Below are 58,451 nucleotides of genomic sequence, written 5' to 3'. Positions count from 1 at the left end.
GCGCAGAGAGAGAGAAGAAAGCGGGTGCGGGCGCGAGGAAAGCGGGGCTGACGGGCCGGGCCCACGGGCAGAGAGAGCGAGGGAGATGGCGCACGCGCGGTGAAGCGGGAGCGCCGACAGGTGGGGCCCGCTGCGCAGAGAGAGGAGGGGCGGGAGGGCGCGCGCGCGAGTTGGGCCTGATGGGCCGAAAGGCCGAGCGGGCGGGGGTAGCGGGCTACTTTTCCTTTTCTTTTTACTTTGGAATTTCCTTCCTCTTTTCTTTTTATTTTCTCCATTTGATTCAAATTCAAATGTGCCACAAATTCAAATTAGACCTTTTGAGAATTATGCACCAAACAAAAGTGAAATCCAGGGTTCAACATGATGCAACAATTCATACTCCCTTAGGGTTTAACCTATCACACTATTATTACAAATAAAAATAAGCACTTTCTCCTATAGAAATGAGAAAGAAAAGATTGGGGAAGGATGAGGAAAGAAAAGTAACACCTGAATTTGTGAATATGAGCAAAGAAATTTTATACCCCCAAATTCAGGGTGTTACAAACCTATCCCCCTTAAAAGAATCTCGCCCCCGAGATTCAGGGTTGGTCAGCAAAGAGTTCGGGGTATTTGGCTTTCAGATCATCTTCTCGTTCCCAGGTTGCTTCTTCCTCCGAGTGGTGGCCCCATCTGACTTTGCACATTCTGATGGTATTCCTCCGGGTGACTCTGTCTGCAAACTCCAGAATCTGCGTTGGCTTCTCTATGTATGTCAGATCCTCCTGGACATCCAAACCCTCCACTGGCAACTGTTCTTCTGGTACTCGCAGACACTTCTTCAATTGCGACACATGGAACACATTGTGCACCGCCGACAAACTTTCTGGTAGGTTGAGTTGGTAGGCCACTTCTCCACGCTTTGCCTGAATCTGATATGGTCCAACGTACCGGGGTGCTAACTTGCCTTTAACTCCGAATCTTCTGACTCCCCTAATAGGTGACACCTTCAGATAGACGTAGTCTCCCACTTCAAAACTCAGTTCTCTTCTCCTTCGGTCCGCATAGCTTCGCTGTCTTGACTGTGCTATCTTCAGGTTCTCCCGAACCATTTTGATATTCTCTTCGGCTTCAAGCAAGATGTCGGGGCCAAACACCTGTCTCTCTCCAGGCTGGTCCCAATGCAGCGGAGTCCTACAACTCCGTCCATAGAGTGCCTGAAACGGTGACATCTTCAAGCTGGCCTGGTAACTATTGTTATAGGAGAATTCTGCATAAGGTAATCTTTTGTCCCATCCTGACTTGTCTTGCAACGCACAGGCTCTCAACATATCTTCTAGGATCTGATTAGTTCTTTTAGTCTGACCGTCTGTCTGCGGGTGATAAGCTGAGCTGAAGTTCAAATGGGTGCCCAAGGCTTCTTGTAGCTGCTGCCAAAAATGAGATGTGAACTGCGTTCCTCGATCTGACACTATCTTCTTCGGCACACCATGAAGGCAGACTATCCGTGACATGTATAACTCAGCTAACGTTGCTCCGGTGTATGTTGTCTTCACAGGTATGAAATGGGCCACCTTTGTTAGGCGGTCCACAACCACCCAGATGGAATCATAACCGGCCCGGGTGCGAGGTAGGCCAACTATAAAATCCATCCCGATCTCATCCCACTTCCACTGAGGAATCCGCAATGGCTGCAACAATCCGGCAGGCCTCTGATGCTCTGCTTTGGTTCTCTGACAACTATCACAGATGGCGACATATTCTGCGATCTCTCTTTTCATGCCATACCACCAAAACCTCCTTTTTAAATCCTGGTACATCTTTTCGCTTCCCGGGTGTATGGAGTAGGCTGTCTCATGAGCTTCCTTTAGGATCAGCTCCCGAATAGGTTTGAGGTCGGGAACACACAATCGGTCCTTGAACCATATTACTCCCTCTTCATCCTCTCGAAAGTCTTTGCCTCTTCCTTCTAAGATCAGCTGCCGAATCTTGTTGATGTTTTCATCATCCTTCTGCCCTTCTTTGATCTCCCGCTCTAGGGTGGGCTCTAACTCCACCGTTACTCCTTGCGTACTGTTCAGGAAACCAAGGCTCAGTCTGTCGAACTCTTTGGCTAACTCATACGGCATCGGGTACGATGCCAACATATTAACTTGACTCTTCCTGCTCAGAGCATCTGCAACAACATTGGCTTTGCCTGGATGGTAATGTATCTCCAACTCATAGTCTTTGATCAATTCCAACCATCTTCGCTGCCTCATGTTTAACTCTGACTGGGTGAATATGTACTTCAGACTTTTATGATCTGTGTAAATGTCGCACTTCTGCCCATACAAGTAATGTCTCCAGGTCTTTAAAGCATGAACTACTGCTGCCAACTCCAGGTCATGGGTGGGATAATTTTTCTCATGGATCTTCAACTGTCGAGATGAGTATGCTACAACTCTTCCTTCTTGCATTAGCACACATCCCAATCCGGTGTAAGAAGCGTCGCAGTACACCGAGAATGGCTTGTGAACATCAGGCAGAACTAGCACAGGAGCTGTAGTCAATCTATTCTTCAGTTCTTCAAATGCTTCTTGACACTTTTGGGTCCACTTAAACTCGACTTTCTTCGCTAATAATGCTGTCATTGGTCTTGCAATCTTTGAAAAGCCTTCAATGAAACGCCTGTAATATCCAGCCATTCCGATGAAGCTCTTGATCCCACGAACATCCTTTGGTGCTTTCCAGTTCAGGATATCTGCTACTTTCTTTGGATCCACTGCCAACCCATCTTGATTTATGATGTGACCCAGAAATAAGACTTCATGAATCCAGAACTCGCATTTGCCCAACTTGGCATACAACTGATGCTCTCGAAGCCTTTGCAGTACCATCTTCAAATGCTCTGCATGATCTTCCTCACTTTGAGAGTATATGAGAATGTCGTCGATGAACACTACCACAAACTTGTCTAGATAATCCATGAACACACTGTTCATCAGATACATAAAGAAGGCTGGTGCATTTGTCAAACCAAAGGACATAACTGTGAACTCATATAACCCGTACTTGGTGATGAATGTTGTCTTCGGTATGTCCGAGGGTCGGATTCTGAGTTGATGGTAACCTGATCTCAGATCTATCTTCGAGAATACACTGGCACCTCTGAGTTGGTCAAACAGATCTTCTATTCTTGGCAAAGGGTACTTGTTCTTAATAGTGACTTCATTCAGGGCTCTGTAATCTATGCACATCCTTTTGGTACCATCTTTCTTCTCTACAAACAACACTGGGGCGGCCCAAGGCGAGGTGCTTGGCCTGATGTAACCCTTCCCTAACATCTCATCTATCTGCTTCTTGAGTTCTACCAGTTCTGGTCCAGACACTCGATAGGCCCTTTTAGAAATGGGGGCGGTACCAGGGATAAGCTCTATGGCAAATTCAACCTTTCTCTCGGGTGGCATGCCCGTTAGCTCCTCGGGAAACACATCTAGAAAGTCTGACACGACCTTGATAGCCTCGAGCGGGTTGGGCTCCTTACTATCAACTGAAATCTGGTGACAGACTCCCTCTTCTGATTTAGGCATCCATAGCTCGGCCACTACCTCCTCTCCTGACGGGGACTTCAATGTTACAGTCCTCTTGTCACAACTAACATTTGCTTCATACTTCATTAACCAATTCATCCCTAAAATAATGTCTATCCCAGGGGTGTCTATTACTATTAAGTCACTGGGGAATCCTATCCCCCTTATTTCCACCATTATATTTGAGCATATTTTATCTGTTTGCACCTTGCCACCAACCGAATTAATCCTCATGGGCGGCATCATTGCCTCTACTGAGATGTTATGCAATTCTACCCATGTTGCAGTGACAAATGAATGAGTTGCACCAGTATCAAATAGCACTTTTGCGGGATGAGATTCGACGGAGAACATACCTACTGCCACATCTGGTGCACCCTGGATCGCTTCGGCCTCCAAGTGGTTCACCTTTCCACGGTTGTACGCTTGGTTACGATTGCCTGCTGCCGGCTGCAGTACACCTTGTCTTGTTGGAGCATTGGGGTTGGTCTGCTGCTGCGCCAACTTCTTTGGGCACTGCATCGCCCAGTGGCCTTGATCTCCACAGTGGAAACATCCTCTGCCTCCTCCTTGTGCTGGGGCTGCTTGGTTGCTCTGATTTGCTGCTGGGGCAGGAAGGCGAGGTGCCTGGTTGTTCTGCTTCTGATACTGATTACCTCCCTGCTGGCTGTGCTGACGATACTGCTGCTGCTGCTGATACTGCCTCTGAAACTGCTGCTGATGCGGACGCTGATTCTGATTCTGATATCCCTGTGGGTGACCAGGTCTGCCTTGCTGAGATGAACTGCCTGAGAAACGTGGACGGCTGATGCCTCCGGACTGGGGTCCACTCATCTTGCGCTTCCGATCTTCCATGTCCTTACGCTTCTTCTCAGTCATAACTGCCCTATCGATCAGGTGCTGGAAGGTGGGGAAGGTGTGATTCATCAGCTGGTAATGCAGGGGATCCACCAAACCTCTCATGAACCTGTACTGCCTTTTAGCATCAGTGTTGACGTCTTCAGGTGCATAACGAGACAGCTGCAGAAACTTGTCTCTGTACTCACTAACAGACAGGGGTCCCTGCTTCAGAGCCAGAAACTCCTCCTTCTTCACGATCATCAGTCCCTCCGGCACATGGTACCTGCGGAAGCTCTCGCTGAATTCTTCCCAGGTGATGGCTTCGGGGTTAGCATGGGTGGCGAGGTAGGACTCCCACCAGGACTGGGCTGCTCCCCTTAGCTGACGGGGACCATACAGAACCTTCTCCCTGTCGTCACATTGGGCGGTGCGCAGTTCCCTTTCCACTGCGCGCAGCCAGTCTTCTGCATCCATGGGGTCAGCAGAATGGGCGAAGGTAGGAGGGTGCCCTCTCATGAACTCACCACGCTTATCCCGTGGCATCTGGGGCATCTGCACTTGCAATTGGGGTTGGGGTTGCTGTTGAGCCTGCTGCATGGCTGCCAGAGTCTGCCCAATGGCCTGCACTGCTTGAGTCTGCATCAAAAACATCTGCTCCACCGACATCGGGGGTGGTGGGGGAGGTTGCCTCTGTTGTTCCTCCTGCTGGTCATGCTGCTCTTGCTGAGCACGCCTGTTGCATCGGCGCCTGTTGTCAGACATCTTTGGAAGACATTCATACATCAGCATTGATCCTACAACCCTTCAGCATAAGAAAAGAGAATACAGAATTCTTCATGACACTCAGTGAACAAAGGTCTTCACTGATCCTCATTATGATTCAACACCGCTTCTCAGATAAGAAGGAAAGTGGAGGCAAATGGTTTCCCAACTAAGCAACTGACTTCATTAACATTACTAGCTAGGCCAAACTGCAGGGGAAACCCACAGGTTGGCAACAGTCATTACAAAGATTCAAATCCAGCACAAGTTCACCATAACAAGAAATAAAGCAACTGATAAGCAAACTAAACTAAATGGAAGCAACTGATAAGCAAACTAAACTGACTACCTAAGACTGGGACATCTGACTTAAGAATTATTACAAACTCCGACGCTAACGATCTAAGGATCCAGATCTATCCTGGTCTTACAGATAGGGGAACCATAAGTGTGGTGACCACGTGGCGGCGAGCGGTATGGGTGCTGAGTCCCAACAGGAGCGGGAGAACCACCCTCCTGGTGATGGCGCTCTGCCAGCTCAGCACGCAACTCCGCAATCTCCGTTCGAGCCCTGCTTAGCTCGTCCAGAGAGTGGTCCAGCTCAGTGTTAAGCACTGCGACTAGGTTGACTGTGCTGCTCAACCTAGGGTTACCCTCACCCACAGGTGAGACAACCACACTCTCCGTGCTGCCAGTAGGGCGGCGGGGGTAGTACCGAAGGTTAAGACCGTCGGCCACGCCACCGAACAAAGAACAGTACTGGGAGAGTGCACGTCGTGCTGCATCCTGCATAGCCGCCTCTGCAGTGTCCCTCTCGGAGATGGAATAGTGCTCTGAAACGGCCTCCGCACCCCGGAGATCATCCTCCGGACGGCGAACTAGGCAGGTAGCCTCCCAGCGGTCCGGGTACCTCCCGCGACTGTGCTGGTAGACTACACAACGATACTCGATCGACCAGGTGTGCCGGTCGAAAGCCTGGCGCAGCAAGGTGTCGAGTGCGTCGTGGAAGTGACAACCGCGAGCGGCGTCACGGGTGATGGGTCGGGCGACCCATCCTTCCGCCTCCTGCGGCTCAGAAGACTCCGTGCTGTGGTCTGAGTCGTCGTCGTCGGGATCTCCTCCAGTAGCTCCTCCAACAGCCGGGGCGACCCGCGGTGGTGCAGGGGGCGCCTCCAGCTGGGCAACAGAGGAACGGGGCCTCACGGACTCCACCTCTCGCTGGGGTGGGGAGGAAGAGCCCTGCTGCTCTCCGTGCTGGCGCCGGTGTTCCTGCTCCTCACGCAGACGGTGGTGCAGCCTTTCCAGGTGACTCGACTGTCCGGACACGGTGCGGTGCAGAGGACGCTCCGCAAGTCGAGACGGCAGGAAAGGAATCACCGACTTACGTGCAGTGTGTCTAAGACGAGCCATCTACAAAAGACAGTGTAAGCACAAGAGTAAGAGCATAACTAATATGACAAGTGAATAAACCATAGACAGAATAAGATAAAAATTTTTGGACAAGGTATAATATAGTATATATATGTAGTAAAACATAGGGTTGGTCGAAGTGACCGACTTTTGAAGTAACAACAGAGGTCAAGGTGAGAGGGAAGGTCAATAGTCCTTAGAACGACCAGTGCTACTCTAGGTCAGCGGTCCTACAGTCAGCACGGCTTTGATACCACTTATGTCACACCCGGTTTTGGAAGGCAAACCGAATGCAAACTATGTACGTGCCAGGATCAGAACTCACGTACACAGCGATTACATAAATGAACATCGTCGCACAATGCTCGAATAATAACTTAAAAGAGTATTAACTTATTACATCACAGAGTCATAGACATCAACATAGTCATCGTCTTGACAGGTAAATCAAAGTACTAGCGAAACGCAGTAAAGAAAAGGCCCCCACAGGCAGCTGACTGGGGGTTGCCGCCAACCCACCCCTAGAATTCGTCGTAGTCTTGGAACTCCTGGAAGTCTCCTTCCACGACTTCGTCTCCTCCTGAGCAGTGGTTGCAATGTGGACAACCTGGTGTTTTGTGGTAAAGCAAGGATGAGTACACATCAACGTACTCAGCAAATGTCCCGTTTGGCTGAAGTGGACTAGCTTTATGTGGGGTTAGGCTCAAGCAGTTGCTTTTAGTTGGTCAAGTATTTATCATTAGTAGAAGCCAGATTTTAGCATTAACCAACCCGTAAACCATTTCCTCCTCGAGGAACAACATCATCATAGTCGAACCAAAACCATAACATAATCCTTGTATCTCGAACCATTTGTATCTCTAATCAAAGAGGATCCCAAGGCTGCTCTTAACCGTGAATTTATGGTGGGAATTGCTTAGTTGAGGGGGTTATTCTCTCGGAAGAGGATGACCAAATGATTTGGAACTTTAAGTCACAGGCAAATATGAGGTGTAGTCTTTATATGCAGTAGTAAATTTCAGGGGAGTTATCCCAGTTTTTGTTAGTTCCATTTGGAAGTTCACAATTCCACTACAGGAAAAGGATATACTCCTGTCGGCCACATGCCGACGAGAGTTAGGCCATTATCGATGGGAGTTAGTTACTCCCGTCGGTTTTAGCTAAGCCCCATGGGCATTTGGCCGACGGGAATTAAGCGACAGGAGTTAGGTAACTCCCATCGACCACCGACGGGGATTAGTTAAATCTTGCCGGCTAGGGTGCGCCGATGGGAGTTACTGTTGCCCTAGCAATAACTCCCGTCGGATGGCGTGGCCGACGGGAGTTATTCTGTTGCTAGTCATAGAATAACTCCCGTCGGCTAGGTCATGCCGACGGGAGTTATTCTGGTACTGCTGCAACAATAGCCCCCCTCCTCCTTGATTCATTCCATCTCAATTCATTCGACATTCATTCACGTTCATATATAATTTCAAACATATTCATATGCATATATAAAAACATTGATTGAGAAAGCAAAATTCGACTTGATGCCCATTAGACGGGTTACGAACTAGAGAACGGTAACCGTTGTGTGTCCGTGCAGAGGCTGTTCTAAAGCTTCAAGGAGGTTCAAGAATTCCTGAACCTCTAGGGTTGGCGGATTTTCGTGATCTTGGTTAAAATCTGGCCGCAGATCGTTAATCATCTGATCCATCCTGTCAATGTATTCACTGTCATCAACTTCTACTTGTGTTGATATTCCACGGCGTGACTCGCCGTGGAGATACCAAACCTCATAGCCTGACACGAAACCCTTCCTCACAGGTCTCGCGTGACCTGGCCCTTGTCATGGGACACCATGTTCTTGCATTTGCTACATGGGCACCTAATCTTATTTGTCGCTGACATTGCAGAAGCACGGTCAAGAAAATCCTGAGTCTTGTCAAATCATTCCTTTGGGTGAACCCCGCTCTTGTTCCAACCAGCATACATCCACCCACGGTCATCACCCATACTTGCGGCTATATATTCGAGGCAAAATGTTTCATGAGAATTGTCCGTTTCTACATATCACGGCCCTACATCTATAGGTAATGGATATGTCCTAAACCCACCCAAGGATGCCCAATAGAGTGCGTGTTTATGATGACCCTAAAGTGCTCAGACAAAATTTCGGTAGCATAACCCCGCTGCTCTCCATCTGCACGCCCGGGTTGGTGCAGTGGAGAACAGCAAGGTTATGCGGCCGAAATTTTGTCTAGGCACTTCAGCGCCATCATAAACACCACACTCTATCGGCCACCCCAAGGCTGTCCAAAAAAGGGACAATTCCGGACCGCCATATCTCACATGCGCATTGCATGTGAGTTGTGCCGGTCCAAAACGGGTGACGCATAGGTTTCGAAACCTTAAACGTGCAATACAACATTAAACAAGAACAATATCAAATAGTAATCGTGTTCCTTCGTACACCAATAATTGTATAAAACTAACTATAGTCAACATATATCAAGAAGCATTTATATTCATAATATAAAACCATACCTAATCATGCAGAGTTAAAAAAACACAAAACTAACTATAACCATCATATTAACTAATACTAATCTTCATAATATTAAACGACCTCGAATAATGCATGCTATTAATTTAATAATCATAAAAACTATAATTACGTCATTAGCCTTAACCTGCTAACTCCCGTCGGCAGGATACATACGCGGCTAACGAGAGTAAACTAAGTTCTATAAAATAACGATGAACGGCGAAATGCACACTCACTTCGTTTATTCGGGGCGGCCGATGGCGGCGGTGGTGGCCGGGTGCGGTGGCACGGGCCGGGGGCGCGGCGCGGCTCTGCTCGGCGTGGGGGCGCGTGCTTGCGCGGCTCTGCTCGGCTTAGTGCGAGGGCACGTGCTTGGCGTGGCTCGGCTCGGTTTGGTGCGGCAGCGGCGCGTCTCGGCTCGGCTCGGTGCGGCGGCGGCGCGGCTCGGTGTGGGGCACGGGCGGCGGCGCGGCGCGGCGCGGGGAGGCAGCGGTGGCGTGGGCGGAAAAGACAGAGACGACGACGGGGCGGGACGGTTTATTGGGCCACATTAAGGGGCTGTTTGGTAGCGCGCCTAAGCCGCCACGTCGCGCCACAGTTTTGCCGCCGCAGTTGTGGCAGCCGATTCGGCCGCCGCGGCTTAGGCGTGGCGTGGCGCCCGGCGCCACACACCAAGCATGCCTTAACTCCCGTCGGCCTGTGGACGCGGCCGACGGGAGTTAAATAACTCCCCGTGGGCAGACTTTTCAGACCAACGGGAGTTAAATAACTCTCGTCAGCCAGGGTTTTAGCGAACGGGATTAAATTAATCCCCATCGGGTTGGCCCAGGCTGACTGGAGTTATTTAACTCCCGTCGGTTGCCATTAAAACCGACGGTAATCATTCAGGCTGACAGAAGTGTTCCTGATTCCTGTTGTGAATTCCTCCTAGGGTTCAATTCTTTCTATGGCTTCTGTCCAATAACAGGCTTTTAACTAGAGATAACTTGGCTAAACACAGAGAGGTTAATGGTCCTACATGTTCACTGTGCTCAGAGAATGAACCTATTTGTCATCTATTCTTTGAGTGTTGTGTGTCTAAGTGCTTCTGAGGCACTATTTCAGAGTTGCTTGGTTTAAACCTGGGAGACAGTTCTGAGTCTATTGCCCGCTTTTGGGTGGCTGATAGAAGACACAAATTTACCAATATTGTTTCGTCAGCTGGTTTATGGTCTTTATGGAAATTACGAAATGAGATTTGTTTTGAGAGTGTCAAATAGATAGGATTGAAAGTGGTGCTGATGAGAACTGCCAGGATGCTAAGAAGATGGGTGGCAATGTTTCAACAAAAGTTGGGGGTACGAATAAAGAAGTTTGTTTCTCAACTGGTAAGCCGAGCGTCACCGCCGCCACGGATAGTGTGGCGCTGCCAGGGGAATGCTTCATCAGGATCGGCGCCATCGGATGTTCAGCATTTGGTCTCAACAGCTAGGGGTGTAAACGGTACGGATATTATCCGACCATCCGACCGTCCGAAGAGGCTAATTATTCGGTTGGATAGTTTTTTTCGGATATCCGCGGAATTTTCGGATTTCGGATTCGAATTCGGATATTACAGTTCGGATATCGGATACGGATATGATATGACTGATATCCGTCGGATTTCGGATATCCGGATATCTTCTCGGATAACTGTCCGGATTTCATATTTCGGATATCCGGACATCTACCCAGATATCTTACCAGATTTCAGATTTCAGATATTCGGATAGTTACATGTGGAATCGCCCTAAATATCCAAGTTTCAACATAATCAATACTTCACTTTATCATTTTCATATGGAGATTTGAGGTTATGTTCTTATATAATGTTTATTGTTCCTGGTAACATATTTGCAATTTTCGGTCAAAAGTGGAATATTTTATGAATTTAAATGCATTTTGATAACTTTCTATAGAAAAAATTATAATAATACACAAATAGTCTCAAAAAATCATGAAATTTGACGGAGGAGCAATATATGCCGATATAGCATCCTCAAAAATGTTTGGGCCATAAAATCTAAAGATTGCCAACATTTCTTTCAATTCATTTTCACTTGTTACGTGAGTTACATGTGATATCACCTTAACTATCCAAATTTTAACATAATCAATACTTCACTTTATCATTTTCACATAGGGACTTCATATTATCTTTAATAGAATGTTTATTGGTCCTGGTAACTTATTTGCAATTTTTGGTCGATACTATAATATTTTAAGGATTTAAATGCATTTTGATGTTTTTCTGCAAAAAGAAATTAATAATATACAAATAGTCTCAGAAATTCATGAAATTTGGCGTATGAGTAACATATGTCCATATAGCATCCTAAAAATGTTTGAACCATAAAAACCACAAGATGTCATCAATTATTTTATTTCATTTCCACTTATTTGTGAAACTCGTAATGATTACAACCACCATAATAATAAGTGAAACCAAATATCATAGTTCTCAATATTTTATGAATTTAATTGCATTTTAATGATTTTCTACATAAAGAAATTAATAATACTCAAAATAACCTTAGAAATTCATGGATTTTTATGGAGGTGTAGCATATATGCACATATAATCCTAAAAATGTTTGGACTAAAGGAGGGGCTAAATGATTACAACTATGATATGTGTGGAATGATGTCTTACACGATATCCGACAAAAATATTCGTTACCGACGCTATCCGTGTCCGATTAGCTCCGTATTCGATCCACGACTATCCGTATTTGTATTCGAGAACATCCGTATTTGTATTCGTATTCGAAGCTATCCGTATTCGAATTTGAATTCGACTAAAAATATGAAAACAAATATGATTTCATTGATATCCGTTCGTATTCGATCCGATTACACCCCTATCAACAGCTGTGAGTTTGACTCGGCATGATCAGACCAGGAGCCTAAGTTGTAAAAGCAACTCCAACAGTTCTCCGTATCTCTTCTCTATCCTATTTTTTTTAGAAAAAAAAAATCCATCTCCGACAATATCTCATATCTCTTCTCCAAATTTAGCAACTTGGAATATCCTCGGTCTGTGCGTAGAAATGCGCGCGGCCTAGCTCTCGCACATCCGTGGTTGCCCAGCGCCGCTCTTTGCACGCGCGACTTTTCTTCATCGCGCCTACGCCTAGCGTCTGCTGACCATCTGCTGCTGGCACCACCGCCGCCTAGCGCTTGCTTCTCTTCCTGCTGCTGCTGATGCAAAGCTACTGTAGCATGCTACTGTTTGTCTGCTGCTGCATACGTAACTGAATGCGAATACTAGTACCTGATCATTGCAATAAAAATTTATTGATTGCATTAAAATAGTAATGATTACACAATGTCACTGATAAAAAAATTTATTAGATATTTGAAAAGTCAAAAATATTTAGAAAAATAAGCGTGCAGCCACAATTTAGATATTTGAGAAATCAAATATAGAATACCCTTGAAGGTAGACTCTTTTTTTCTCCTATAATTATTTAGGAGTTGGCAAAACAATATATTTGAGTAACTAAATTTAGAAAACTATTGGAGTTGTGGAGTTGCCTTAAGGCCTTGTATGGCGGGCGCGCCAATACCCTGCATTTTAACTGGTTTTGCTTTTTGAAATATAAAAGCAGGGAAACCTCCGTTCTAAAAAAAAGTTGGCAGCGGGAGCTGTGCTCCTCGTCGGGCAGCACGCAGCAGTCGCGTGAGGGGCGCGCTCCCCGCAGCGGCCGTGCGGACGCGACGGCGGACGCGCCGCCCACCCCGCGACAACGTCGCCGTGCAACGCCGCGAATGCCGGGCGCGTTTTGAAATCGCGCGGGTACGCGCTGCCGTCAGCCGCAGGCAGGGAGAGGTCGCCCATGCGCCGCGCTGCTGCTGTGCCATACCTGTGCCCGTCCCAGTGCACTGCAGGGGCCGAATCACGCTTCGGACCACCGGTCGCTTGCCGTCGTCGCTGCTTCGTATTTAAGCCGCGACCGCCGGCCGTTTCTCTCTCTCCCTCTCAATTTTTCTCCCGCAAAAACTTCCTCTCTCGGTCGTGCGTCTCCTGCTCATGCCGTGGAGATTGGTAAGCTTCCGCGTGCCCTATTTCTTTTTTCTCGCGCCCTCGCCGGCGTGCTGGCTGCAGCCGCGACCATGGCCGCCGCTCATGCCGCCGCCGTCGTTCTACGCTCGCGTGGTTAGGCCGCCGCGCCACGTTTCTGTCGCGGGCGCGGCTCTTCCGTGGGTCGCGTGGCCGCGCGAGGCCGCCCGCCTCCCTGCGCGCCTGCGGCCGGTCGGGTTTGGCCACCGGCCGGCTACTCTGCGTTTTGGGCGAGCCGGGGACCGTGTTTTGAGAATTTGAAGAAGTACGGGGGCTCTTTTGAAAATTCTCTGACTCAAGTGAATAATGGCAAATAGTTGCTTGGGCCGATTTATAATTTTTCTAAACTTCGGGAGCTTTCCTGCTTTCGCGTGTGGGGAGATGGGCTCCCTTGACGCGTGGGCCTCGGCCTCGCTTAGGCCTCCACCTGGGCTAACCTTTGCGCCGGGACTCTTTTCAATTTTTATACTTATTTTTTTTTTGAATTTTCAAAAATATATGTCGATATGAAGAAATAACAGATATGGGGGTCTGTCGTCCCAGGGAGGGATGACAGGGGCTCGGTCACCCTACCCAGGGGCGACAGGGGCCCGGCGGGAGTAGGCCCACCAGCAGAGGGACTGGGCAGAGGGCATTTTGGGCATTCGCTCACCGGTCGCCCGACCCTGGGGCGATAAGGGGACCTGTCGTCCGACCCTGGAACGACAGGGCCCCTGTCCCCTGTATAACCTAAAATCAGCCCCTTCAGAGCTCATTTGCCACCAGAACTTCTAGAGAAAAGAGAAAGGGGGAGAGGAGAAAGAAAGCGGCGAAGCCCTGTCGGAGTATGATCTGAAGGAAGCAGGTAATATATTGCCAAGCATGTTTTGTTTTCGTAATGTTTTTTATGTAAGTAAATTATTAGATAGTATAAATAGTTTAATAGATTTAGGCCCTGTTCGGCTGGCTGCAAGCCGGCACTGTTGCAGCTGTTTGGACTGCTGCAGCTGCAATCCATAGAGAGAAAAATACTGTAGAAGCCGCAGCCGCAGCCGGATTGCAGCCGCAGCAAGCCGCAGCGAACAAGCTATTCGTAGATTTATTTAGGGTCATAGTAGATGTGGCGATATTAATTTAGTTTTAGCATATATTGCTTCGTATAAATAGTAGATTTGGTTTAGTTGTATAGTTGACCTTACGATGCACCGTAGCATGTAAACAGAAGATCTGTGTGCTACTTTTATGTTAAGGTTTTAAGTATAGGTTTATTTGATAGATAGTTGGTAGAAAAATATACAGATAGGCCAAAACAGTACCATAGCTTATATGTTGTGATGAAGGTGGATAAATGAATTGACTCACATGATTCATTTATAGATATGTCGAACAAATTAATGTTTCAAGTGTATTATGGTACCAGCCCTGCTACGTATGGTCCTCCGAGATTAGACATGTCACTGTTTAAGTGTAGGAATATTGGAATAAATAAACTCTTTGAGAGAAGTTTTGGTTCAATTCAGAAATCGCTCGAACGTGGCTTTGGTGTAAATCCAGAGACACATGTGCTGCTGAGTGTACAAGTTGTTGTCAACTGGGAGGGTGAAGATAACAAGTGGGACTTGATGGGCATCGAGACCACTAGTAATTGACAGCATTACATCAATGCAGCTACAGAATGTGGGTGGCCTCTTGATATGCGTGTACAGGTGCATGAAAAGCCACAACGCGCAATAGCACAAGATGAAGATGAAGGTATCCCATCTGCATACATGAAGGCAGAAAAACCTGGCAGAGCTGAGGGCCATGTTTCAGAGATAGAACTGCAAGGTGTAGCTGATGAAGGGGAGAGGATAACAAGGATTGTGGATGAAATGGAGGCTGAAGACCGTGAGGCACAGAAGATGGAAGAATGTGGGGACTCGTCAGACGACGAGGCATACCTAGTGCCAACTCAGTGGAGGGAACAAGGTTTCGCAACCCTGTTATACAAGATGGCAGATGCCAGGAGTGGGAGTGTCGAGAAAACGAGATAATGCAAGGAGCAAAACATCCAAACATTGAAGCCGTGAAGGATGCTGTAAAGAAATGGGCAATGTCATTAAGGAGGGAATCTAGGGTTGTTAATGTTATAAATAAATGCGACACAAATAGGATCAATCACAGAGTAGACACGGATTTAACGTGGAAAACCCCTCCAAAGTGAAGGGGAAAAAACCACGGGCGCCGGCCGGCAACTTCTCACTATTTTTTGGGTGGTTACAGATCGCAGGAGATTTACAATAGAGATAGATATCTCCTGCGGCTTACAAAGATATTTATAGAGGTGAAACCCTAAAACGATCCGTACCGCGGGGGGCTCCGCCCCCCCCACCCCCCAGGCGTCCCTGGGCCGTGGGAAGGCCAGTTGGCCTCGCTGCGCTCCGGCCCAAGCCTCCCGGCGACGGGCCTCCGCTTCGCTCGCCAACTTGGCCGCCTTCTTCAGAATTTGGATCACAAACTCAACAAACTCCACCTTGAGACAAATTCCTTGTAGCATCATAATAGCAACCTCCACCTTAAACAAATGCATCATCATCTTGCCGGCGCCAACAGCCACTAAGGGCTAATTTATAATACCAACTAAGTTTGAGCATAGCTCAAACTTAGCAACAGAAACATGCTTCGTCATCATATCAGCTGGATTATTATCAGTACTGATCTTGCATACCTTCACCAACCCTTTATCAATGATATCACGAATGAAGTGATAACGAATATCAATATGTTTGGATTTCTCAGTAATCATCTGATCTTTGGTGAGATGAATGGCACTCTGGCTATCACAATAGATGGTAATGCAAGACTTAATTCCACATAGCTCTGAATATATACCTTTCAACCATAAGGCTTCCTTAGTAACTTCTGCAATTGCCATATACTCAGCTTCTGTGGTAGACAAAGCAACAGTATCCTGTAAACGAGCTTTCCAACTCACAGCACAATCTCCAATAGTAAAGACATAACCTGAAAGAGATCTCCTCCTGTCTAAATCACCACCATAATCTGAATCAACATAGCCAATCAGACCATCTCCAGATTTACCAAAACATAAACAAGCACTAGAAGAACCACGTAGATATCTGAAAATCCACTGAACAGCTTTCCAATGCTCTTTACCAGGATTAGACATGTATCTAGCAACAACGCTCATAGCATGAGACAAATCAGGACGAGAACAAACCATAGCATACATGAGTGACCCAACAGCACTAGAGTATGGAACTTTTGACATATATTCAAGCTCAGCATCAGTTTCAGCACACTGTTTAGCAGACAGTTTAAAATGAGGAGCCAACGGAGTACTCACAGGTTTAGTATTTTGCATGTTGAAACGACGAAGGACCTTCTCAATATAATTCTTCTGGCTCAAGTACAGCAGTCCAGACTTCCTATCCCTGACTATCTCTATGCCAAGGATTTTCTTTGCAGCACCCAGATCCTTCATATCAAATTCGCTACTAAGCTGTGCCTTTAAAGCAGTGATTTCCTTCATGCTCTTGGCAGCAATCAACATATCATCAACATATAGCAGCAAATATGTAGGTGATCCATTAACAAATTTTAGATAAACACAACTATCATATTGAGACCTCTGAAAGCCCTTAGAAAGCATAAATGAATCAAACCTCTTATACCATTGTCTGGGAGATTGTTTCAGACCATATAAGGACTTCTTCAACCTGCACACATAATCTTCTTTTCCAGGAACAATGAACCCCTCTGGCTGGTCCATATAAATGTCCTCCTCCAAATCACCATGTAAGAAAGCAGTTTTCACATCTAACTGTTCAAGCTCATAGTCATGTACAGCAACAAGACTAAGAAAGGTACGAATTGAACTATGCTTGACAACAGGAGAATAGACATCAGAGTAATCAATTCCTGGAATCTGACTAAAACCTTTTGCAACTAGCCTTGCTTTAAAGCGCGGAGGCTCTTTTGGAGTCATACCTTCTTTTCTTTTGAAGATCCATTTGCACTTAATTGCCTTTTTACCAGAAGGCAGCCGAGCTAGTTCCCAAGTGCCATTCTTATCAAGAGACTCCATTTCTTCATGCATAGCACCCATCCACTTTTCACTATCAGTACACAATATAGCTTCTGAATAATTCAATGGTTCCTGAACATTATCAACTTCTTCAGCAACAGCTAAAGCAAAAGCAACATTGCACTCTTGAATCAGTCTTTGGGGCCGAACTATCTGCCTCCTAGTTCGGCCTTCAGCAAGAGACTGGGGATGAGACTCCACAACAGGTGATGAAATTTCAGAAACATAATTTTCAGCAGGTTCAGCAGATGGTGGAGCATGATCATCAACATCCCCTCCGTGCTCCACCTGCACACTGATAGACTCAGAATTCTGGTTAGTAGCACTGGTAGATACAACCGAAGGAAACATGGCAGATTCATTGAACACAACGTTTCTACTAAAAAATGCCTTCTGTGTATCAGGATTCCACAATTTATATGCTTTAACACCAGATCCATAACCCAAGAAAACACACTTAATTGCTCTAGGCTCAAGTTTACCATTATCAACATGTGCATATGCAGTACAACCAAACACTCTCAACTGAGAATAATCATAGGGGGAACCAGACCAAACCTCAATTGGAGTTTTCTTATCGATAGCAGTGGATGGTGAACAATTGATCAAATGACAAGCAGTGGAAGCGGCCTCAGCCCAAAACTTGTGGCTCAAACCTGAGTTGGACAGCATACACCGAGCCTTGGAGATTATTGTTCTATTCATACGCTCTGCCACACCGTTCTGCTGAGGTGTATATGGTATAGTGTGGTGCCTCACAATGCCCTCCTTCCTGCAGAAAGAGTTAAAATCACCAGAACAAAACTCCATACCATTGTCAGTTCTCAGAACCTTCAGCTTCCTCTCAGTCTGCTTCTCAACCATAGTCTTCCAAACCTTGAAAGACTCAAAGGCATCTGATTTTTGCTTAAGAAAATAAGGCCAAACTCTGCGTGAATTATCATCAATGATAGTCAACATGTAACGAGCACCACCATGTGAAGGTATACGTGACGGCCCCCACAAATCAGCATGAACATAATCAAGAATATTTTCGGTATTATGAACAGCAGAACTGAATTTTACCCTTTTATGCTTACCGAAAACACAGTGCTCACAGAAATCAAGAGTATCAGCATGGCAGCCATCAAGAAGGCCTCTCTTGCTCAATTCTGCCAAACCAGGTGCACTCATATGGCCAAGGCGCATATGCCAAATTTTAGTAGTCTCAGAATCAGATGCAACAACAGCATTAGCAGAGCCAGAACTACCTCGAAGCACATATAAGTTTTCAGCTTTCAAATCACCTTTAATAACCACAAGAGAGCCTTTTGTTACCTTCATGACACCGTCACCGGCGGTATACTTGTAGCCCTTTGTGTCCAGAGTACTCAGAGAGATGAGGTTCCTGGACATGGATGGAACATGTCGTACTTCAGTCAATGTGCGTACAATCCCATCGAACATCTTGATCTGCACGGTGCCCATGCCAACAACAGTGCAAGGGGAATTATCACCCATCCGAAGAGTACCTCCGTTCTGCACAGCTTCATAGGTACTAAACAGAGATTTTTTAGTGCAAACATGATATGAGCAAGCAGAATCGAGGATCCATTGGGCATCATCAGCAGCACAACCAGCAAAGGCAATAAGAACATCACCATTATCAGAATTATTTTCGGATGCAACAGAGACAGTACCTCCAGTCTTACCCTTCTCCTTGTTCCTCTTCTCCTTGTTCTGCAGTTTGTAACAGTTCTCAATTACATGGTTCGTCTTCTTGCAGTATTTGCAAAATAATTCATCGGATGGCCCCCTTGACTTGGAGCGACCCCTCTGGTTCTTCCCCTTTCCTTTGCCACCTGAGTTGGACTTTTTCTGATCAGTGCGGCCACGGACATACAAAGCTTCTCCACTCGAGCCAGCAGCATCTTCCGAGTTAACCATCTGTCTCATTTTTTCTTTCGCAGTCAAAGCTTCATACACTTCAGCCACGGTTAGAGTATCACGACTGTATAGGATGGTATCTCGAAAATTGCTAAACGATGCAGGGAGGGAACACAGGAGAAGAAGAGCTAGGTCTTCATCATCAAACTTTACCTCCATAGACGTCAGATCGGCCACGATCTCCTTAAACACCGATATGTGCGTCAGAACGGATCCTCCTTCCTGCAACTTGTGGGAGAACAACTTCATTTTGACATGCATCTTGCTGGTCAGATCCTTTGACATACAGATCGACTCCAGCTTCAACCAGAGAGCAGCGGCAGTCTTCTCTGCCAGAACCTCCTGCAGAATATTGTTAGACAGATGAAGGTGAATATGTGCGAGCGCCTTACGATCCTTGCGCCTCTCCTCATCTGTCCACGTCCTGGCATCCTTGTTGCCAAATCCATCTAGGGCATCATCCAGGTCGCGATCAGATTGCGAGAGAATTGCCCGCATCTTCACCTGCCACAGCGAGAAACGCGTGTCGAGATCCAGCAGCGGAAGATCGTACTTCATTGTCGTCGACATCCGTGCGCCGGCAGGAAACCCTAGCACACCGATCACCAAACAACCAAAGCTTTGATACCACTTGTTATAAATAAATGCGACACAAATAGGATCAATCACAGAGTAGACACGGATTTAACGTGGAAAACCCCTCCAAAGTGAAGGGGAAAAAACCACGGGCGCCGGCCGGCAACTTCTCACTATTTTTTGGGTGGTTACAGATCGCAGGAGATTTACAATAGAGATAGATATCTCCTGCGGCTTACAAAGATATTTATAGAGGTGAAACCCTAAAACGATCCGTACCGGGGGGGGCTCCGCCCCCCCCACCCCCCAGGCGTCCCTGGGCCGTGGGAAGGCCAGTTGGCCTCGCTGCGCTCCGGCCCAAGCCTCCCGGCGACGGGCCTCCGCTTCGCTCGCCAACTTGGCCGCCTTCTTCAGAATTTGGATCACAAACTCAACAGTTAAATCTGGCAGCAAGGAATACGAGGTGAAGTGTTTGAAGGATGGGTGCCCATGGAGAGTACATGCCTACAAGGGTAGATGGAAAACTCATTGGTTTGATTCTCGACAGGCTGGATTATGAGCCAAAATTGATAGTCAGTTACATAGAGTAGAATTATCTGTATACTATCAGCTACATAAAGGCATGGAGAGCAAAACAAAAAGGTGTTCGAGCTGAGATTTGGCACCTACGAGGCTTCATATGATAATCTGCCCCGTATGTTGTCTCATGTTGTGCAGAGGAATCCGAGAAGCGCGTATGATATCTTCCTGGTACCAAGATTGCATGGAGCACCAAGCATTTTTTTAGTGAGCCTTCTTCTGTCTTGGTGCATGTGTCAGGACATTTCAATATTGTCTCCCCTGTACTATGCATCGATGGCACATTCCTAACAGGAAGATATAAAGGACAGATACTATCGGCAATTTGGAGAAGATTGCAATAACCAAGTTGTCCCGATTGCATTTGCTTTTGTGGAGAATGAGAACACAGACAGTTGGTACTAGTTCCTGGAACGAGTAAAAATTCATGTGGTTGCTGCACGGCCTAATATATGTCTGATAAGTGACAGGAATTCTAGCCTGCTTGCGGCAATAAAGAAACTACATGAAGAAAATAGCATAGCTCATCCTATTTGGCCAGACGTCCAAAACAACGAAAGTTCAATGCACTCTGGCAGATGCTTGATAAGAGGTTGTGCAAAATGTTTAAGAGGTTGTGCACTCAGAACCAGCAACGAAAGTTCAATGCACTCTAGCAGATGCTTGATAGGATGACTGCTGAGCAGGCACAGACTAGGGCCTCTTTTGGTCAAATAAGGGGCAGGCAGAAGAGGCTAGGGCCTCTGGGTCAAATAGGGGGTGGCCAGAAGAGGCCATTTTCACACTGGATTCGAGATGCACCAAAGGAGAAATAATGGTCACTTCTATATGATAAAAACGGCAGCCGGTACAACATTCAGACAACCAACCATGCAGTGTCACAATATGGTCATGCGTTCCGTTCGTGGGGGTTTCCTCTAGTGGGAATTGTGGAGTTCATTATGTATGGTTGTGTGAAGTACTTTAGGGAGCGTTATATGGCTGCAAGTCTCAACATGAGTAACCTACAGATTGAGTTCTGCACTAGGGTGATGGCATACACGGAGGATAAGATGAAGAAGGCCCAACTGCATCGTGTGCAACCTATGGGTACACATGAACAAAGATTTGAGGTTGCATGTAAGGATAGAATCGGTCGGGGTGTACACAGGGAAAGGGTGGTGCAGGAATTCTTTTTTTGGCCGGATGGTATAGTTCGTTGCTCATGTATGAAGCCAAACCTGCTGCATCTACCATGCTCGCATGTGATTGCTGCATGCGGATAGTGTGGTCTACAGGCAAGGGCATTTGTTTCACCATACTTCTCAAAGGAAACAGCCTTAAGAACTTGGTGGCAGGAGATACATGGGGTCGATCGGAATACTGGAACCGTTCACTCAGGAGAATAATCCTAAACTGTATGAGCCTGACCCAGCTACTAAGAAAGGTAGAGGCCATCGTCAGCATCTATCAAGAATGCTATGGATGAGTCAGAGGCAGGCAAGACAAAAAAACGGTGCAACCTATGCGGCGCTGACGGTCATAGTTACAAAAGATGCCCTACGAACTATGTACATGATGCAGCTGAAGCCGGGCCTTTGGGGAATCCCACAGATGGAGCACCACGCACCCCCCTTTGAATCTGCCTCGGCAAGTCGTCCACGCCCTAGACGATCTGTGTCATTACAACCTAGAAACGATTAGGTAAGTACAATTGTATTATATTAATTATGCAAGGGTATTTGTAATAATTATCATTATGTTTAGGCCTTTATTCGATGTTTATTCACATATTATGTTCGTAACTGCTTTTATGAACTATTTAATTGTAAGTATGGCAGGTAACTATCCTGCAACGCCTGAGCTCTTGGACCAAGTAATCGACTCGGGTCACCGGTCTTTTCTGGCAGCGGTCGAGCACGCTAACCTGCATGTACTACGTCCACGTCCACCCGAGGAGCGTATCGAGCTACACCACTGTTGGTTTCCGAGGTTTGTAATGAATTGATCAAATATTCACTTTAAATGTTATCGTGTACTGATCTCGCATGTATCTTTAGGTTGCAGGATGCCGGTCTCCTCACTTTAGTTCGTCTGGTAGACGGTGGGCTTGTGCAGCTGGACAGTTCTCTCTTGACGGCCCTCGTTGATAGGTGGAGGCCCGAGACCCACACGTTCCACCTCCCTTGTGGGGAGATGGCACCTACGCTATAGGACGTCGCCTACTTGCCGCACGACCTTGTTTAATACCGTACAAATGCATGAATCTGTAACTTTGAATACACTTAGGGCGTGTTTGCGACGCGTATCTGGCCGGCTCGGCCCGCTCGTGTCGCCCAGGCTGAAGCTAGCCAGCCCCAGCTGCTGCAGCTGATCTTGTTTGTGCACTTGTACCAAATAAGCCTGGTTCAAGTGAGCCGGTGTTTGCCACACGCAGGCAGCCGGACTAAAAGCCACTTTTGTTTCCTGGGAGCAGCCACGAGCAGCTGACTTGCGCCACGAGCAGCCGAGCTCAAAAAAAAACGGACCCTGCCTTCGTTTCCTGGGAGCCAGACTGAAGAGCCGCTTTTGCACGCGCAGGACCGAGCTCCCGAGCAAGCCAGGCAACGCAAACACGGACGTTGCATCCCAGGAGCGCAGCCAGGCCACCGGGCCAAGGTCGCAAACACGCCCTTAGGCTATGGACCACCTACCTCGTATGCCCAAGCGGGACCATGGGACCACTCCTCGTGGAACTTTGTCCCAAACCGTGCTCTGCCACCTTTGGCACCATAGTGGGGGACGATGCCACCACAGTATGCACCACAAGGCCCACCTATGACACCGGCGGCTGCCTACACAAGTGTCGGTAGGATTATCATGTATATTTATACTCATACTATTTGGACATATGTGGCAACTAATTAATTACACAAACACAGGGTTCTACACTTCTACCACACCCTAGGAGCGGGCCCTTCTTTGTCTACACGACCAGGTACTTAACAATTTGATTCTAACCAATGCAGAATTTATTTAATTTTTATTATGAACACATTTTATTCTTCATACAGGTTCCCTGTCCAGCATGTTCGTCCCGGATGACGCTAGTGTCACCTTGGACGAGATCGAGCGCTTGGGTCAGCACGATATCATCGGGTCTTCATAGTTGGGAGGAGCGCCATCGATACAGTCACAAGACCTACCCCATCAGCCACCTGAGGGGCGTCCTAAACGACAGGGGAGGTCCCCAGACCGTTACACCTATTCTGAGGGCCACGTTTGTGCCCAACAGAGGCCCAAGAGGGCCCGACCGCGCAGGGGAGGATAGATGTGCGTGCTTCTAACGCCAGTTCATGCATTACTCCCTCACCATGTATCATGCAGTGTGAAACCTGATTTGTTTCTCGATGCTGTGGATTATGAACTACTAGTAAGGTGCCCGTGCTAATGATACCATAAATCTAAAAGGCAATGAAGTGAATACACGTTAAGAATCGTGGCAAAAGTGATTGAGATAACAAGGGAGAGCAAAAAATTTGAAACTTTATTTCTTATCCTAAGCTCTAAAATCATGCTAACGCTACGGCAAAGTATTGACACAATCACTTGATTGAGTGGATACTGTCATCATAAAGTATCCTCTTATTCGCTAAGTAGTTTACACTTTATTGCAAAAAAAGGTACACTTACTAATATGTAGCCAGCTCGCTAAACATCATCAGTGCTCTGTTCAAGGTTCTGTTGCATGGTATCCAACTTCTCAATTACATACTCCAGCTTCTTGCAACATATCTCATTAGCAATCCTTGCGCTGTAATCACATTTTTCAAATGGACGATATTCACAAGCACTTTTGATTTCCTCACACAAAATCATTTGAATTTCCTACTCCAACCAAAACATAATTAAGCAGTGAGTTATCATGAATTATTAGTGGCATGTATACTGCTTCAAATAAAAACCAATTGAGAGCATATACATATATTTACAGTTAATTTGATGGAAACAAAGTAACATTGGACAGCAAAATTCTGCACACAGCATTCTAAAACAGATGTTGATTTTCCAAAAGTCTCTCCAGCATGGGATTAGTGAGGATTGTGGCGCATAACTGGTAACAACAGGAACCCACAGCCTGACGATATGAGGGCAGGCAGTGGGTTGGTTACCTTCATAACGATCATGAACTCGTGGCAGTGCGCGCTGACTGCATCAGTGCGAGGGCCCTGAGGGTTTCACCCGTGGCTCGTGTTTTAATGTTATTCTGGAGCATTAAATGTTTATTAGTGGACGCAGAACGTTGAGTTCTGGAAAGGAACTTTCTCAGTGAGTACCTCCTTACGATAACCATTACCTATAGCATTTATTTTTCTGCATCTTCCTCTACTGATGAGGCTCTTCATCCTGAGAAAAAGTGCACTTCTCATCGTTGATTTTAACTGCAGTGAGGACACATGCATGTGAACCTCAGTGAATGTGAAGAAAATGGCACCTTACTTCTTCTGAACCAGAGTATTCTTGATCTCAGAGGCAGGCATCAACTTCCTTCCTACCCTGGACGGTTATTCTAACAAGATCAACTCCTTTATCTGCTATCTTCATCACAGGGCACCTTGCAAGTGATATGTTCATTAGTTAAACATACACAAAATAGAAATCATCTAAAAAGGCTAAGTAATTCATCTCCCACATTCAAACTCTGTAGAGAATACTAAGAACAGTTAACATGAATTTTAGATGGGATGCACCTCCTCTACTGTTTTTGCAACATTCAGTTTATTATCTCCCACATTCAAACTCTGTACCAGGTACTGAAGGACGCAGAATGGACAGATCATTTAGTTCGGAAACAGAGTGCATAAATTAACTCTGGGAGATGCAAATTTATGGCGCAAGCTCCAGCACCCGCACTATCCGCTGCACACGCACAACAAATATCCAGCCAGCGTAAGGAACCGAACTGACAACCACCGAGATCGGGGTGCGGGCCGTGAGGTTACCTTCTCGACGTGTTGAAGGTGCTGCAGGGAGCTGCTCTGGCTCTGCGGAATCATCTTCACCGGCGACGAGGATGAGAGGCGGTGGAAAGGGGGATCGGTGGCGTCGAGGGTTGGACGGAGTGCCGTGATCTCCCGGCTTTGGGCCGGGTTGGGCTGAAAGGAAGAAATCAAAGCGTTGGCGGCAGTCCCTAGGACGTCACCTCGAATCGGGTCACCGCTAGACCCCGAATCCATCGCCGGCCACCGCCAATAGCCCCGGCCATAGCGCGCAGGCATCCCTCGGCCCGTCGTGGCTCGTGACGCCGACGCCGCTCGCCCCGGCTGCCGCGATCTCGCTTGACCTTGCGCTCCAACGCTGCGTGGTGCCACGGTGTACCTGTTGGGGAGCGTGGCCCAGGAGGAGGCCGGTGCGGACTCGCTGTCGGAGAGATCCCACGCCTCGTAGTTGGAGGACGGCGGCGGGAGCAGCTCCCTGCTCCTGGGCCTGACGACGAACACGGGCGGCGCCTGCGTCTGCGCCTGCGCAGCCGCCGCCTCGTCCTCCATGCGGAGCTATAGCGACGACAGCCTCAGCGGCGGTGGAGGTGGCGTTAGCGCTACCCCACGGGCGCTGGCTCCGGCTCCGTGGGCTTCGTCAGCTCGGCGGTCGTCGTCGCAGTCGTCGCCTTCCCGTGGCCAAGGTTCTTGGGCCGCTGGTTCTCCTTCCCGACTGATGCCGGTGGCCCGCGCCTCACGCTTGCCATGGCCGGAGCCAGATCCACCGCGGCGTTGTTGCTTCGGGGATGTAGCGCGCAGTGCAGGCGCTCTGTTGGCAAGCCGAAAACGCCGGGGTGTGGACGGACTGACCATATTGGGGCATGCAAAATTTGGGATGATTGAAGGATGATCCAACCCGGCGGGGCGCTGATTGCGTCGGATGTGCTGGTGGCGCGGGACGTAAGGCTATCCGCACTAACAGAACTCTAAATTTCTACTCTAAAAGAAATATTTTATCTTTGTCAACAAAATTCTTTACTCTATACCACAATTCTTCGCAGTCATATTTACTCTATATCTTAACTCTATACCAACTACCATATATTATATTATTTATTTTCCATACTGTTCACGTTGTTGCACGTGCTGCTGCCGAATGGTGCTGCCGCCGCATGCACTAGCTGTCACATGCATGGAGAGAAGAGAGATATGCAGTAAAGGCAACGAAACTCTTATATGGCGTTTTTTGAGCCTGCCCTTATTTTAGCGTGGCCGGACCGGGTGCCCGCTGCAGCAAAATGTCTACGCTATAGTGCACTCTATCTCCGTAGCGCTTCGTGTAGCGTTGCCCAGTGCGGGCAGCCTAAGCGGCGTTTGAGAGGGCGTGGGGCAGAGGGATTGTAGCTTAGGACGTTGAGTGATGATGAGTGATGATCTAAAAATGTGACCGTTGGATGTGATTGAGTTAGAAAGGTGCAGGTAAATCAAGCGATCCAGAGCGTTGATTTTAATGATTTAGTGATGTTTCAAGTGGTGGATTATATAGGGGTAGAGATTTGTCATATAAATGTTCCATGTAGTACTTAATCTTTTCTATGTTATTGCTTTTACATTCCAAATATTTACTGGCAGTAATCAATATGGAGTAGTAATACGTATAGTATCATTAATAACAACATAAATACCTTCAAGACTATACTAGAGAGACATACGACTCTTTTTAACATAGCATCGGATTCTACATTTTCCCAAAAGGACATTCATTCATTTCTTTCTTCCCCGTCGACCACTACGACGTGACAAATCAAGACCCAGAAAGGATAAGGGCTGGTGGTGGGCATTTGGAAAAGTTGGCCCGATTGGGTGTCTTTCTGAAGAACGAAACGAAGTGGGGGGATAAGGGACGGTGGTGGGCATTTGGGAAAGTCGGGCCGACTGGGTGTCTTTCTGAAGAACGAAAGGAAGTAGGGTGGTTGGGGGGCCTGTCGCCCATCCCAGGGGCGATCCCCCCTCCCTGGGGCGACAGGCACCTCGGCCCACACATAGCCACATAGAAGCAGATTAGCATATATTTTTGAAAATTCAAAAAAATTAAATGTAAAAATGAAAAGAGCCCCCTTGCGCCACGCCCTAGCTGGGCCGCTGGCTGCACTCATGCCGCGGGCCGCGAAGCCTACTGCCCAAAAAAATCCTTTTTCTTTTCTTGTTTGCAGAATCTTCGAAAATTCGCCAAAAATCACTGAAAAATAAAAAAAAATGCGAAACAAGGTTCCTTGAGTTTCCAAAATCATGCTCTATCTCTAGATGCCATTTTTATTGCTAGTTTGTGTGATTTTTGTAGGTAGTGATGCCATTTTTAGTGCTAGTTTTTGTGATTTTTGTAGGTGTATTTATTTTGTCCTTGCATTTTTGTTGCATATATAGGTGACATGGGAACAGACTCCGTGGTGGACGTGGGACCGGAGTACGAGGAGATCATCAAGGAGTATGAGGAGGAGGTCTTTGTTGATAGTGCTCCCGAAGCCCCTGCTAACTTTTCTGCTGACCCGGTCCAAGACCAAGGCAAAGCCCTATATATTTTTCAGTGTACCGATTATTATGTGATGTATGCATTTGGTTGTAGGAGTTGGTTGAAACACACCTGCATATATATCTTATCCTATGAGTCATACTAGCATGACAGGTCCGAGCAGCTGCTATGCTTAGGAACCACGGTAGCGCACACAATAGGCTTTTCACTACTGTCCTATTATACTCGGGGGTTGGATAAAAATTGGAGACCAACTGGGAAGCAGTGCTTTCGTGAGGCAAGGTGTGGAGGTCATGGGTGCTAGTTCTTGTCCCACTTGTGTCGGTCAAGGACCATTCGTTAGTAGCGATGTGGCAAGTTTGAAGGTACCAAACACATAACAAGGACTTGAGTTACAGTTGACCGTGAAGCTAAGTACTGTCTTACAACTAAGATGCGCAAAACGTTCACTTTCTCTGGCCATTCTAGTGGCTATTTTTGGGACGGGGGAATGTCCATGGTAAAACTTATGAGGGGGAAACCAGTCGCCGATTTACGGGGCGAGCCTCATAAGGTGGGTTCCCCAGGGTGGTCAGGTCATTTTGGGCCTTGGTTGTACGATAGAAACGACAACCTTGTACTTGCTCCTTCGAGAAGTATGGGCGTGTGTTTGGGATTGCCCAGCTGGATGTACATCGATTGCAATCGTCGCTCTCCTCAGATATGGTTACCACTTGCTGCACTATTGCTATCGTAGTAACAACTATAATACTATGAGATGACGAAAGAAGGAGATCTATGGAGGTGGAATATTCTGATTGCTTACCACATGCTTGAAAGTAGTACAGGTGCTTACCTAGAATGGTTAGATAATGAACTTGAAGTGACTGCTAAAACTTGGAATATAAGGCCTAGTAATGCTTTTCGGCAAAAGTAAATGAACCAGCAAACCCAATAGCCCCCTGCATACCCTTGAGAGTCGGGAAGCTATTCCCACCTAGTCGGTAAGTCTTGTTAAGTACATCATGTACTCAGGGTTTGTTCTACCCTGTTGTTGCAGATGTTAACCCTAGGGCGTAAACGGGTGTCCATCCTTTTGCGGGTCCTTCCTTGGAAGAATGGACCCATGTCTTTCTTCCGCTTCTGCTTGGTTGAGTCCTTCGGGGTGGGCACCGCGAGGGCTTCGGTTTCGACCCCCATCGTAGTTAAGTTTGTAGCGTCAGTTTAAGCTTTCAATGATGTAATAAGGAACCTCTGGTATTGTAGTCACCTATGTATTAAATTCTGTTGTCGCTCTGAAAACTAGTATTATAATGTATTTGGATCATGTATTGTATGTAAACTGAAGCTTGTAATATTATTTATGAACTCTGATACTCATTTATTGATCCTATATCAAATGTGGATGTTTTCGAGTTCTCCTGGATGGTGGGCTCGACAGACAATGGATTTAAACTAATCCTTGCTTACTTAGTGCTTAGTGGCGAGCGAATAAGTATTTGATTAGTTTAAATTGGCGGTTTTGCCACAGTTCCTAGGTGGGCTTGGGCCTTGGTTGTGATGGTTGTTGGCATAGATGTGATAGTTGGATGGGCCTTCTTCTCATTCCTTTGCGTGGATCTACGTTTACGCTTTGCCTGATTGCGCCTTTTGTCCTGTTTTCCAATGTATTCAAATATATCTCCTGCAAATTATAATCTTGCAATACAAGTGGAACTTGGTTAATAATAAATGCATATGTGTGTAAAACATGCTGGTTTCCTCCTTTTTGGACCTAAGTTGGCGGTTGGATTTTGTCGATAAGAACCACCAACAAAACAGGACCCTGCAAATGTGGAAATGGGGCGAGCTGTTTATTTGGTTCTAGGTCTAGGACCTCCCACAAACATTCTTGTTCTTTTTCATAGATGGTACAAACAGGGGCCAAATCAAACAATACCTTGCTAATGATAGGAGGTGCTGCCATTTATTGGACAATATGACTTGCAAGAAACGAAATGGTGTTTGATAATTGCCGCCGAAAACTTTTTTGCAGGTCTTGTTCAGGGGGAATGCATTGGTTACGTCATGGGGCGCTAGCACAATGGCAAGAAAGAAAACAAGGAGTGAATCTTACAATTTTGTCACTATGCTTGAAATCTCCTCTCCGGTTTCCGTAAATCCGAAAAACGGAATCCTACAAATGTGGAAACAGGCAGGACAAAAGTAGAAAACGGGAGGGTCGAGACGGGATTTTTTCCGTTCGTTTTCATCCCTAGATGAAGCCAGATGTTTATTCCTTTATTAAAAAAAAGTATGTGAACCGACGCTAGACCGGGTGGTCTAGCGCTTTCAGTAGCACCCTTGCGGTGCGAGTTCGGGCCCTAGGTGTGGCATACCTACGCGTTGTTTTTCGGGGATTTTCCCAGGCAAGGTACGTAAAAAAAACTACCTCGTCTGCCCCACGTCCAAAGCACAGGTATGTGGCCAGCTCATCTCATGGAGCTACCGTGCCGCTGTGTATAGGTGGGGCAGGGGTTAGGGGTTTTTCTCGATCTGCGTGAGAAGATCTTCTTCTTAGGCCGAAATACAGCACGGATCGAGTTTTTTTTTTTTAAAAAAAAAGTATGTGCTTTCCTTCACGCTCACCTGAGAATATATGCCTTTCTTCATTGAGTCTCAACTGGTTTATGCTTCCCACCTTTGCTTGCCCGAGAGACTCAAGCATCCTGATCTAGATTCTTTGGTTTTTACAGATGTTGTTCTAGTGCTTCGGGTTGCATATATATAAGGCTGATGCAATGGACAAACTCCTTCACTTCTTAACTTGTCGATCTAATTGTTATGTTACTTCTTGCTTCCTCCTCACTACCTGATACTACCGCATCAAATTAATTCCAGGTCCTCAAAACAAGAAACTCCACCGTACCAGAGCTGTGCTTCAGATAAGATCCAAAGACCCTTACTTGGTTCCCTGCATTGATTTTCAGTCTTGTTGAGCCAACCAAGGTGGGCGGATCATCTCCTCCTGTGGCTGTTGTTAACTGCCGTATTCGGAAAGCAGGTATTGATTTAGGAATTTCCTTAATTCTAAATTCATGGGCAGGCGCTACATCGATAACTATGTATGCCTGCGTAGCGTGTGCTTATATTTTATTTTATTTATATTTATTCATACGAGCCAGGAAGTGCGGGTTGGTGTCACCACCGCATGATTTCTACTGTATCCTAATTCAGGTGCAGACCGCCAGGCAAGGGGCAGTAAATCGGTTGGACCCGAGTAACTAAATAAATATTAATAAATCCATTCACAAAGCCATGGCCTAGCATTCACATGAGTGACTAGCACAATAATCAAGGCAAATGGATGAACACGAAGCTGCAACCGGATCGGACGCTGGTGCATTCTGTTCCCTTGTCCCCTCCGATTAATTCACTCGTACTACGTTGTACATTAATTCACTAAATAAATATTAATAAATCCATTCACAAAGCCACGGCCTAGCGTACATTTTCTAAGACTCGGCTACCAAGGAGATGCCAAATTAAGTAAAAATTGTCCCTGCTTAGACTTTATGCATGCTTTTACTTCAGTGCTTGATTCCTTGCGTTCACATGAGTAGGAAGTTACTTGCTGCATGCTGTATGCGAATGAGCAAGTATAGTATGGTAGTATTAGCGAGCTGTAGAAATTAGCACATCATATTTGTGATGTGTTGGAAAGAAGAGGATCTATAGCTAGTAGCTGCAGCACGGGCTTCAACAAGCTTGGCGAGGGAATGAGAGGATACAGTTGTGATAGGTTCTAGCGGTGTAATATGTATCCATATATAGTTAACTATTATACGATGAGCTATTAAATTGGCCGTAGACGATATGTAAACAAGATAGAGCTAGTAGTTGGCTCTGTTAGTAGCCATGCAGCTAGGCTAGTTGACGTAATAAACCAAACAGGCCAGCCCTAAATCTGAACAGCCAGCTAAAAATTATATATGCCCTTCGAAACCGAATGGAGGGATATTGCCTTGAAAAAAAATACGTGAGAGAATATTTTAATTCAGTAAATAGAAAATATGAGACATCATGATAAAGACAGACAAAGCAAACATGTACAGTGAGTGAAAAATATATATCTAAAGTAATGTTGCAGATAATGAATTCCATGACCAAAGCAACAAAACCTACATTCCTATTCTCTATATACAGTTTGAATATTGAGCTAATGTAAACTGTTAAATTAATATCGCTAGATGTATTAACTAAAATTAATATCATTAGTAATACTAAAATTAATACAATTAGTCATAGCAAATTAACATTTATATATTATTGGTCATATTAAAACCAATATCATTGGTCATCAAATAGTTTAAACTGTTAAGTTGAAAGTAGGTTATTTTTAGAAAGTTTCAAAAATAGTGGTCCTGCCACCTGGACCCACATTAAAGAGACTTAAGTCAAATCTAGAGGCCAGAGCATACAGCCCGAACAGCTGCAGCTGCAATCTATAGAGACAAAATACTGTAGAAGCCGCAGCCGGATTAGAGCCGAAATAAGCCGTAGCGAACATGGCCATAGTCTCAACAAGTAATTTATTCTTTACACACACACACACTTATTGTTTTGTAGCTGGCCACAGAATAACTTATTCTGTGGCCACTTTGAGTTATGATAATTACTATACTAATTTACGAGATTACAGTATCTCCTTACTAAGTGTTTTACTACGACGTTATGGTAAGTATCATCTTGAATTATGGTAACACATGTATTGTAAACGTGTACTGTTATCACTCGTACAGAGAAGCTCTATAGAGACGGTTCGTAACCTATTTTCACTGGTGTTTTTCAGAACCGCCAGCGCTAGAGGCCAGTGGAAATGGTTCTATCCACAGACAGTTAATTGAGAACCGCCAGTGGAAATAGATTTCCACAGGCGGTTCAGTTAAGACAACTGCAAGTGGAAATCGATTTCCACTGGCGGTTGAGTTAAGAAAATCGTCAGTACAAATAGTTTTCCAGGAAATATAAATCAGGTTTTAAAAAATAGCAAAAAAAATATTTTAATCAGGGCAGGCACCCACCAGCCAGCGCCCGCTCGTCTTCGTCTCCGTCTCAAGTCGCGGCATTTTTCGCGCGCTTCACGGGCGGTGGGATTCGAACCCTCGACCTCCCCTCGCGCGTAGCCTCCTCTACCACTCTACCCATCACTCACTGTGTCTAGATTGGAGTTTTATTGCCCGCATATTATAACAAACCGAGTGTAAATCGATTGTTTGAGGCTCTAAATGAATTCAAATGAAAAAATTGTCAACTACAAAGTTGAATAACTTTTCAAGATCTACAACTTTTATTTTGGTACTTTCTCCATCCGAGGTCGTTTGCAAAATTTAAAATTTAAATTTGACAAATTCAAATGCAATTTTGGGAGCCCAAATGATTTCAAATAAAAAAAGTTGTCAACTATAAAGTTTCATAACTTTTAGAGATCTACAACTTTTATTTTGGTGGTTTTTTCATAGGAGGTCATTTGAAAAACTAAAAAAAATCAATTTTAAATGATTTGTACTACGGTTTTCTTAAAGTAACTGTCTGTAGAAATCTATATGGATTTATACCGGCGGTTTTCTTAAGTAACCGCCAGTACAAATATGATTTCTACTGGCGGTTTTGTTAACAAAACCGACAGCGCAAAGATGTTTCCACTGGCGGTTCTTGAGTCGGGCCAGCCATTTTACTTCTACTGGCGCGCGATAACCGAAACCGCATGTAGAAATTAGTACCCACAACAGGCATAGAGCTTTTTTGTACTAGTGTATTATCGTAAATTTGGTATAGAAATTATCGTAAATCAAGGTGGCTATAGAATAAGCTATTCTATAGCTAGCCGCAGAATAGCTTGACCGAATTCGATACTTATGTATTTTAGGTACTGGATACTTTGGATTACTACTACCCACCATTTTGCACCATTACTCAAGAGGTCTCCCATTTCTTCCACAGTGAAAGTGTAGTTATTATATCCGCGGGTTGCATTACAATTTTTTAAATGTATTTAAAACAATAAAATTATTATTATATAATACTTTTAATGTTGAAACTTCCAGACCGATCTCATACAACAAAAGTACTTTTTGATGGACAATAGTGGTTAAATTTTTAATCTCGACTAAATTTTTGAAATTTCGATTGCAGACATTGTACTACAACAAAATCTATTTTGGACTAAAGATAGTACTACTTTGTCTCTGTAGCGGGTCCATTTCGTAGAACTGTTAGAATCCTGTTCTTCCCTGTTCGCTCATCTTTAATTTGATGCAGAAATTGCTGTGGTTTTCTAGCTATTCAGACCTAACAAAAAATTCAGACTTTCTGAAACCAAAAATTATTTACTTGATTAATTTTTTTTTGTAAAATGTACCTTTTTCATTTGTATGTTGAAACTGGCAGCCAATACACCTAGCACTACTCGTTGTTTATAGTATGCAATCAATTAGTTACTTTTCTTACTATTACTAATTGGAGACTTCTTTCGAAACTCTAGATTAATCCTCATGAGATGAGCTAAGAAGTTCTCAAAAAATAAAAAACACGCAGCCATCGGTTCATAGACTGTAATCATTATTGATAATACTAGCCATTGCATTTATTTTATTTTTTTTTTAAAAAAATATCTGCCGCTGTCATTATGAACATAGTCTAAATTAACCTCCTAAAGTTTGTTCTAAATTACTCACTACTTCCATTATTAGAAATAACCTAAAGTAATCACCTAATCTTTACATAAATTGCCCCCTAAATTTGCATGTAAATTATTCACCTTCACAGGTTTTTCAAAATAACCTGAATAAAACTAACCTCTAAAACCTGATCTAAATGACCTATGTCTGTCAAGGCAAAAAATATCACAAAGTACTTTGTATATGCTTCTAAATTACTCACTTCTTCCACTGTTAATATACAAAAAACCAATTTAAGATATACATACATGATGTGCATTACCATGCAGACCATGTATACATATATGCAATTAGAAGCGATAAGCATATATGTTTCCATGCCAAATACATAGCTGAATTTTTAACTAAATACATGTCAAACACACGTAGAGGCATGGTGAAAAGGCATAAAATATGAAAAAGGATGAAAAGATATATAAATTAATTGGTAGCTAAAGTTTATCTCATCTGGATAAAAATAATAAAGTTCCTATATGATTGTTGTGTTAGAATATGAACACTTGAGTGGGAATTTAATAAATACATGTCAAACACGCATGGATATGCAATGCTAAGGGAACAACTAGGAATTGGAATGAAAAAGTGTATATAGCAACTGGTAAACTAAACTCCATCACATCCATATAAAAATGAATGTATTTGCTTAAATATTGTTTTAGAATATGAGCAAATAAGAGAGACCAAATATAAGCAATTTTGGTTAGTTATGAGCCTAAAACTTATCCACAAATTTCTAACACCTATATCTCTTAGTGCCCATGCAACAGCATGGGTTGGTGGACTAGTGGACAAAAGTGCATGGCTCCTGCTACAATCTCTGCGACACACGAATTTGGCCACAAAATTCTATTGAGCTACATTTTCTATCGGATTGAAATTTTAACATTATGAAAGCATTTTCAATTTAAGTCTACACACATCACCTTTGTCCATCCAATATACATGGTGACGGGAGAGTTGAACCAGCATTTTTTTTGTCCATCCAATATAAATGGTGACGGGAGAGTTGAACCAGCATTTTTTCCACGTGGCTGGTGTCTGTTATTTAATTTCTCTCATTGTTTCCTTTATGCTAGAATATAATCTCCCTTGTTCCTTAGGTATTTATTTATTTAATATGTTGTCATCGAATCCTCCCTTATATATGGTTATTGCCAAAAAATTATATATGTATGCTGAGTTTAAAATATTTGGTTGCACACATCATTTGTTTACTTTACAGAAGATAGTGGTAGTGAAATTCAGATGCTTGTCTAATTCTAAATTGTGAATGCAGGTCAAGATGACCCCGGAGAAAGTCAGCGTAAGCATTGCCATGAGCCCCCCTATACTTCTGATAGACTACTCACGCGCAAAACCATTAAATGGGGCAGCAGTGGTGCGCGTTGAAGCACCCTCATTTATGAAGAACCATGCCCCCATTGACCTAGTCACACTTATCAATATTAACCAAAGCATGAGCTGGCCAGCAGCATCGCAAACAGAGATGCCATCTAGGTTGGATCTACTGAAAAATGCCATGAAGTTCATAATAAGGCAGCTTGGTGATGATGACCGCGTTGCCATTGTAGCATTCAACGATCAGGTCATCAAAGAGTATACCACTGGCATTTTAGAAATATCCGGCAGTGGTCGGATGGCTATCGAAAAAAAGGTGGATGGGCTTGTGGCTAAGGGTGACACTGCTTTTAAACCAAGCTTGGAGCATGCTGTGAAGGTATGTGGTGAACTTAGCTACTCCATTTGATTCCTAATATGAATTTATTTAGGCTTGCGCATAAGAATTAAATACTAGCTCATAAACTATCAATCCTCAAACATTGATGGAGCTTATGGTAAATAAAAAAGACAATACAATATATAATTGATGTAATACAATTGTAACATCCTGCATTCCAAAATCATTTAGGTCCTAACCCACTAGGACGGTCCACATACGCATTGCAACACATAGCACGCTGGCTGTACTTTAACGTGAAAGTGTTAACTAGCAAGTCGCCCTTGCAAATTGCTAGGCAAGCTATCTCTTTAGCATTTAACTTGTTTTCTATTTCTCAAATATCATCCTATTTAGTTAAATCCATATCCATGTCTTTCTAATTGATCTCCTTTAATTCAAAATAATCAATACATTTTAAAAGATTATTGAAGTTAAGTGTTAATGGTGACCAGAGAGGTGCAAAGTATAAATTCTTCTCTAGACACCAATGTTGCCTGGGCCCTCAACTGCTCAATTCAACATGCGCGCATCTGGTGATTGTAGATAAGTTTTGAACAAAACAACAATAAATAAGACATTTCTTGCATACATGTATTTAATCCTGGTTGCAGTACACCTTATAGCAATAAGAAGATATCTTACCTGATTGCACCCTTGCTACTCGAGCACTTGAGCGCTTGGGCACACAAAGTGCCACAAGGATCATTTGGTAGTCCACAACAGGCCAATGAGATCGTTGGCGATGTGGTGCATTGCTTCATCCTCTTGTGAATAACTATTTTAAGTTTGATGTTCTTTGGTTGGTGGTCGGTGGGCACTGGCCTCCAGCACCCTTATACAATGTGATATTTGCTTTTTGATCTCATTATATGCACGTTATCAAAGCTCTAGGCATCATGAGTTCATTGGCAGTGTCATTGCCCTACATAGCCCCGAAAGCGGATCCAGTATAGTCACTGCATTAAGGACTACATGCGATTGCAATCTTCTGTTTCTCTGGATCAGGTCATGTATGGTCACATCTGCTCCCACTACTTCTCTTGATAGCATTGCCAAGGCCACCCGATCCATTCGTACGTATGGCTCAAGGGAGTGTTGCACGTTGTTGAAGCGATGCTAAGTATCTTCGAGCAAGTGGGTTAGGTAATGGATCATTTGATATATGCACCTTTCACATGAGGTGAGGTTTGTCAGAACAATCTCAAACTCAATCACATCTTTTTGCACACTTTGCTTGGAGAAGTGCCATGGCCTTGTAGGCCACCACTTGGATAGCCAACTCCGTTGAAGTGCCCCTTGCAAAGAGGTAGTGTGGCTCGGTCAATGCTTCAATAAGGCACAGTAGGATGAACATCATGGCGTTGTAGTCCACCATGCTTAGACCACATATTTGGGTCGAAACTTTCACTTTATCTAGGATCTCATTATCAACACGAGTGTGAATGATGCATGGTTAATTGAACATGCCATGAATGGATGAGAGTGATGCTCTAAATGTTATGGTTAAGCATGATTAAACATCATTACGTACTGGTGAAAGTATTAGAAGTGGAGCACATAAGCTAGACATAGAGGTGCTAGTGTAGGGATGATGTCTAGTTAAAGTCAGACTAGGGAGGGACAATGGTCAGAATGACCGAATTGGTTCGGTTAAGTTGTAGAACCATGTGCTCTAGAGGGTGGTACGGTTGGAGTGGTCTGCCACTATGGTGGAGGTGTGGAGTCAGACTGCCTGTAGTCATGGTCAGACCCGTACGAAGGTCAATAAGATCGTCCAAAAGGCCAGTCTAACCCCTGGGAACCATTGTTCAAACAGAGGTTAAGGGTCAATGTTCCACACTTGCGGACAAACCGGGGTCAGTCCGTCGCTCGGCTGAGGTTACCAGGCAACCAAGCCACTAGTGGATCTTCTGACAACTTTGAATGGGGTCTGTTCCTAGTGCTTCCTAGTGAACTAGTCAATTAATTTTGGTAGGTACATTTGACATGCATAAGGGTTCTCAAGAACTAGGTTCTCATGGGGATCTAGGGGACTCATCTTACGTCGAATCAGAGAATAATGGAGGGCTAAGGAGCTCACCGGTAAGTCATGTGGTCAAACAAGGTATTGTGGGTTGGTGTAGAACATCGTTGGTTAAGCTTGCCTTGCTCTTTCTATTGAGGTGCTTGATGTAGAGAGAAGTAGAGGAAGAAGAGCTTTAGGGCCTTCTTGGATGAATGTGTAGGGAGGAGGTGGAGAAGCTCATCGACTTCCAACTCAGGTGATCCTTTGGAAAAACCGGAGTGATGGGGGATTTTGGTGATGGGTTCTTCTCTCTTTTCTTGTTGCTTAACTTGGGTGAGGGAGAGAGTGAAAGGGGCACTGAGTGGGGGAGAGGAGCTGAAGTGTGTAGGGGTCAGGCTGATGGGTAGGCCCCATGAAGGGGTAGTAGTGCAAGAGCTTTGTCCTGGCGACACGCACCGGAATGGTGCTCACAGCCTTGACCGGAGGTGATGCATGGTTAAATGACTACGCCTAGGTTCAAGTGCCTATGTGGCAAGGCTGACTGAGTCATTTTGACTCAAGTCGTCGGGTGCTAATATGGCTCTTTACCTCTGGGGCCTAGTTAGACCGAGTGATGTCCCGGACAGACCCATGAGCTAAAAATAGGGGTTTTTCTTAAGCTTAACTAATTTATTTGAACTGAACATGATTAATGCTTAACGATGCACATGATGCCACGATGAACATGGTTAAACAAGGGCTGTGACACTAGATTTAGATTGAATTCGTTAGTATGAAATTCTCTAATTTGTTTATATAAAAACTAGCAGAGTGGCCTGTGCAATTGCGTGTGCCAGTATGCCATTCAATTTTTATAAAACTTATCTTGTATCCTCATCACTCGTTTTTCCTCCCATATCCTGCTGTCAAATCAATGATTTTATAGTTTTTTGTCACATGAAGTAGTTGTTCCATCATTAGCAACCTGAACACTATGTCTTGCATTGTTGTTTGTGTTGGGTGTGTCCTCTACAGCCGGTCAATAGAGACCGGATTGGGCTTAACCCAACTATCGCTCCTTTAATCGGGCCCTTGATCGGGAGGGTCCATGCTAACCTCGGTTGGAGCCCCCAGACACACGACGCTATATATATAGGACTAAGGGGTCGCAGGAAAGACTAACGCTAGTACCTCGCCCCAAAACCCTAGTCTCCAGAGGCCCCATCGCCTAAGTGTCGGAGTGTCTGGAAACGCGACAACCTACAGCGGCTCGGATGTCGATGCCTGCTGCTTCTCTGCAGGGCGACGATATGAAGATAACAACAGCAACAACAAGGTGTGTTTCCTCATTCCTCTCAGTAGATAAGTAGATCAGATCTACTCGTCATCAAAGTTTTACTTTCAGTTACGGATTGGTATTCTAGGGACTTAGTAATCGATCCTAGACAGTATAGATTCTAACAATGGTATCAGAGTCGTCCTAAGAACCCTAGATCTCCTAATCCGCATCGGTCTTAAGAGATTACGGAATGGTCTCGGATCAATGTGACTGAATTCAATTTTCTAACTCCATCACCTAGACTTGACAGACTTAGTGCAATGCAAAGATTGCATGCACAGTACGAGAGTGTTAGAAATTATTCATATAGATATATGTGGTCCTTTTCCAATTAGGACAGTAGATGGGTTTTGACTTGTTCATAACCTTCACACATGACTACTCTCGCTACGATTATATTTACCCTTTTTTTAAGGGACAGATCATAAGATTTAGACAAGTTTAAATAGTTCAATGCTGATGTAGAAAAACAACACGATTTGAACACAAAGATTGTCATATCAAATCGTGTGGGGGAGTACTGTGGGCACCATATTGAGTATGGACAGGTCCCAGGATCCTTTCGCAGGGTTCATAAGTGAAAACAATATTGTAGCTCAGTATTCAACACCTGGTGAACCACAACAGAATGTGGTTGCCTAAAGGCGTAAGAAGAACACTGATGGACATGGTAATGAGTATGCTTAGTTACTCTAACTTACCATTGTGTCTATGGATGGAGGCTTTAAAAACCACCATGCTTATACTAAATAGAGTTCCTAGTAAATCAGTGGCTAAAACTCCATATGAGTTGTTGACTGGCAGAAAGCCCACGCTCAACTACTTCAACATATGGGGTTGTCCAGCAGAAGCTCGAATATTTAATCTTGGACAGGAAAAGCTAGATGAGAGAACCACTAGCTGCCATTTTATTGGCTACCCTGAGAGATCGAAGGGTTACAGATTCTACTGTCCAGGCAGACAAACCAAGTTTATAGAAACTAGACATGCCATTTTCCTAGAAGATGACATGATCAAGGGGAGTAAGGTACTCAGAGAGGTTGACCTTCAGGAAAAGAGGACGTATGTCCCAATTCCGATGGTTGAAGAACCATACTTCTCGATACCCGCTGTGGTTCCACCAACAGTTGTAACGACTCGAGGTGAAACCCCTGCTGCAAATATTGCATCACCAAGTGCAACTACCACAGAGTAAGTCAATTCACCTTCTGCGCAGTCTGGCTCTTCTGAGTCGGTTGCACAGAAGAGCTCACATGAGAGTGGTAGTGTTGTGCCAAGTGACGCACCAATGCAGGAGCCCCATAACGAACCAGAACTAGAAACAAGTTTATGAAGGTCTCAAAGGTCTAGACGATCTGCGATTCCTGATGATTATGGAGTTTACACAAGTGTAGACATAGAAAGCGATGAGATTTATATGTGTGAGGACATTGAAGCAGAAAGTGATCCCATTACATATGAAACAGCTACGAGAAGCGCAAATTAGTGGGTCTAGAAGACCAAGCGTGACTCCAAAGGAAATATAGAAAGATACAAGGACATGTGGCCAAGACGTTCACACAGTGGGAAGGCATTGACTACCATAAAACCTTCTCACTTGTCCTAACAAATGATTCATTTCAGATCATTATGGCATTAGTGGCTCTTTTTGATCCAGAGCTCCATCAGATGGATGAAATGACAACATCACTAAATGGAGAGTTAACAGAAAAACGTGTTCATGACACAACCAAAGGGTTTTTGTTGTGAGCAGTAAAAGAAAAACAAGAGATGTCACTTAAGGAGGTCCATTTATGGATTAAAACATTCCTCCAGATAGTGGTACGTCAAGTCTGATCAGACTATCAGAAAGTTTAGTTTCGAGGATAACGAGGAAGACAATTGCATTTATGCGAAATCTAAGGAAAAATAAAGTATATCTTCCTTGTTCTGTATGTCGATGACATATGTTTAGCTAGTAGTGATAAAGATCTACTGGCGGAAACAGAAAGTTTTTTGTTCCTCGAACTTCGATATAAAAAGACATAGGAGAAGCCTCTTATGTTTTAAAATAGAATTTCACAGAGATAGACATAATGAAGTATTAGAACTCTCACAGAAGTCATACATAGAAAAGTACTAAAGAAGTACAGTATGCATCAGTGTAAGGTCGCGCCTGCGCCAAAAGTCAAGGGTGATAAGTTTGGGAATCATCAGTGTCCCCAGATTCAGTGTCAGAAAGATCAGATAAAGTCAGTACCATATGCTTCTACTATCAGAAGCATTTTGTATGCTCAAATATATATTCGCCCTGACTTAGAATTTACTACCGGGATGCTTGGGAGATATCAGATCAACCCAAGCATAGAACACTGTTAAGCAGTTAAGAAGGCTCTAATGTACCTCCAAGGTACGAAAATGGCCTCATGCTAACAAACATAAGATCTAGTTCCCTATTTCGAGGTATAAATTTACTATATCTGGGGGAGTTATTTCTTATAAAAGTTGCAAACAGACAGCGAGAGCATCGTCGACAATGCACACTGAGTTTGTAACCATGCATGAGGCAAATGGGCAGGCAATAAAGATAAAGAAATTTGTACCCGGATTAAGAGTGGTTGATAGCATAGAGCGACCACTGAGAATTTACTGCGATAATGAGCCAGCGGTACCGTACTCCTATAACAGCAAGTCATATGGCGCTGCCAAGTTCATTGACTTTTAGTATTATGTTGTTAAGGAGTAGATTCAAGATCAAATCATAAAAGATGAGCATAACAGAAGATAGCAGATGCTAGCGGATCCGCTCACAAAAGGTTTTCCACCCAGCGTGTTTAGTAAGCACGCAGCCGGCATGGGTTTAAGGGAGTACCTATGATCTTAAATCAAAGGGGCTACAGATTGCAACCAAATAAAGTCTCTTTTCGTTCTGAAGCAGGCGAGCATGTTGTAGTCAATGAGTGCGATGATACTTAATCGGTTATTGTCACACATTGGTCTCTATGTGTAAACTTGTTGAGGGATGGAATCCAGAAAAGTTGAGTACAAGGAATGTAGAGAACTAAGGGGAGATTGTTGGGTGTGTCCTCTACAGCCGGTCAATAGAGACCGGATTGGGCTTAACCCAACTATCGCTCCTTTAATCGGGCCCTTGATCGGGAGGGCCCATGCTAACCTCGGTTGGAGCCCCCAGACACACGACGCTATATATATAGGACTAAGGGGTCGCAGGAAAGACTAACGCTAGTAACTCGCCCCAAAACCCTAGTCTCCAGAGGCCCCATCGCCTAAGTGTCGGAGTGTCTGGAAACGCGACAACCTACAGCGGCTCGGATGTCGATGCCTGCTGCTTCTCTGCAGGGCGACGATATGAAGATAACAACAGCAACAACAAGGTGTGTTTCCTCATTCCTCTCAGTAGATAAGTAGATCAGATCTACTCGTCATCAAAGTTTTACTTTCAGTTACGGATTGGTATTCTAGGGACTTAGTAATCGATCCTAGACAGTATAGATTCTAACAGTTTGATCAATGCCATGACCTTGAGCTTTATATGGGCTGTGCAGTTGCTCATATCTCCGTATATTGTTCACTCATATATCTCTCTTCGCACATTGTTGCATGGCTGTACTGATGTTCATTTTTGTCGCCGGATGTCATGGCTCTACCATCAATTCTATGGACTATATATGTGTCTCTTAGCTGCCTAGTTTACGTTATGACCTCAAGTTAAGAGCAGCCAAAGCTTGGTACAAGCTGCGACCAGTGTCTATGTCGATGTGTGGGTAATATTATATGAATCTATTTTCTCTTTTTATCAAATCTATCCTGGGGACTCTCTTTCCATTGTTGTAGAGTGGGCTCCACACTGATAACCCATATACATCATTCGTACATTGAACGTGGAAGAGAGATTAAGTTACATTGCTCAGTTCTTATCGATGCAATCCTTGTATTTTTTTTTCATATTTTCACATATGAATATATAGATTGAACATTCTCTTATATTGGTCCTTATCTTTTGATTTTTTATGTTAAGTCTTTCAACTATCATATTGAGCTATGTTTCTTTATTTGATATCAAAATATAATTTGAATTACGACTTTGAATTTTCTTTTATTCATTGGCGAAGATTCAATCACTTAGCCAAAATCATGAAGTTACTTTTTCTATATTTACTTTGTAAATTGTAATATTGAACTATATTTATTTTTTACATATTTGTCCTTGGAAGATAATTTGAATCACAACTTTGAATCTTTTTCAGTCAGCTTTGAACTCTTAAATGCATGAGGGTGCAACGAAGAAAGTTGATTTCATTTTCTTTAATAATGGCAAGTGTAGGTAATATAACAACGAAATACGTATAAGGATATTTTTGGACTGACTTTATTGTATAATAGCGGTGTCAGGTAATTCTTTAATACTGGCATGGTAGGTAATATATAATTAGGTCCAAGGCTGCCTTTGGGATATTTTTTGCGTAATGGCAGTGGTAGATGGGTATACTTTTATATTATTTTCTCTGATTAACCTGTAAATTTCTAGGCTTTGAGAATTAATGTTGAAGGTTATTTTGCTGGCAAAATACTAATGTAATAATAATCTTACTATAAAGTTTAATAAAAATATAACTGGCATAGATCTATACATGTGATTTATCTAGTTTCAAATAAACTTCACATTTTAAATCAATTTAGTGACTATGCACATGACAGTTGTGCTGTTAGCAATAGAGTGACGGTCAACTGGGCATGTTTGGTTCCTGAGCAAAGCCTCGCCTCACTGTCCTGCAAGGTTCAGTGTTTGGTAGTGCTAGGAAACATAGTTTTACTCACTTAGGAAATCTCGCTTTGCCTAGTAATCTTGCTCACTCGAGGAAAGGAAGACCTCACCAGCCTGGGTGAACCAAATTGGCTTGACTAAATGGGCAGGGTTCTGAGTGACGCTCCGCCCTCGCTTCTGCTTGCTTGCTTCCTCATCTCGGCTGCTTCCCTCGTCACCAAATCGAGCTCCTGGGTTGTCAAATCGAATGCACTCACTGGCAACCAAATAGCTAGAGCTTCCAAAATCGAGATCAAACGCCACAAACCAAAACCCACTCTGCCAATTGTAGCCCTTGTCAAAAATCGATACACGCATCGCCAAATCGGAGCCGGAAGCAATTCTAATCCGTGGGGGAGCTCAGTTTCATCCTGGCCTTGGCCTTCACCGTACCGCCAGCCAGCTGACAAGTGCTTGGATGGTTGATTTAATGCATTTCGGTTAACTTTATGTGTGATTTGCTTGATGACGGATTGAATTTCTGCTCATCAGTAGTGCCATAACAGCAGTTTGATTATTAGGGAAACAAAGGAAGCAAAGAGAAAAAGATGAGTTGAGACAGGCAACACCACCGCATTTTCTTGCCTTTGCCTGGCGACGCTGGGCAATCTTGCCGAACTAACCTAGGCAGGCAAAAGAACCAAGCAAGCTGGTCTCTATAGCTTCACTACCGGAATTTGGCTCTTTGCTGAGTGTCAAGTGATTTGCCGAATGTTTTTTTTCGGGCACTCGGCAAAGAAAGTCTTTACTGAGTGTCAAACAAAAAACACTCGGCAAACAAAAACACGAGTGTTTTTTTTCGACACTAGGCAAAGAAGCTTCTTTGCCAAGTGTTTTTTTCCGACACTAGGCAAAGAGCTTCTTTGCCGACTGTCCAAAAAAAAACACTCGGCAAAGAGCTTCTTTGCCGAGTGTTTTTTTTGACACTAGGCAAAGTCAAATTTTGAATTACTTTTTGAAGTCATAAATTAATTCAAACAAAAAAGTTTTCAACTACAAAGTTGTATAACTTATCAAGATACATAATTTTTGTTTTGGTCATTTCTTCATATGACAAATTAAAAGTAAATTTGTTCACAAAACTTAAATCTCTCTTGTAGTTTATGAAACTACAAGTGAGATGTATAAGATTTGTGAACAATGTTAGAACCACCATGTTGGATGAACAAATGATTAAACAATCAAAATAAACTTTGTAGATTTTGATAAGTTATAAAATTTTATAGTTGTCAACTTTTTGATTTAAAGTTATTTTGTCAACGAAAACTACATCTGAATTTAAAAAATTTAAAATTCGAATTTTTCAAAAGACCTCAGATGGAAAAACCACCAAAACAAAACTTATAGGTCTTAAAATGTTATGAAACTTTGTAGTTGACAACTTTTTGGTTTGAAATCATCTTGTCATGCAAAACTATGTTTGAATTTTAAAATTCGATTTTTTCAAACTACCTCGGATCGAAAAACAACCAAAATAAAAGTTGTAGGTCTTGAAATGTTATGAAACTTTGTAATTGAAATTTTTTTGATTTGAAATCATCTTGTCATGCAAAAATATGTTCGAAGTTTTTAAATTTGAAAATCAAATTTTGTAAACGACCTCGGATGAAGAAACTATCAAAATGAAACTTGTAGATCTTGAAAAGTTATGCAACTTTGTTGTTGACAACATTTTCATTTGAATTCATTTAGTGCCTCAAACAAGCAATTTACACTCGATTTGTTATAATATATGAAGAGGAAAAAACGTGATATAGACACAAGTGATATAGTAGTGTAGTGGTAGGGAAGGTCGAAGTTTGAGAAAAATGCCATGGCATAGAATGAGACAGTGAACGTTGAGCTGCTAGCTAGTCGGTGCCTCCTCCAAATAAAAAAAAAATTGCTGTTTTTTTTCTATTTTTTTGGGTTTTTTCTGATTTTTATTCTTTGCCGAGTGTTTTTTGACACTCGGCAAAGACTTTGCCACGATAAAAAAACCCTCGGCAAAGAACCCTTTGCCAACACTAGGTTTGCCGTGTACACATCGGCAAAGGGTTTGCCGAGTGTATGTTTGACTTTGCCGAGTGCCTGAAGCCCTCGGCAAAGCGCCTATGTCCGGTAGTGCTCGTAGCAGAACATGTAGAACTCTTATTTTGTTGGTATCATTATCTTAATAACTATGAGAAATATGTATAAGGGTTTTTTTTTGTTTTCTTACGTAATAGCAACTGTGGGTAATTTATCAACATGTTGAGGGCATTTTATTTTATTTTCTCTGATTAACGTGGTAATTTTTAGGAATTGAGATTTGACGTGCATCCTTCTTTTGTTAGTCAAGTACCAAGATAATAGATAACTTTCAATGAAAAGTAATTTTACAACTAAAAATGGTATGATTACTGTTTTGAATATTTACTGTATAATACCCATCATAATGGACTATGTAGCATAGTCAAATAATAATATTTAACGCATGGTTAAGTGCGTAGGATCATCTCTAATTGTTGTAAGAATAAATAAAATGGTGATATATGAAGTGGCTACGTAGGATCCTAACTATAAATACAGTAATTCCATAAATAAATAATGACAGTGATAGGAACCGTGGATCTTAGTGCGTAGTGGTGGATGATTGGTGATCGGGGCTTGAAGTCTTGGCGCCAGGGCGGTGCTGTAGTCGCGAGCCGAGAGCAAGGGGCGGAGATATAGAGAGGCGCAAGAAGCAACAACCTTTGATTGTTCTTGCTTAATCCCAACAATAACAATTGTCTTGGCTATATAGCCATTGCTTAACAACCAATGCCGATCGGCATAGAAGAGGAATCAATCTAAACAGCCAAAACAAACTATCCTAAATTTATCCTTAGGCCCGCTGATGCTTGTTCCTTCACCGGTATGTCGTGTCGGTCATAACATCTCTCCCATCATTCAAGATCAGTTCGTTCTCGAGCTGATAGGTGGGGTAGGATTGGCAGACTTCGGTGACTAGTTCCCATGTCACCTAGTCAGCTCCTAGGCCTTGACAATGGACGAGGACATGCCACATGCCATGGTGAAGGTTAGCCTGAAGGACACGATCTGGTGCTTGAAGTAGAGGGCCGTTCTCTAGTAGTGGCAGAGATGGTGAGTTATCCGAAGAGTCACCATGGAAGGGCTTCAGGAGTCTACATGGAACACGTCGTGAAGGTGTGCACCCTCGAGTAGGGGAGACAATAGAGCACCCACATGTTCCATGACCTAGAAGGGACATGTGCACTAGGGGTTCAGCTTGCTCTTTGGGGCGCTGCACTAGGGTGAGAGCTTGGCAATGAAGGAGACTCAACCACCCCCAGTCACCGATGTCGAAGTAGAGGTCACGATCGTTGGCATCGTAGTACCACTTAGCATGCTGCTGCAATTGGAGGAGGCGATCACGGACCTTGGTAATGAAGTTGTCGTGATCCCGAAGCATGTCATCCACCACGGATGTAGTGGCTGAGCTTGGCATGTACTGGAATATCGTCGATGGCGGCCGACCATAGACCACTTCAAACGGAGTCGCCCAGAGGGTGAAGTGAAAGGGTATATTGTAGAAGTACTTAGCCCAAGGGAGATAGTCCACCCATTCTCGTGGCCAGTCCCTAGTGATGCACCAGAGATACATCGTGATGGTCTTATTAACGACCTCCAACTGCCCGTCGGTTTGTGGGTGGAAGGCCATGCTCATCAAGAGCTTGACCCCGGTGAGGCAGAAGAGATCACGCCACAAGTGTCCTGTGAAGATCAGGTCATGATCGCTGACGATGGACGTCGAAAGCCTTGCAACCTAACACTGCCATCGAAGAAGGCTCAAGCAACAGTGGTGGTGGTATACGGGTAGCCCATCATGATGAAATGAGTTTACTTGGAGAACCTGTCCACCATAGTGAGGATTACAAATTTACCGTGCACCTTGGGAAGGCCCACGATGAACTCGAGCGAGATGTTAGCCCAGACTTGGGATGGCACATCGAGCGGCTAAAGCAAGCCGACAGGATGGAGGGTCTCCGTCTTGTTGCACTGGAAGGTGGTGCATGTGCACACAAAGTCATGGACATGAGCACAATCATGTAAAATGTAGAAGTTCGCGTGCAGACTATCTTCTGGATACCTTCATGGCTTGGCGCATGGGCAAGCTAGAGAATTTGAGATAGGTTGGTGGACAACGGCACCACGTAGACACATTTGACGAAGAGGATGAGGCCACTGTGCAGGCACCAAGGGTGGCTAGATGGCTATAGAGAAGCTAGTCGTAGATGGGGGTCACCTCTGGTAGGGAGTTGAGCTCCTTAATGTCATCGTAGAGGGCGAACGTCGGTGCGAAGGGAGCATGGATGGCAAGCTTCTCCTTGTCTTGTAGCATGGGTGCATCAACCACTGTGTTTAGGTGCCCCAAATGGTATTCCACCATGAAATCAAACCTGGATAGCTTGCTGATCCATATGTTTTCTGGGATGGTGGAACGCCACTGATCCAGTAGGAACTTCAAGCTGAAGTGGTCGGTGCGCATGACGAAGCGGTGTCCCATAAGTACGGATGCCAGTGCTCAACTGCCTGGACAAGACCTACCAGCTTGAGCGCGTTTGCACTTTGCAGCGAGTTTGTGATGGCGGATCATGAATGGCGGGCTAAAGAATGCCAGGGGTCCACATCAAAGCCAGTGCCTGATGCGTCGCATTTGACGATGAAGCCATGGTTGAAAGCGGGGAGCGGCAGCACTGGTGCGGTAGAGAGGGCATATTGAGCTCATTGAAGGCGTGATCAGTCTTGTCTAACCAGAGGAAGCCATCCTTCTTCAAAAGCTTGGTGAGGGGCACGACAATGACACCATAATCCCAGCTGAATTTGCAGCAGTAGCCCGCGAGCCCAAGGAACCCATGCAGACCGCACACTGACCGTGTGGGCCAGGACGTCACTGCTTCCACCTTATCACTGTCCATGGCCATGCCATGCATTGATATGATGTGGCCAAGGTAGGCCACGAAGGAAGTATCGAAAGCACATTTGGAGCGTTTATGGTGAAGACCTTGCGGGCAGAGAACCTCAAGAACTGCCTTGACATGCTGCAAATGCTCCGACCATGATGAACTATACATCAAAATGTCGTCGAAGAATACCAAGGCGAAGTAGCGCAGGAATGGTTGGAGCACATCGTTCATCAGGGCCTGGAACATTGCTGGGGCATTAGTCAGGCCCAATGGCATCACCAGAAACTCAAAGTGGCCATGGTGCATCCAGAACACCACCTTCTCGATATCGGCGGGGTGGACAAGAACCTGGTGGTATATAGAACGCAAGTCAAGCTTGGTGAAGAATCGGGTGCCGTGAAGATCGTTAAGGAGCTCGTCAACGATGGGGATTGGGAATTTGTCCTTCATGGTGCGTCTGTTGAGGGTCCTGTTGTTGATGCAGAATCGCCGGGAGCCACCATGCTTCTTAACCAGCAGGATGGGCATGCAGAAGGAAGAAGTGCTCTGCCGGATGAAGCCTTGGTGGAGCATGGTGTTGCACTAGGCCTCCAGCTTGTTCTTCTACGGTTGTAGGTATCAATAGGGGCCGAGGGCCACTGGAGGTGTGCCCAGCAATAGGTGAATGCGGTGGTCACAGGCACGGGGAAGGAGAAGCCCTTATGGCTCGGAGAAGACATCATCGAAGGCGGTGAGCAGGCGGTTTCATGGGTACTCCATCGCAGCGAAGAGCATGGACTACCAGCTTCTTGATTTGGGTGCAAGGTGAACCAAGGCCCATCCAAAAGACCATAAAGTCGGCACACCAGAAGCCCAGAGAATGATGCCAAGGGTGCAGAGGAAGTCGACGCTGGGGATGATGTCAAAGCCAGAGAGGGCGATGGCGTAGCTATTGATCTTGAAGTGCTCCTTGCCGATGCCAATGTCCATGTGGTGGAGAAGGCCTTGGCATGGTACCTTGTCCCCATTGGCCATGGACACATCGAGGCCTAGGCTGTGCGACATGGCAAGCTGAAGATCGCCGACAAGCACAGAGTCGATGAAGTTGTGGGTGGAGCCGAAGTCAAGGAGATGCTGCAACTGGTGGCCCTAGAACATTATAGGTACCTACATTGTGTAGTCGGTGTGGAGGCCAGCCATGGCATGCAGAGACACCACTGGCCCGACCATCATGTTCGGAGCACCGTCAGAACCATCCTCATAGTGACCTCGATTGCACTGACAACGGTGACTGTGCACGTACCGCTCATCACAGTTGTAGAAATCCCCTGTTAATTCGTGGCAATTAGTAAGTTCGACTGGCAAGAGGCATTAGAATGGCCACGAGGGCGGGGTGGTAGTCACCGTGGCCATATATAGGTGCCAGTGTCGGGGACCACGGGCATGGCAGCACTAGAACCGGCATGGACGACCGAAGGGGTGGGGTGGTGGCTTGCTTCCATAGGCTATGCGCCGTCAAGATCCTCGGTGCGGTGTTCGAATGCCCGTGCCAGGTTCATCGCTGCCTGGAGCGCGGCGGGTTCGTGGAGGTCGACGTCCATCTTGATGGGCTCTGGCAGGCTAGCTGACAACAAGTCTATCAGCTGCGCTGGTATTAAGTGCTTGCGTGGCACAGGAGGCCCATGAACCATTCCTCATAGTCAACCACCGCTGAGTAGAACTAGAGGCGAGCGAGCTCTCCTAATTTCTTGTTGCAGCGGAGAGGACCAAAACACTGTTGCATAGATCCTTGAAAGCCGTCCCACAATGGGTTCCCCGTGTCATGTTCCAGTGCGTAGAACCAGGTTTGGGCCATGCAGGTGTGGTGGTAGCCTAGTAGGATGCCAATCACACCTTGTCTGCCATTGGCATGCATTGGCCATGGAAGAACTGCTCACAGCGGTTCAACCACCCGAGCGGATCCTCCTTACCATCAAAGGTGTGAAACTCGAGCTTATGATAGTGCCGCACGCTCGTGCCGGCTGCCATGGTGTCCACGAATGGCTGAGTAGTTAGGAACGATGGGATGGGTGAAGGCGAGTATGGAAACCGGATGTGGTGGATGGGGATGGAGGAGGCTGCAGGCAGGGGAGCAGAGGGCGTGATAGCGGGTTGTGCAGATGGTGCAATGATGAGCGGCGGAGCGCTGGCGGTGGGCGGTGGAAGAGCGGACGTGCCAGCGACGCCGTAGCCGGGCATGCAGTATAGGGAAACAATGGCACACATCGTCATGCTGCTTCTCCACCTCAGTCAGACTGCCGGACAGGGATGACATCTGCACTGTAACATCGCCTTTCTGGCATTGCAGATCCTGCATGAGCTTGGTGAGGGTGTCCTTGGCCTAGGAGTTGGTCGATGCTGCAGCACCGTTGCGTAGCGCTGTATGATGGCTGGTCAGTGCTTGAAGCCTCGGCGCCGGACGCCACTGTGGTCGCATGCCGAGAGCGTGGGGGCAAGATAGAGAGGCGCAAGAACCAACAACCTCTCATTGTTCTTAATCCCAACAATAACAAGTGTCTTGGCTATATAGCCGTTGCTGAACAACCAATGCCTATCAGCATACAAGCGGAATCAATCTAACCAACTGAAACAAACTATCCTGAATACTCTCCTTAATTAGGTCCGCTGACGCTTGTTTCTTTGCTGTTATGTCATGCTGATCATAACACACATATGAAGTGGTTAAGTAGTTTTTACTTTATTTGTACTGCACTTGTACAGTGAGACGATGGTATATGATAAGTGGTTAACTAGTGCCAACTCTAATGGTAATAATAACACAATCAGATGATGGTATAGATCGAGCCACAGAGGTTAGATAAAAGATCAACACTAAAGGCAGTAATTACATGATGCCATGATCATATAAGCAAAGATTAATTTAATCTACTATGAAGCAGCAAAAACGAGTGTTTATTCCAAGAATTTGTAGGGAGGTATTAAAAAATACATAAAATATATATGCTTAGTCGATAAAGAAGCTTTTTATACTTATAAAATATTTATACCTAGATTGGTTTTTGTCTAGGTTTGTCCTCAGCCAAACCTTTTTAGCTTTTACTGTCGACATCTAAAATTTTACATAGATTGACAATACAAGCAAGGTTGTTGACATTCCTAAATTCATTGTGAAAACTACTTTTATGATATATAACTCTTCCATTGAATATAATATATTTTTATGGATGCTGCCAGACAAAATTAGAGTAGCTAGTTTGAGTTTGGACAAACTTAGATGGACCTACATCTGTGATCGGATGAAGTAATTTATTCAATCTTTACATTGAATTTCACTTATTATTTCAACTATAGCTGAGTTGGACTCCTTTTCTTTTTTTTAAAAAAAAACATTGACTAAATTTGGATTTCACCTTTTTATTCTATTAACTTATATGTACCAAATATTACAGCTCCTGGATGACAGAGCAGATAAGAAGCGTGCAGGCTTCATCGTTCTCATTTCGGATGGTCTAGACGGCCAGTTCAAATGGGGAGATGAGAGTATCACCCCCACGGATCCCATCCGAGGCCTCCTCCGAAAGTACCCAGTCCACACCTTTGGTTTGGGCAAGGCTCACGACCCAAGGGCACTGCACTATATCGCTAACATATCCTACGGAATCTATTCCTCCATCACCGACAACCTCGAGAACAAGATCATAGAGGCATTTGCCGTCTGCTTAGCTGGGTTCAAGACCGTAGTAGCCGTCGACGTCTGTGTTGACATCAGGTCAAGCAGTTTGCTGATAACAAAGATCGACTCTGGGGGTTACATACTCCGGGGGAGTACCGGAGGCATCTTGGTTGGCACACTCTATGCTGGGGAGGTGAAGGACTTCATTGTCTACTTTTCATATCATACCGGGAGTTGGTCGAGTGGTTACCATACAACTTTGAATGGGATTGCTGCTAGTGTCACGTACAAGGAAGCGCCGGGCAGGCAGTCAACTGCCACTGACTCTTGCTCAGTGTCACTCCCGATTCACGTGACCGACACCGTGTATCCTCCTGAAAACCCCTGCCCACCCTACCCCATGGTCCTGCAGCAGATGGTCCGGTTGAAGGTGCTAGACTTGCTTATAAGCGTCCTGAAAGAATTCCTGGTCCTGAAGGGGGAGGCTGCTAGTGCCGTCCACGGGAAGGAAGGAGGAGATGACCCGGTCTTGCAGGCCATCGCAGCGAGCTTGCTGCAGAGGAAGTGGAAAGAGTTCAAGCAGTCCGATGAATCCTGGAAAGAAGCCCCGAGGAACTTCGTTAACCTGGGAGGCATCGACGAGGACATCAGCGCCATGGTGGGTATCCTGAAGCGGGGCTTGGGTGTTGGATGCATCCACTCATGGCTGTCGAGCTATCAGATGCAGCGCGCGACAATTACAGGCTTGCCAGGATCTCACATGGTTGCAACCGGCCAATTCCGCACGCCAGCGATGAACGCAATGGTCCAGGAGGCCCATAGGCATTTGGCCAAGGAAGCATCTGCCCAAGATGCGGGGACGTCAATTGTCTGCAAGCGCGCCGTTGAGCTTCTAGATGGGGTCAACAAGCGATTCGACCTCTGGTGCAAGCTGGACCATGACTTGCCGCGCACTAACCAACCGTCATCGCACCAAGAAGAAGGCCATGAGTCCCGCGACATCACCGACGTCCTGCATGGGAACATCAACCGAGCGAGGCAGCATGACATATACATGGTACGTATATACATATCTATGGATCTGAATTCATTAAGGTCCCATTCTGTGTTTGTCTTGGATGCAGGCTGCCGATCACGCGATCAAGCAATGGCGGAGCTTCCTCACATCCGTGGAGAAGACACATGGCCATGGGCCGGACAAGTAGGCGCATGATGAGGCCACCGGCAGCTACCACAAACCCCAGAACACAGCGTGAGTGGTGTTGTGTCGATGCAGACTCAGACATACTACACCATATAAATAAATAAATTTAATGAGCGAGAGGCCCTGACACCAGTGCCTCCGCCGACTCCCTCCGATCCTGAGAATAATATTTGTGCGTACTGTCCCTCCGTCCTCATGGCCATTATATTGGTCATTTGATTTCCCGTGTGTTCACTACTTTTGTTCTCTAATTACTAGTCCTGATCAGTTCCGGACGACTAAGCTGTAATAATGTATCTTTTATTTTCTTTTTTATATTAATATAAAAGACCATATGTGTATGCGTCGGTCAACTCTGTTGTACGGTGCCATGCAGTATGGATGTGTTTTTGGACTATAAATGCATACACTCCACGTTAAGGAAGCAAGAACAAGTGCCCAACATCAAGGAACCACCTTGAAGGACCGGAATGAATATAATGGTGACCACCCAACTTAATTAGGGCAGCCTATATTCCGAAATTGTTCACAATTATCTCTTCTAGCTATACCGTCAAGATCAAATACAAAGGACCTATTGACCCTAGAAACAAGAGGTTAGGAAAACATGCATGGAAATAAAGCAGAACGAACACTACAAAATAAAGCTAAACAAAACGGGCTCACACTATGCTCCCTGTTCCACCGGATGCTTGATCTGAGCACCAGAAGCTCTGGTGAAAGCAGCGACTCAGCAAGAGCAAAAAGTAAACAATAATAGCGGATGCTACGGAGCACCACGTACTGGATGCTATCACAACAAGATGTATTTTTCCCAGATCATCCAAAACAAAACTCAGAAGCAGCTCTGCTTACCTGATGCTCTCTTGTTCTCACCGGGTGCCTCACCGGGCAAACCCTCCGTGGTATATATTGAGTTGGCAGCCAACGATCAAGAGATGTTCAGGTGCCAAACCGGATGCTTCCACCGGAGAAAAAGTCTAAAGAGGTTTGAATGACTTGAGGTCAGTTGACCTGTACACACTGAATGCTTCATATCGAACACCAGACTGTCCGTTGAGTTGAAATGAAATTCAAACACACTCATGGTAACTTAGCTTCACTGAATGCGCTAGTGCACACCATTTGTCATAATTATACATGAATTTATATGGAATAGAATTTACCTGGGCTTATACACCCTTGTTTCATAGAGGCAACAGAAGGCCGTTGACTTGACATCCAGGTATGGCATATATAGGTACCTAGCCCACATGCAAGTTAGGGTTCCAATAACCTGATCTTCATCTTAACCATCAATGGTACTTAACGTATTTAACAAGTCGTGTCGGTGATGTGGACCCAGGATACCTCACCGCCCACATATGATCCCACTACAAGCACGCGGTGGGCTGAGGACGTCAAATATGAGGCCCAAACGAGACAGGGTACATCATTGGCCTTGCTGGACAAGCAACCAACCGAAGGGAAGCTTGGAGATCAAGATATGCCTAAGATAAAAGATTCTACATGATAGATTTCCTTGTAACCGACTAGAAAACCTTACTGTAAACTGATCGGGACTCGAACTATAACCCTACCTCCTAAAATTTCGTGTCAGCAAGAAACTACAATCGCTATGATCGTTTTCGCACTGAGAAATTAGAAAGGAGTTGTCCATTGGCTGCCCCCACCAATAGCCACTAGTACAGAAACTTTATTAGAGGCGGGCAAAAATTATTATAGGAGGCAGGCACTGCAACCGCCTCCGATGTTAGGCCTCTGTTAATCATCGATTAACGGAGGCGGTTACCTCGACCGCCTCCGTTAATGTATTAATCGAGGCTGGCACTGTAAAGCAACCACCTCGGTTAACACTTTTAACGGAGGCGGTTGTTTCTTAATTGCCCGCCTCGGTTAACTATTTTCGATTTAAAAAAATAATAAATTTGGATTTGAATTTAAATTTGAATTCAATTTGAACTGTACTTGTGCAAATCAAACACCAATGAAAAGCAATAAATAGAAATACGAAGCACAGATAGATATATACATATGCATACGTGTATCGTCACATCTGATGTTCAAGCTAATCAAGTTAAAGTTGTCTTTACATCACATCGATCACCTACCATGACATGATAATCCTAAAAAGATGTCGGGAAACTTGTAATCCTGAAGGTGTAGCATGGTGGTCCAGTTTCTGAACTTCTCGTACTCTTCTAGCATCCCTAACTCGCTATCATTGTTGAAGAACGGCGCCCCTTCATGCACACAGCTGTCCATGATAAACTTACAGATGTCCCTAACTGTTCCAGTGATGGTCGCATGGGTTATCTTTTTCTTTTTCCCACCACTTCAGTGACTTCTTCAACGACCTATAGCTGGTGCTGAATTTGCCGTAGGCTCTGAGATACTCACAGACGTAGAATTCACATAGTACTGACCCATGAGGTTGTTTGGAGCATTGCACGATATACGTCATACACGGTATCATATCACTAGTTGCAACATGTTGAGAGCATACACATCGTATATAGCACTTTAGAATGTACTGGGAAGTTGCGCCTGACTTTCAGTGTTTTGGGGAACTTCTTCTTCTTGTCGGATCTTCGATCGATGCATTGTGGATCGTCCACGTACTTGCGGTAAGCGCTGTACGTAACAAAATCACCAGTATCGTCAATGACAATTTGAATACTTGTGTATAGAGTAAATGAACAACAAGTACCATCACTTACAATCTCAATACATTTTCAAATTCTTGATACCCTTCTTTTGGTGTATCCAAAGAGTCTAGTACAACGGCCCTACCATCCCGAGGATAGATTAGATGCAATCCAGTGGCCCATGATGCCCTCGCTGCACAATACAGATTTCAAATCTTAGTGGTGGTCCAAGCATCAACTTGAACTCTCGCAATATCCATTTTACTTATCGGAACTAGTGGGCAGCCATGACACAACCACTTTCCCCGACCTTCTTCATGACTATATACACATACATCCCCGAATTATATCTCAAATCATTCTTCAGTCTTTTCCGTCCTTCCTCTCTCTCTCTCTCTCTCTCTCTCTTTCGGCTTCAAGCTGACTAGCTTGTCGTGATTGTCTGGTATATCATAACCCTTGATGACTCTCTCGTTAATACGCATCGGAGAGAGGTAATGAACATTTTCACCCAATCTCTCGCATACATATGCTTACATCCTGCAAGGACACAAGACATGACATTATTACTATTGTTTTTTCCTAAAGTAGCGTGAGCGATGCAAGGGTGTGAAAATTGTAATTAACGTACAGAGAAAACAAGGTGACTTGAGCGAGGTCGAGGTTTTATATTTCATGTAGACAATCTCAAAACATAATATCTAGGGTTTTATATTTATCTCATAATACAATTACATGTTTTTTTCAATTACATATATGTGAATAGATACAAAAGCTAAAGAAAATTACAAAATTTGTGAGTAACAGAAATGATTTACATAATTGGCTCAGAATTGCCCCATTTTCATCACATCGCTACTAAACCAGTTGCTTGTATAAGCTATACAAGCCATCCTGGTTTAGCAGCTTACAAGTAGTGGGTCTTGTGTTCATCATAGCCGCTGTCCATTTAACTCAAAGAGCTACGAATAATGCAATCATTACATGTAGACAATCTCAAAACATAATAGCTTCATTTTATTTCACTAGTACAAAAAGGCTCAAAGCCTGCGGGGACGATATATTTTTACAGGCGGTTTCGGTTATCCACCGGCTGTGTTATTTCTAGTGGCGGTTCCTTAAGAAAACCGCCACTAGAAATCGTATTTCTACTGGCGGTTCCTTAAGAAAACCGCCAGTAGAAATCCATGATTTGTAGTGGCAGTTTTCTTAAGGAACCGCCAGTAGAAATACGATTTCTAGTGGCGGTTTTCTTAAGGAACCGCCACTAGAAATCATTTTTATCCTTAATTTTTCGAGTTTTTCAAATGGCCTCGTATGACAAAACCACCAAAATAAAAGTTGTAGATCTCTAAAAGTTATGAAACTTTGTAGTTGACAACTTTTTTATTTGAACTCATTTCGGTTCTCAAAAATTGAATCTAAGTATGTCAAATTTAAAATTCAAATTTTGCAAACTACCTCGGATGAAAAAAGTGTCAAAATAAAAGTTGTAGAACTTCAAAAGTTATTTATCTTTGTAGTTGACAACTTTTTTATTTGAATTCGTTTAGGGTCTCAAATAAGCAATTTACACTCAAATGGTTGTAATATGTGGAGAAAACAACTACAAACTAGACATAAGACATGTCATAGACGGAGTGGTAGGGGAGTGTACGTGCGAGGGTAAGGTCGACGGTTCGAATACTA

General features: G+C 44.7%; 1 protein-coding gene and 1 pseudogene across 3 annotated transcripts; one reads left to right on the top strand and one right to left on the bottom strand.

The window, feature by feature from the left end:
* Positions 1–23,801: 23,801 nt before the first annotated feature.
* Positions 23,802–26,112, bottom strand: LOC100279223 (LOC100279588-like pseudogene; annotated as a pseudogene). The gene is made up of 5 exons (NR_158722.1): positions 25,280–26,112; positions 24,777–24,891; positions 24,634–24,683; positions 24,449–24,543; positions 23,802–24,164 (listed from the first exon to the last, which is right to left on the bottom strand). The product of NR_158722.1 is annotated as a protein-like pseudogene (transcript).
* Positions 26,113–30,560: 4,448 nt separating this feature from the next.
* On the top strand, positions 30,561–54,265 carry LOC100280493 (von Willebrand factor type A domain containing protein). Of its 2 annotated transcripts, NM_001351842.1 has the most exons (5): positions 30,576–30,644; positions 30,734–30,807; positions 35,760–36,200; positions 52,687–53,967; positions 54,035–54,265. In NM_001351842.1, the coding sequence occupies exons 3-5, from the start codon at positions 35,766–35,768 to the stop codon at positions 54,113–54,115; spliced, it is 1,797 nt and encodes a 598-aa protein (NP_001338771.1). In that variant the 5' UTR covers positions 30,576–30,644; positions 30,734–30,807; positions 35,760–35,765; the 3' UTR covers positions 54,116–54,265. The 2 variants fall into 2 exon arrangements, with proteins under 2 accessions (NP_001338770.1, NP_001338771.1); NM_001351841.1 differs by having other exon boundaries at positions 30,561–30,807.
* Positions 54,266–58,451: the final 4,186 nt, after the last annotated feature.

The sequence above is a fragment of the Zea mays genome, chromosome 6 (assembly GCF_902167145.1).
Source record: "Zea mays cultivar B73 chromosome 6, Zm-B73-REFERENCE-NAM-5.0, whole genome shotgun sequence".
In the NCBI taxonomy this organism is placed as follows: Eukaryota; Viridiplantae; Streptophyta; class Magnoliopsida; order Poales; family Poaceae; genus Zea; species Zea mays.
This window is presented reverse-complemented; position numbering and strand designations above follow the sequence as displayed.

Coding starts and splice junctions, on each gene's coding strand:
- LOC100280493 (NM_001351841.1), top strand. CDS start 35,766: ATGACCCCGGAGAAAGTCAGCGTAAGCATTGCCATGAGCCCCCCTATA. Junction 36,201..52,686: donor GCTTGGAGCATGCTGTGAAG/GTATGTGGTGAA, acceptor CAAATATTACAG/CTCCTGGATGACAGAGCAGA. Junction 53,968..54,034: donor GGCAGCATGACATATACATG/GTACGTATATAC, acceptor TCTTGGATGCAG/GCTGCCGATCACGCGATCAA.